General features: G+C 33.9%; 5 protein-coding genes across 6 annotated transcripts; 3 read left to right on the forward strand and 2 right to left on the reverse strand.

The window, feature by feature from the left end:
- The first annotated feature begins 4,666 nt into the window (after positions 1–4,666).
- On the forward strand, positions 4,667–6,844 carry LOC104900837 (zinc transporter 7-like). The gene is made up of 3 exons (XM_010688367.3): positions 4,667–5,417; positions 6,069–6,218; positions 6,358–6,844. Exons 1-3 carry the CDS (start codon positions 4,734–4,736, stop codon positions 6,661–6,663), a joined length of 1,140 nt encoding a protein of 379 aa, XP_010686669.2. The 5' UTR covers positions 4,667–4,733; the 3' UTR covers positions 6,664–6,844.
- Positions 6,845–13,605: 6,761 nt separating this feature from the next.
- On the forward strand, positions 13,606–19,940 carry LOC104900709 (fe(2+) transport protein 1). The gene is made up of 3 exons (XM_010688202.3): positions 13,606–14,356; positions 17,996–18,145; positions 19,204–19,940. Exons 1-3 carry the CDS (start codon positions 13,670–13,672, stop codon positions 19,507–19,509), a joined length of 1,143 nt encoding a protein of 380 aa, XP_010686504.1. The 5' UTR covers positions 13,606–13,669; the 3' UTR covers positions 19,510–19,940.
- Positions 19,941–21,549: 1,609 nt separating this feature from the next.
- LOC104900711 (pentatricopeptide repeat-containing protein At4g21705, mitochondrial) lies at positions 21,550–25,068 on the forward strand. Its single transcript, XM_010688203.4, has 2 exons — positions 21,550–22,012; positions 23,485–25,068. Exons 1-2 carry the CDS (start codon positions 21,695–21,697, stop codon positions 24,712–24,714), a joined length of 1,548 nt encoding a protein of 515 aa, XP_010686505.2. The 5' UTR covers positions 21,550–21,694; the 3' UTR covers positions 24,715–25,068.
- A 1,853-nt stretch (positions 25,069–26,921) lies between these two features.
- Positions 26,922–36,774, reverse strand: LOC104900712 (monothiol glutaredoxin-S17). The gene is made up of 3 exons (XM_010688204.3): positions 36,288–36,774; positions 30,020–30,094; positions 26,922–28,450 (listed from the first exon to the last, which is right to left on the reverse strand). Exons 1-3 carry the CDS (start codon positions 36,459–36,461, stop codon positions 27,221–27,223), a joined length of 1,479 nt encoding a protein of 492 aa, XP_010686506.2. The 5' UTR covers positions 36,462–36,774; the 3' UTR covers positions 26,922–27,220.
- A 1,792-nt stretch (positions 36,775–38,566) lies between these two features.
- On the reverse strand, positions 38,567–49,978 carry LOC104900713 (hypothetical protein). Of its 2 annotated transcripts, none has more exons than XM_048634633.2 (13): positions 49,828–49,978; positions 49,610–49,652; positions 47,129–47,844; positions 45,786–45,811; positions 43,828–43,890; positions 42,578–42,651; positions 41,884–42,089; positions 41,425–41,507; positions 41,236–41,292; positions 40,687–40,754; positions 40,499–40,611; positions 40,354–40,418; positions 38,567–38,871 (listed from the first exon to the last, which is right to left on the reverse strand). In XM_048634633.2, the coding sequence occupies exons 3-13, from the start codon at positions 47,832–47,834 to the stop codon at positions 38,755–38,757; spliced, it is 1,578 nt and encodes a 525-aa protein (XP_048490590.1). In that variant the 5' UTR covers positions 47,835–47,844; positions 49,610–49,652; positions 49,828–49,978; the 3' UTR covers positions 38,567–38,754. The 2 variants fall into 2 exon arrangements, with proteins under 2 accessions (XP_048490590.1, XP_010686508.1); XM_010688206.4 differs by having other exon boundaries at positions 40,499–40,608; positions 49,828–49,977.
- Between the last annotated feature and the right edge of the window lie 16,196 nt (positions 49,979–66,174).

Genomic DNA, 66,174 nt, shown 5'->3' on the forward strand with positions numbered 1-66,174 from the left:
GAACAAGTAGATAAATCAACAGCAGGAGAAGAACAAGAAGGCACAGATGCAACATCACCTTTTTTCAAAGGAAAAACATGTTCAAAAAACTCAGCATCTCTGTACTCACAGATAGACCTATCACTCAAAGACATGAATCTATATGCAGCATGAGCATAACCAATGAATACAGCATCAAAAGTCTTAGGTCCATTGTTTACTTTTTATAGTCAGGAAGCCCAACTTTGGCTAGACACCCCCACACCTCAGAAAACTCAAGTTTGGAGGATAACCCTTCCATAGCTCATAAGGGGTCTTATCTAACTTTTGTGAGGAACTCGGTTAAGAACATGACAAGCTGAAAGAACAGCTTCCCCCCACATTTCATCAGGCAACCCAGAACTTACAAGCATAGCATTCATCATATTTTTCAAGGACCTATTTTTCCTTTCAGCTATACCATTTTGTTGGGGTACATAAGGAGCACTAAGTTCATGAATGATTCCCAATTTCTCACAATGGTCATTCCAAGAGAAGTTCTCATATTCTCTACCCCTATCAGACCTAACCCTCTTGATTTTCCTATCAAGTTGGTTTTCTACCTCGGCCTTATACTTCAAAAAAGCTTCCCCTGCCTCACTTTTGGTCTTAAGAAGGTATAACTTAGTGAACCTCGAGTAATCATCAACAAAGGAAATATACCAGAATTTTCCTCCTCTACTTCTAGTGTTCTGAAAGTCAGCTAAGTCTGTATGAACCAATTCTAGAAGTTGGGTGGTCCTTTGAGTCACGTTTTGCAAGGTTTCTTGGTAAATTTTGCTTCAACACAAATAGGACACTTAGAAAACTCGGTTGAGGACAGATTAGGAATCAATTCTAAGGTCCTTAGTCTCTTAATAGAAGCAACATTCACATGTCCTAATCTACCGTGCCATAAATTTAAAGACTCAGCAATATAAGCAGAACCACAAACAGTTTTATTAATAGCAGATACAGAAGAAGCAACATTTAAAATAAACAAACCCCCACTCAGATACCCTTTCCCCACAAATTCCCCACCACGAGTCATTACAACCTTGTCAGCCTCAAAAACAATTTTCAAACCAGCTTTGTTTAACAAGGCACCAGACACTAGGTTACGACGCATAGTAGGAACATACAAGACATTTGAAAGGGAGAGGGTTTTTCCAGAGGTAAGTTTTAGAGTGACCTTTCCATGTCCAAGCACTCCAGCAGTTGCTGCTTCCCCATGTAGACGCACTCACCTTCTGTTGCATCCTGGAAGTCATGGAGCAGCTCCTTGTTCGAACAGAAATGCCTTGAAGCCCCGGTGTCCAGAATCCAGTCAGAACGATTTTCGACCAGATTTGCTTCAACAACCACAGCAGCAATAACTCATCCGAAACAGCAAGGTTAGCTTGAGGAGTTTCTTTTTGGACAGAACCTTGGCGTTGAGGACATTGGTAAGCCTTATGATCAGGCTTTCCACACACATAGCATACAAAAGTCCTCTTTTGAATCTTACCACTTGGTTTGTTCACTTTTCCTTGCTTCTTACCCTTGTTGAAACCTTCTTACCCTTACCCTTGAACTTTCAGAACTGGCGCAGCAGCAGATTCCACCAGATTGCTTTGGAAACATTGACAAGAACCGAGTCCTGATTATCTTGATTCGGTTGGCCTCTTCATCCTCATATGACTGATTAATCCTGAAGAGACAGGAACTCTTTCCTATGTTTCAGATTGTTACGGAACTCCCTCCAGGAAGGAGGAAACTTTTCCAGCAGAACATTGCCTGGAAAACCTCACAAATTTTCATGTCCTCATTTAAACATCAGCACAGATTCTCTAGACATGAACTTGGTCCATGACAGGTTTGTCATCAACCATTTGGAAAGCAGCCACTTTCCTACAACTATTTCTGTTTCCCAGCATCATCAGCCCCATATTTTTTCTCAAGGGCCTCCCAAATCAGTTTAGATGACTTATGAACCATAAACAAATCAAACAAATTATTAGTCATCAGATTAAGGAGATGGAAACGAACTGTTTTATTATCTTTTTCATATTTGTAATTATCCTCATTCTGCTTAATACAGAGCAGAAGGAGAATGAATCAGCAGAAGCCGTAATGGCAGTAGGGCAATTGTTGAACAGGACGTAATCTATATCCATTTGCTCGAAAAACATAAGAAGTTTGGACAGATGAGCCATTGATTTGGTTGAACTTTCTGCCATTGCAAATAATAGTAATTGCTTTCAAAATGTTGGAATAAACGGTTCGCAAAGGCAGAAAATAAAGCTTTCAAGAAACTGTGCCGTGATAGGAGATCACTGACTTGAAAGCAATTACGGCCCGACACTGGTGGTTATCGATCTTGGCCGGAATGCTCCCCAAGGTTTACACAGCAGCTAAGAATGCCACCACTAGCAAACTGAGCTTTAGAGAATAGCACGAATACCCAGGAAGAGAGAAGAGAAGGGAGAAGAGTGTTTGATTTTTTGTGTATCTGACTGAACAGAATGGCACTGATTTTAAGAATTCCAACAGCCACACACGCGTAGCTCCCGGGTCCAAGGCCCATGGCCCAAGGACCAAGGCCCATGGCCCAAGGCCCTGGCCCGGTCCGAGCGGCGCGCGTGTGATAGCAAGCCCAAACCAAACATATCATCCAACCACAAAAGCATCTCTAGTCACAACTCAATAGATGGAAGGAGGGAGGAAATATATAAACATGAAGAAATTCCCTCCCACAAGCAATGTGGGACAAACAAGAAAATGAGCCAAGGCTTTTCCAAGCCTTAACTCCAACACTAAACAAATTGAAGAAACTAAAACAACTGTTTCTGGTGCACCAAAGAGTTCACCACCGCCGCAGCTGCCGTCGCCGTCGCCGTCTTCATGGTTAATAAGGCCGCGGATACAACCGGCAGTACTGCAACGCTCATCATCTAATAAGATATGAGTAGCTTGGAGTCTTTACTCTTTAGTGTTCTGATAAGTTTTCTTGTTAGATTGAAGATATACAATAGTTGTTTCTTGATTAATTGTCATTATGTAGTTCTAATATCCTATGTATACATATGATGTTTGATAATTATTTCAGGACATAAATTTTGATACGAATGATCTTATATTACTCTATGCTTAGTCTTATATACGCTTATACTCTATAAGATATGATCAAAGTTCTGAATAATCTTTGAAAAATATGAGGGGAAGTATCACCACATGTGTCACATAGACACATATGATTATTTGTAGTGGTTTAAGAAAATTTTTATGACGAAGAAGTTAAGATATTCATATTGTTAGATTTTGAGCATTAACTTTTGATTAATTTAGAAGGGTCTTGGATAATTGTTTTCTTGGTGAATAATATTCCCAATTTAATCTCGCATTGAAATCTATAATCTGTAACCTTCATGCAATAGTGAGTCTGCTTTTCGACGTAGCGTAACCTTAGCTTACTCTACTCTTCCAAAGAAAAAGTTTGTATCTCTTAGGTAACAGTCACTTTTTTTTTTTTTTTTTTCTTGGGAACCAGATTAGCATACTTTTAAGATTTATGACTTTTACGTATAATGTAAACATATGCTTCTTAATAATCTGCTAGTTAGATGCATGAACAATCTCTATCCGAAGATTTAGATAAGGTATGTATGTACTTCAATTATATTTATTAATCCTTGAAATTAAACTAGATTAACAAGAGACTAGGGTCGTTTTACAAAGGTTGGAGACGTTGTGCTAATAATTGGCATTAGTCACTCAAAATAAATGATTATGCATAATTATAAGTATAAGTATTGATTATTTAGAAAATTACATACCTAGACCTCGAAATTCCAGTATAACTTTTATAGTAACTTACTTCCTCTGTTTCAACATAGTTACATCATTTAGCATTTGACTACTTTTCGTCAACCAACTTTGATAAGCTTTTTTCTCACCATTATATATCAAAAAACATAGTCAAGTGGGATCTTGCTTGTTAAGTTCGTCTCAATATATACGAGGACTTCAAATATCAACTTTTTATAATTTTTACTTATACGCAATTAGAAATATGAAAGTTCAAAAAAACGTCTTGACAAACGTAAAAAAGCAAAAGGTGCAACTATTTTAAAACAACGGAAATATTTCTAAACTCCAACTTTAATCAGAATCCACATAATTCCAAATTTTAACTACCACACGTATTCCAAATTAGTTAACCAATAATATCACATTTAGGCATGCATATTGTATAAATTTGTTAGACTTATTTTACATGTAAATTTACTCATGTCATGATGTAAAAATTGTAATACAACTGAGATTCTGAGTTCTGACTTTGCAATTCGTTGACCATATATCATTTCTCTTCTCTCCTTCAAACCTAATTACTTTTTTTCCATTGTTTATCCAAAAGTCAGAACTGTTGACAAAACATAAGATGAGAACATTCTATAAAAGGCATGGTGCTTGCTAACATACAGGCCGTCAGTACGGGCGTGTACTTGGTGGCGTCGGTGCACCGTGCACGGATAATGCACTTTGTACCACTCCCTCCACATACCAAGCACAAGCTCATATTAAATATTAAATAACTAGCATATAGTAGTACTTTACATGAATGTAACTACATTATAAATTCTAAAGCATCCAACATAAAAACAAAAATCACCGATCAAACACTTTTAAATCTAACACATAAAAAGTTACTTAAGTACGTAAAGTTACTTAAGTACGTACATACGTAACACCAAAATATGATTACTATAATGAACAACAAGAGAATGAGGGTGCTCCAAACACTCACCATTTCAATCTCTCTCCTCATGATCCTCCTCCTCTCGCCCTCGGTCCGAGGGCAAGAGGACTCAGGATGCGTGGCGGCGGCTGCCGGAGGATGTTATGATAAGGAAAAATCCATGAAGCTGAAAATTATAGCCATATTTACCATACTAGTAGCTAGTGTGATAGGAATAGGGTTACCCTTATTTTCAACCGCTTTTCCTGCCCTACACCCAGACCGTAACGCAGCCGTTGTAGTAAAAATCTTAGCTGCAGGGGTAATTTTGTCCACAGGATTCATGCACGTACTCCCTGATTCTTGGAATGATTTAACCTCTGAATGTTTGCCTGAAAACCCTTGGAGGGTTTTTCCTTTTTCCACATTTATAGCTATGGTTACCACGGTATTAACGATGATGATGGACACTATCGCCACCGCGTACTTTAGGAAAAGAGGACTAAAGAGAATGCACCACCATTCCGGTGGTGGTCACGACACCGGTGGTAGTGTTGGTGGTGGTGCTATACGTGATCATATGCAAAGTCCTAGAGAAAGTGAGATGGAAATTGTAGAGCAAAACTATAATAGTAATAAGGAGCTAGATGTGGAATCTGAGGAGAAGCAGTCTCAACTCTTGAGGTATCGTATTGTGGCTCAGGTATGAATTACTCCATTTGTCTAATTATTATCTTATCATTTTCAATTCTATAAGTTTAAAAAGGTTTTGAGTTTGGACCCATTTGGTGAGTTTTTACCAATTCTATAAGTATCTAGTAAAAAAAAAAACATTGTTATCATGCTAGATTAGTTTGTTTTAAATTTATATTTATCGTAACATTAGCTATTTATAGTTTTTATAATGTACTAATACGTGATAATTAAATAAATTACTAGTCATAATAGTGTATTAATGATCGTGAATATTCTGATTTTTTTTTAGAAGTAAGAAGAAATCCTCTTTTTGAGGAGGAAAGAAAGTATACATTAATGATCAGCCATGCATACGACATCTATAAAAGAAGATAGGAACAACAAGTACAATTAAAATTGAACCAAAAACTAATTTTAATTCAACAAAACTGAAATCGCTAGTGAGATCAAACATTGAAAAATACCCTCATTAAAAAGAAATCCTCTTGACTGTCCTAATACAGGGCTCCATCCAGAGGCCCATTACGTATAATTCTGTTAGTGCTAGATTAATTTACGGTAAAAAGGTAAAGTACAACAAAAGATTATACATATGACGCGAAGTAACAGTAAAGTTACAATGGCATGAATCGGGTACTAAATAGTAAGTATTGTGCAGGTATTAGAGCTGGGAATAGTTGTGCACTCAGTAGTGATAGGATTGTCAATGGGTGTATCAAACAATCCATGCACTATAAGACCACTTGTAGCTGCTATGTGCTTTCATCAGCTCTTTGAGGGCATGGGTCTTGGTGGTTGCATCTTACAGGTACTTCTAATTATTGTTCCTTCCTTATATTTCTTCCGAATTGCAAAAAACAACTTGGATTATTAAGAGATTAAGTGTCTCAATTAACTTTGATTATGTGATAATTAATCCATATAAGTATATCTATTGAATGATTTAGGCAGAATATGGATGGAAGATTAAAGCAATAATGGTAGCCTTCTTTTCAACAACTACACCATTTGGGATAGCTCTTGGAATTGGGTTAACAAATGTGTATGATGAGACTAGCCCAGCTGCCCTAATTGTGGTAGGAGTGCTAAATGCTACTTCATCTGGGTTACTTATTTACATGGCTTTGGTGGATCTACTAGCATGTGATTTTATGGGACCTAAGCTTCAAGGAAATATCAAGCTTCAATTGGTTTGCTATTTTGCTGCCTTCTCAGGCATGGGAATCATGTCCCTCATGGCTAAATGGGCATAAGCTATGAAATGCAAAAAAAAAAATTATTTGGAAAGAGTGAGGAACGAGGTTTTTTTTATTTATTTATAGTGCAAGGAAAATAAATTTTGTATTCTTGAGAACATATGAGGTGATGTTCTTATTTTGAGTCTTATGTTGATTAATGAATTGAAGTTGTCATTTTCTAGTTCAAGTCAAAATCGATTTTGCTAATTTCTCGTACCATAAAGTATAAATTTGTATCACACTATCAGTTAATGGTGCAGCGTAAGTTACTAATTAACATAAATGAAATAACGAAAAATGCATATATAGGATTACTAAAAAGTAAGACTAATGCTACAATGAAATTATTGTTAATGCATATATGAGGATATTGACAAGCACAAATGACATCGTTGATGATAATGCAATATGTTGCACTACTCATCACAAATTAGCACCCAACTATAATATAAAAGATATTCTCTATCAATGAGAAACAGACGCGTGTTCTCAATTCAATATTAGGCTTCATTATCATTAAAAAAATCATAAATTAATCTTCGGCCCGATTTTTTATTTCTTTTATCATGAATTTCAATTAATAATATTGATTAATATGATTTTTTATTGATTATAACTCATTTTTACTAACTGAATTTTACATCATAAAAAGTTTTAACTAAACAAAAATAGATTAGATTAGGAAATAAAAGAATGAAAATGAAATAGATTCTTTTGTTTATAAAATAGGAAAGAGGGTTTTTAGTACTCTTACCCTCTATCCTTTAAAGGATCTTTATTTATTAGGTCAAGGTATATCAGGGCATGAATTTATTAATAACCTTTGATGATGAGGTAAAGCTTTGTTTTTGCTGTCTTCTTTACGAAAAGATCTGTGGGATCGTTGTTGTTGGTATTATTAATTCCGCATGAAAAAGCACTAAAATCAGATGATGTATTAAGGATTTGGTGTTGAGTGAGAGTATTCGACATAAAGATTTCGGGGAGTCATCAGGTAGAGCTAGGGAGTGCTAATCGAACAAGCCACAATCACGAGCATAGAGGGTTGCTCGACTCGTACTCACTAAATTTCGGTTCACCTTGAATTCTAGGCATTTCATTGTTATATCTTCTTTTCTTTATAATGTTTTTCCTTTTATATTAGATCCATTTATTTTTAATGAGTGTTAATGTATTTCTTTATTTCAAAGAGAAATTAATGGAAAACAATTGAGTTGCGTGCAAGGTTGTCAAGTTTCGAGTGAACTCGAGCTAACTTGAGTCGAGCTTTGACTTAGTCGGGTTTGAGATGATCAACTCGATTAGCACCCTTACACTAGTGTGAAAAATGTTATATGTCACAACACAACAGATCTGGTTTTAACAAACAGAATTCGTAAATCCTCGAAAACTTGGCAGGGAAACTGGCCACAATATCTGCTCCAGTCCTTAAGGAAGCCGAATTTGTTAACAGAAAACTGATCCATTTTTATGTTAACTGTTAACTGCTCTCGTTCCCATAACCGCAACGGTTAATTAGGCCTAAAATTTCTCATCGCCTTATATTTGACGCACCTCTCTTTCTATCAACCCTAGCCCCCTTCTCAACCCTCTGTCCTTCTCTCTCACCCTCTGTCCTACCTCCAGACCTCATCAACGTCACTGACGCCACCAACCTCCTCATCCTCTTTTTTTCCTCTGCTCCTCTCTCCTCCCTCTCTCTTCCCTTTCTCTCTCTCTCCTAGGGCTATGGGCTTTATCTTAGCTCTTACCGCCCACTTTAAGGTTCAAGATTACATGGCCGAGTTGGCTTGTGTGTTTGTATTGTTGGTCACTTTGTTTTGGTATGAGGTTTTATGATGCCACAGTTGTCTGCTTGCCGTGTGCGGCGGAATGCTCGTTTGAGGAATAGGAATAGGAATAGGAATGAGGCGTTGGAGTTGCAAAAGCTCAATAAAATTGTAGAACGAGATAGGGAGAATGAAGTTATGGGTTTCTCTCAGCTCTCACTCGTCATTATTGCTGGGTTTTATCACTCGCATCTCACTCGTTCTTGTTGGCGTCTTACTCGGCTTTCCTCGCCTCGCACTCGACATCTTCTCACTTGTCAACCTTGCCATCAACTAATACCAACCACCATCTAGGGTTTGAGTTTTTGAGTTTTTGAGTTTTTTGAGCTAGATTGTAATTTTGGAGTTTTTTAATATCTAGGTTTTTAGTTTCATATTGTAGTTTCCATTTTTGTTTTTTTTCGTTTTTTTCGTTTCAGTTTGTAAGTTTGTAATTTTCTGTATAAGTTTCATTTTGTAAGTTTTAAATTTGAGTACAAAGTTTGTCAGATTTTTTTTATTTTCTGTACAAAGTTTCAATTTTTAAATTTTATATATAATATTTTTTGGTTTTATTATCTATTTATATAAAATTATTTTAAATATTATATGTAAGCTTAGTTTTCACCGGATTAGATGTGCTTTTTCCACTAGTGCGTGCTAGGTGGAGCACACAATGAGGGTAGAGGGAGGAGACAACATGGGAGATCTAAGCGGGAAAAGTCACGGGCCAAGAGCGACCGAATTAAGAGTCGGTAAGTCCCAAGCAGAGTGTTATGAATGCAGCGAGAAAGGCCACTATAGGAGAGAATAATGCCAAAATTCCAAAGACGTTGAAGGAAAAAGAAAGAAGAGGATCAAGATAGTGATGACGAGAGTGATGTTTCGACGAAATCTATAACAGAGTATGTTTCTGATGCTTTGGTGGTAGATCGTGCAGAGAGTTCAACTGGTTCACGGATCTTGGATTCGAGTTCCTCGTTTCATTCTTCGCCCCTACAAGAAGTTATTTCACAATTTGAATTAGAAACTCAAAAAGATGTATCTTGCAGATGATAGACCATTATGTGAGCGTGAAGCTTACAAGTAGGGACATGTTTGAGTTGAAGGGTGTTTGAAGAAAAATTTGATATCAATTAGTCAACCTGACAAGTACAACTATAAGGTAGTTTGTTCGAGGGTGGCTCTTGAAAAGTTGTAAAGAGTGATATGCTATGGTAATAGTTGGATAAGTACAGTTGTACACCATGGCCCATGGGGAACACTAGGAGTGTTTATAAATATTTGTGAAGCGATCTTCAGGTATTCGATTCGATTATTTAGTTTCCGGATATTTTGGAATGGATATCCGAAAATTTTCGAATTCGATAAGACAAAAAATTTCATTTTCGGAAATCTGAAAAATATCTGAAACATTAGAATTTTTTCAGATATCTGATATGAAATATCCATGATCTGATCCAATCTGAAACTTATTTTATGAACTTATCCTTTCAAAAACATATTTTTTTTAGTTTTCGGATATTCGGTTTTTTCGGATCGGATTTGAATCGCATTTTTCTCTATCCGAAATTTCGGATCAGATTATCCGAAATGACCCCCCTCCCCCCTTAGGGAACATGACAAAGGTAGCAAAAGCAGGGGTCACGAAAACTTCACAAAGAGTGTCTTCGGTTAAAAGTTTGTATACAATAAACTTGTGAATAAGAACTGTTGTGGTAGAGTCACTGCCTTTTTGGCTAGAGTGAATTGTAGAATGAAAAAGGTGGAGACTGGAGAAGGCACACATGAATGTGGTGCGTGAGAAACATAAGCTAGAGAAGGATGTTTTCTTCAGGTGGGAGCATAGTCAGAATGCATGCTCGGAGAATTATGAAGATCAGAGTCCCTATGGCTCGTATTATAATGGAGATACGGGGTCGAGTGAGACCTCAGTGTTGTTTCTAATGTGAGTACGGAATGACTCTGCATTAGGTGATGTATGGAGAGTGAAACTGACAAGTTAAGATTACATATTTATTAGGAGTGTGTTCTTCATTCATAAAAATCTGCAAGGTAGGAGATTGTTAGGTATGCGTTGAAAACGTATATCATGAAGCGATTAGACGAATTAAGTAAAGTTGACAATAATTAAGCATGTGTGGAGATGGTAGAGTGATGCGACGATGTGGAGTAGCTCACACCAAACCACGACTGCAACAAGGAAGCATAACTTCAGGAGCCTGCAGGCATGGGGATACACCCGCATGAGATGGTGAGCAAGCCTGCATCCCCAAGCGCTCAAGCCCGCCCCCGCTGCGTATAATGAATATAGGATGTTGAGACCCATTGAAAATCCACTTGTGAGTGTCCCACATTGGAGAAAGAGGAGAAATTATTACACTTTATAAGGTAGAGGTGTTACTCCTACTATCACCAAATGGTTTTAGTATGGAACCTCCTTTGTGCTTATAATGTGGACCAAATTTCACCTCCTCCTTGCTCATTGTTCGGGTCACCTAGGCCCATTTTCATATAATCTGAAAAATTAACATAGGATAGCAATGTTGTGCTAGCCCATAGGCCATGCGGGTCGTGGGGTTTAGCGCCTAACATGCTGTTAAGTAGGTTTTGTCGTGTTCAGCCCAATCATCGGTTGTAACTACTTGGAATAGGTTTATTATTGCTCAATTAGTATAAACAGGCAAGCCAATTGTTATTTTAGTATATGTCATAATAGAGATATTAATTAATTTAGAGAGACTAGAGAATTCTAGAAAAAGGTTAGGGAGTCTAGAGAGATTAAGAATTCTCCTTGTATCATCATCTCATACTCAAAAGTCATACTGCACTGTTCGTGGTTTTCTCTTTATTCAATAGTTTGCACGTTAAATCTTGTGCGTCCTTACTTGTTTTGATTTATTATTTCTCCGTATATTAAATTTCGATTGCTTGCCCACCATACATATTATTCCAAACACCTTTCTCAATTCATATATAGTTGATATCTTTAATCAGCCTATTATGTCAAGAACTGAGTCTAACCTAATTGATTTCATATGAATAACTCAATGTTGACAATACAACTAATTTTCGCAAAAAGAAATTACCTAAAAGCACTGGTATACAAGAAGATAAACTCTAATCGAAAACAGAATCAAGGGCTGCTGGTCAAATTAATTATACTAATTATTTATACAAAACATATGATGCAATACATCTGACTTAGCAACTCATTGACTTTCACTAATCTTCTCCATTACCACCGTTAATTTTCATTATCTATTCAAGCCGGAACAGTTGTCGAAGCATAATATGAGAACATCCAATAATAAAAGGCACGATACTTGCCAACATATATATTCTTTTATCTTGATGATGAAACACTCAATCATAAAATAGCTTGCAAATTGATTAACTAAATAGTGATAATCTACCCCCCTATAAAAAGTGTATACTGATTATCTAAGATTATGATGCAAACCTCCTACCAAAGCCGTATAGGTTAAAAAAATAGATATGCAAAATTGATGTATGTCCTAACAACTATGATAAGAACTAGGGGGGTCATGAAATCTAGAATACTAGTTAAAATCTAACTAGTTGTTTTAACTAGTCATTTTAACCCGTACCAACTACCATGTACGGTCTCCTGATAAACTTTTGTAAACTCAATTTTATATCTATACTAATATATTAAAAGGCGTGCATAAACCAGGAACGGTATCACGTGGCGTTCTCCTTAAAGAGTTTTAGATCATGTAATCCATGTACAATAAAAAAAATTAGAAATTGCATAGTATAGGTTTTGATTATGTGACCTCAAGTTCATGTACTGAAGTTTTAACCACTAGACCAAGTAGTATTTAATGCTATTATATCAAAGTATAATATCAATAAATGAAAATATTTTTACTCGGAGCATAGCCCGGGCCTAATAGCTAGTGTTTAGTTAATTGAAGCTCAAGGGAACTTATGATTATAGTTATGACACTAATAATCTATCTTATTGTTTTTTAATAATATAAACATGATTGACTTTATGACTTACTCTTCATATATTCATGTAACTGTTATTAGGTTTAATTATTGGTCAAATAAAGTGTATTTTTTAATTTCTCTACCTTATCCAATAAATTTGTGAGCTAAGTCAATAATTTTGATCTAGAAAAAAATGGTGTCACAATATAATGCAATATTATATATCATCGTAATATATTCGTTAATTACAGCTTTATAGAATTATGGGGTAATTATTTAATATTTCCTCCTTTAATTGATGTATCATGTTGACTTTTGACACTATTCGAATATCAAATTTGACCATCTTTAATTACTAATTTATAAAGATAAATGACATAAATTAGATTATTGTTGATGGCTTAATCTCAATGTATATTTTCAAAAGTTTATTTTTATAATTAATAATAAAATATAATTGAAAATATTTATGATTAAATATGTACATCGACAAGTTTGTCTATTCAATATGATGCATCTATTAAGAAACAGATGAAGTATCAATTTCGTATTATACATTGGTTTCATCCTACTTAGCCAAACACATTCCAACCCTTACTACACCTATAATAGGTTTATCCCAAATTTCAAACCCAAGGCAAAACTCAAAACTAACCCAAACATCTTCCAACTCTCCCAATAGTTACAAATGCCTTACCTAAGATTGAATCCTGTTGAAAGGTTATATTATAAGCTAAGCTCAATTAGTATATTCCTAACCATCATGGTTGATAAATTTTCAAATGATAAGTAATTAATAACTGTAGGTAAGTAGTCCATGTCAGCCTTTGTCAAAAAAAAAAAAGTCCATGTCACCCAATAAACTACATACTTCTATATGTTGAAGTATGTTCTATGTATGCTTTTGTGTACTCATCAGGCAATAAATTCTGATTGGCCCACATTCACACATGTCCAGCACAAGCTCATTAAATATCCAAATAAATTTTTATAAATCTTGATTATTCTGATGTTGAGATTAAAGTAATAGAGAATTAATTAAATCATTTGTAAATGGTGTCTTAGAACAAACAATTATTGAAACTAACTTGCTAGTAGAAGCATTCAACACCATTTACATAAATCTCAGTTTTATTATAAATAGGAAACAACCATCACTCATTAAACACACTTGTAGTTATAACTAAAACAAGTACACAAAAGCTCCCAACATACATACACACACAAAAGAAAGAGGCTAGCTAGCTAGGGCAATGGCTAACAAGAGAATGAGGGTACTCCAAAAACTCTCAATGGCAATCCTTCTTCTGATAATCCTTCTCCTTTCGCCGTCGGTTCGAGGGCAAGATACCTCGGGATGCGAGGCGGCCGCCACCGGAGGATGTTATGACAAGGAAAAATCCTTAAAACTCAAAATCATAGGTATATTTACCATACTAGTTGCTAGCATGATAGGAATAGGTTTACCCTTATTTTCAACTGCTTTTCCTGCCCTACACCCTGATAGAAACGCAGCAGTTATAGTAAAAATTTTAGCTGCAGGGGTAATTTTGTCAACTGGTTTCATGCACGTACTCCCTGATTCATGGGATATGTTAACATCTCCATGTTTACCTGAAAACCCTTGGAGAATTTTTCCTTGGTCTACTTTTATAGCTATGGTTACATGTGTCTTGACCATGATGATGGACACCATTGCCACCGCTTACTATAAACAGAAAGGGTTGAAGAGAATGCACAACCATTGCGGTGGTGGTCATGGTGGTCTTGGCGGCGGCGGCGGCGACGGTGGTGTTGGAGCAATACATCATTTAGAGAGTCCTAGAGAAGGTGACATGGAAATGGTAGACCAAAGTCATCATAAAAGTGATAAAGAACAAGGTGTAGTAGTTTCACAACAAAAGGAGTCTCAACTCTTGAGGTATCGTATTGTGGCTCAGGTATGAATAAGTTATTAAGAATTGATTTGTTTATAATTGTTTGATAAAGAATTTTTCTTATAGTTCTGTTTTGACTAGATTAGAAAGAGTTAATCCCAACCATATCCATTTAATTTGGAGTTATATTAATTTGGACATCTTAAATCAAGCTTTCCATGCATTAACTTCCAAGCTATAATATTCTTTGCTCTTATCATTACTATTTTTATGTTTTTTTATCCATATGAGCCACGAATGCAATACAAAGAAGGGGATTCGAACATGTACCTTATCGTTCACAGCACCTCAATCTTAACCACTAGGCCAAGACATGCATCCTTGATCATTACATGTTTTAATCACTAATCTTTTTTTTTTCTACGTTTAGTAATTTTTTTATCAAAGTTTCATGCCAAAACTTGTCAAGATAAAATGAGACAAGAGAGGTTTATCTATTCGTTGTTTCGCTATCTTTGTTAATTCTTGTCTTGCTAATATGACATTTACGATTATCTTTATGTAATCTAACACGTCTTTTCTACTCAAAATGATTATTACGGTCTAAGTTTGGCAATCAACGTAATTACTGATAAAACATTATATGTCACATAAACTTCTAAGAGTTTGTTTTGTAAGAGGCTATCTATTTTTAAATTAAAATTTGGCAATGGTAAGTTTAATATTTAAAACAGACTAGCCCAATAGTGATTAGGTTAATTTCTTTCGATCACGAGTTTAATCTATTTAGTGACTAGATCTACTTTTATATTAAAATTAGATCGTCTCTTTTGATAATTTTTGAATTTCTAAAACGTCATAATAAGATTATCACTTAATATTCTTCCAATCTTTAATTTTAGAAGTACAAAAGGCCCTCGATATAATTTTCGAGATAAATATGATAGAATAGAACAAGTCAATATTATTTTTCAAAATTATAACCACTAAAATTGAAAAATTCCATCGAGAAAAGTACTAATACTCCATTTAGTTTTAAGGTTTGTGTAATGCTATAAGAAATCAGCACTCGCTTTTTGAAAATATCTCTTAATAGTGACCAGTGTAGATTTGAAGAAGATAAGAGGGGAGGAATATGACTATATGAGTTCATAATGATGTTATTCACTATTCTTTTGTGTAACTTGTATGGTTAGCTAACATAACATCTTTTTTAATACTATACATTAGTTTAATACTAAATGAACTTCATTGTCTATACTTTATACACGTCATTTCGTAGAATTAATTACCATTTAGGCTATGTTCAATTCACCTTATTTTTGCTTATTTCAGATCTAATCAGATCAGATCAGATCAGATCAGATCAGTTCAGATTATGCTTATATTTAAAAATCATTATATCTTTCATTACATATTAGTAAAAAATATAATAATTGAATATTAATATAGTACTCATTGAGACGAATCAAACAAGACCCCACATGACTATATTTTTTCTTATATATTGAGAAAAATCTAAAAGATAAGATCTTGTAATCAGATCAGTTCAGATCAGATCAAATCAGATCAGAAAAAATAAGTTCAGATCAGATAAGTTCAGATCAGAAAATTTCAGGTGAACTAAACATAGCCTTAGTATGTTGAAAGTCAATTTAATGCAGTTCTATTATCATCTGTTAATCACTAGTTTAATTTATTAATACCAATAATTAATGTGATTTTCTTCATGAAACACTTGACCAAAAGTATAGATGGCTACAAAACTGTCCATTAGCTAATCCCCGCACATATTACTCACATAAGATGGACAAATAATGATTTAAAAATGCATTAACACTCGATAAATATTTAAATAAGTTATATACAGATGATATCGTGACACCATAATAATTCGTATTTATAAAGTTCAAACAATATGGTTTATTAACATTTATAATCATTAAAGAACTATACTAAAGATAATAATCAAATTTATTGTTGACTTTTTCGGTGATGGTAGTAAACAGTTAAAAATCGGTCACCTTCAATTTTAAAAAGATAATATCTACAAAATAATCTCAATAACTTATATCACTACCAAAATAATTTTAGATAAAAGAAATAATCATTCGAATATATAACTACATAAGATTGTTTTTTTTTTTTTTTTGATCCATATGAGCCACGAAGGCGGTACAAAGTACAAAGAAGGGGAGGGGGGATTCGAACCTGTGACCTATCGCTCACAGCACCTCAATCTTAACCACTAGGCCAAGACATCCTTGGTTACTACATAAGATTGTTGACGCACGCATTACGTGCTTATGCGACTAGTTGTTAATTAATTAAAGCGTTGAAGCTATCATGTCATTTTGATCAACAATTTCTTATAAGGATGTCAGGATATGCACATGCATGCATGCCCTGAAGACATTTTAGATCCGCCAACATGGGCGTAAAAAAAGAAAAAAGACAGCATAGTCCAGCTACAAGTTAGTGAGTTTCTTTGGTGGAGAGCGTAGTCGACGAAAGTATCTAGGACTTTAACTGTCTTCAAGTCCAACCTTTGAGTTTAATTGACGTATATATGATATGAAGTACTTGCGAAGTTAATCAATTTTTCATAAAATATCAAATTTTAAAATTTGATTTTAAATCTTAAGCGTCACCTCTTAAAACTTTAACCAACTAATAAGCTAGTTGACATTTCCAACATTACAAATACAAGACACAAATATTTTGTTAAAAATAAGTCAAAAGTCAATGATTAATGTGTCAAACCTTTCTAATACATATATTTTATTGAAAATGAATATCTCGAATAAATATTAAGATTTGAAAAATATCATAGACCCTTTTTTTAGGTAAAGGATAGCGAACTCATCTTATTATTTTAGTTGTCTAACTAGCTTGGTCATGAATTATGATTAGTTTATAATACATTAGTTTTCTTATCTTTAAAATATTTGGAATAATATGGTTGTTATTGTCAATATGCTTAATTCGTTTCCGTAGATTTCAATTCTATTTGTATGATAAAAGACACGACATCTCCCTCTTTGATATGACATTTGTTATTTAATATGTTAATCAAAGAAAGATATGATGACTTTGAAGATCGAGCTTGAACAATACTCACAATTTAAATTGAAAAACTTATATGTCCTTCAATTATTATCAATTGCAACATTTGTGTTCTTATGATTTTCAATGAATAATTTTAACCATGTATAATAATATACATGAATGAAAAACAGTTCAAATTGTATGATTATTATTTGACTTTGCAAAAGCTTTTATTGTACTAATAATGAAAATTTAATATAGAGAAGAAGTAAAATAAACTATAAATCAAAGGAAAATTGTATGTACATAATTATAAAGGGATGTTAGAACTAACTCATGTTCTACAACGAAACCCACGCACTTTGTTTTGCTAAATTATAATCATTTTTATACTAAGAAAAAAACACTATCATTTACATGCCTTAAGAAGAAATTAAATATACCCCCTCAAGAAAAACAAGTATTTGAAAAATAAAATAGGGTAGTGTATCCTTTGTATACTTATACCCTCTGTGACATATTTCATAAGCGTATATAGCATCGTATCTTCAAAAAAGAAATCGAATGTACCTTACTCATGATACAACTGGCCGCTAACAAAATGGAGCAAATATCACTTATTACATACTAAAAATGGATGTAAAAATTGTGCAGGTATTGGAGATGGGAATTGTAGTGCACTCAGTGGTGATAGGACTGTCGATGGGTGTTTCAAACAATCCATGCACCCTAAGACCACTTATAGCTGCTATGTGCTTCCATCAGCTTTTTGAGGGCATGGGTCTTGGTGGCTGCATCTTACAGGTACTCATTATTTTCCATTTGCTAAATCAAAAATTATCAAAAGAGAGGGTCTAATTTTATTATAAAAGTAAACCTAGTCATTAAATGGATTAAATTAGTCACCTAGAGAAATTAACCTAGTCATTATTGGACTAATTCTCTTTTTAATATTGAGTTTACCATTGTCTGATTTTAATTTAAATGTACGCGGTTTCTTACCAGACAAACTCTTGTTAAATTTAAGATTTATATTCCTTACCAAAAAACGAGTATATTCTCCACGTATCTTGGACAATTAAGAGCAATAGTAGCTTAAATGACTAGTCTACAAAAACATACTTGTAAAATCCTGTTAATATATTAAGATAGAGTTGACAATATAAAGGAATCTTTGGCGAGCTTTTAAAGCTTTGCAATAGACTAATCTGTTATTTAAAAAACTATATATTGTGAGATTGTCATCTGAAATTTAAGCTAGTAATCTAAGCTAGCGTATAGTTGCAGAACTAATAATTGATCTCAACATATATGTTCCACCTAATTCAACAATATCTTAGAAGAAAATCATGTATGAAATAAGTTTTTTTGGGGGGATGTATATATGAAACTAACTTAAGTGCTTAACAATCGGCAGTGTAAAAAAGGTACCTATATTAACAACTGTGCTATTACACACAATAACAAGTTAAGGTTCAATAAATCAACTTTTTTTTTTTAACTAGTTGACTTGGTTTATAGAGCTTAACCTAACTCAAAAATCTACGACAAATTCCGATTTTAATCGATAAAATTGAAACAATTTAGTGAAATAAAATTATTATCCAGACTGATAGAGTATAAATCTATTTTTAGGACTCCAATTATCAGCGAACATTTAGATAAAACCCTCGAAAATAGATGTTGAGCTCATTCGAGATATACTTAAAAGTTTATCACCCTGCTCCCATGTGAATATCAAAGCGTAAATAATTGTGTGTCCATTTTACATAATCTTATACGAGCGTTATCGATCTCTTCATTTGTGCTTGTAAGTAATCCGCATCGTACCATTAACTAAACATCTATATTTAATGACTCAGGCCGAATACGGGTTGAAGATGAAATCAATAATGATAGCCTTCTTTTCAGCAACAACACCATTTGGCATAGCACTTGGGCTGGCTATGCTAAATGTGTATAATGAGAATAGTCCATCTGCTCTAATTGTGGTGGGAGTACTCAATGCTACTTCATCTGGTTTACTAATTTACATGGCTTTGGTTGATCTATTAGCATGTGATTTTATGGGACCTAAGCTTCAAGCAAATATCAAGCTACAATTGGTTTGCTATCTTGCTGCCTTCCTAGGCATGGGTGTCATGTCCCTTATGGCAAAATGGGCATAAGACATATATACTACATATTTTCTTCTTGGAAAAAGTAGAAAAAAGGTCTTTTTCTTTTCTTTGGGAGTACAAGCTAATAAATTGAGGGTGGTCTATTTTCCCTATGTAAAGTTATTATTATAACTTATTTTAGTAATTTTTTTTAAAAAAAAAAGATTGAGCATATGTGTCAAGTCTCACTAATTTGATCAGAAAAGTTTAGAGTGTTTTTTTTTCTGGGTATTCGAGCTTGTATTCCATAGTTTATTAGCAAAAACATGTGTGATGTAAAGAGATTGACAAATTATGGTCCTCAATTATACCGACTTGTAGGTAATATATGAAAATTGAGATGTTTCACCTCGTCGCTTTCTCATATACTACTAGATCATACTCTATGTACTATTATATTTTAAATTAATCTTAAGTTGAATTCAATGAAATTGATGGAATTGTTGTCATTTTCTAGTCTATGTCATATTTGTTTTTGTTAATATCATACATTATATGATTGTGGAATGATGTTTATTGAATTTTTATTTCTGTGGAAAGGGTAGAGTCTATTATAACAACATCTTTACTTATAAAGCAAGGGGAGATGCTCATTTCTGTTAATATTTTTTTGGATTATAATACTCCTTTATCTCATATTAGACCAAGGACAAGTGACATATTTGGTAAAGAGAATATATTTGTCTCTATCAAATCTAAATGTGTACATATTAGGCAAGATATATATATGTAGTTAAAGTTTTCACTATTTGACCTAATAAAAAAAGTTGAACAACTAATATAAACAAAATATAATGGGTTGAAATATAACAATTTTGTTAAAGATATGATAAATCGCTATTTCAAATTCTTTAATTAATTAATATTTTATAATATGGTTAAAAAAAAAGTGAACTTAGATCTTACAAGAAGTAAGATTTTCTTTTGTTAGGATGCACCTTATTAGACCAACTTTTTGTATATTAGCACTTTTTATTTATATCCAAATTTGTCTAGAAGCACCTTATAAGTTACTTTTTCCCTTCCATCCAATCCTCTTTTGTCTTTTGGTGTTTAAAAGCCCTAAACCAGTTAACTAGCCGATTTAACTTACTTAAAACCCATTCACTCCCTCTGTCTATCTTATACTTGCACATAAATAACTTATTTTTAAGTACATGAAAGAATTTTTAAAAAATATTACCTCCCCCAAAAAAATTTTATCAAATGATTATGTATATGAATTATGATGGGTAAAATAGAAAGTCCCTACCATGGCCAAATCAATTTCTCAAACCACACACAAGAATTCCACAACAGTTTGAAGCCCAAACTTCTATCACATCAATAACCATAAACCAAAAAAAATCCCCAATTAAAAACCCTCTTCCAAAACCCTACAAAAACCTTAACTGGTCTTTCTTTCCTTTATAATCTTTTTCCTTTTATGCTAGATCAATTGATTTTTATTGGGTGTTAATGTGTTTCTTTATTTCAAAGAAAAAATAATTGCAATCAATTGAGTTGCTTGCAAGGTTATCTAGTTTCAAGCTCAATCGAGCGAGCTCGAGCTAACTTGAGTCGAGCTTTGACAAAGTCGAGTTCGAGTTGCTCACCAGCTGCTCAACTCGATGAGCACCCATATGATCGTTCCTTTCATATTATTAGGCTTGAGCCGTTACCAAATCTATACAAATATACTAAAAGGCGTGCGAAAACAAGAAACTGTGCCACGTGGCGCTCTCCCTAGGGAGTTTTAATTAGTTCATGTAATCCATATTCAATAAAAAAAATTAAGAAATTGCATAGTATAGGATTTGATCTCGAGACCTTAAGTACATATACTAAAGTTTTAACCACTAGGCTAAGTTGTTTATTATTATCATAAAGTATTATATTAATAAATGAAATTTTTTCTTACCCGGGACATAGCCCGGGCCTAATAACTAGTTCTAAATTAAAAGTAAACAGTCTCTTACAAGACCAACTAAGGGAGAATCACTACCGTGGGCCAAATCGGTTTCTCAAACCACACACAAGAACTCCAGAATAGTGCTTTGAAGCCCAAATTTCTATCACGCCAATAACCTTAAACCAAAAACCCCAATTATTAAAAACCCTCTTCCAAAACCCTAACAAAACCTTGAACCAATCTTCCATTTCTTTACATTTCCCCCAAAATTGAAACCATTTCACAAAACCCCATTTCAGAAAAATGAGCTCCAAATTATTTGTGATCCTAAATCGACTAAATTCAAGGCTAAATCAAGCTCAAATTTCATTAGAATCAGCTATAGTTGGGAGCTCTAATTTGATCATCAATGAAAATAGAAGCTATTACACAAGTAGAACAATAGGTAAACAAGGGAAAGAGAGCTTGTATGCAAAGATAAGCCCTTTAGGAAGTCCTGGAATCAGCATTAAACCAGAGCTTGATGGTTGGGTTGAAAAGGGTTATAAAATTAGGGTTGCTGAGTTGTTGAGAATCATTCATGATCTTCGCAAACGCAAGCGATTTACTCAAGCTCTTGAGGTAATCTCTTGCAATTTTTGTAATTGTTTGATTGAAAATTTGCAGGTTTTGGATTATTGGGACGTTTTGATGATCATGTTATAATAATGAATATATTTGACTGAAGTTATATGTGTGGATATAGTAAGTTGGGGTGCCATTGTTTTTGTATTTTAATGGGGGTGTTTGTGTTTATTATTGCATCATAATTTGTGGGTTTATACAAGTATGATTGTATTTTTTTGGTCTTATGGGTGTTTGTGAAAGTGGGTAGTTATGAAGTAATGGGTGCGAATTTGGAACTAATGGTTTTTGTGGAAACTGGGAAGAAGTGTTTGTTATGCTTGAAATTGAATTGGGATTATTGGAGTTACATTATTACATGATTTATGGGTATGTATTATTTGTCCTGCTCCAGAAAATGAGACACATAGAAAAGGAGAATTACTATTAAGTTACGGCTACAATAGCAAATTTTTCGCAATATGATCCTTTATCTGAACACTAAGAACTAAGAATATCATACTTTAGAGGATCTGTTGGAATTTTACTTCTGAGGTTTTCCCCACTAGGCTACTTATGGCAGGAAGACAAGCCAAAGCTTCTGTGTGCATTGCCCCCATCACGCTCAACATGTTGCTTCATTTCTTACAATCCCATTCTAAGGCCTAGGCCCCCTGTTCTTGTGTTTAATTTTATAGTTCCCGAGATAGAAATGTTGGCTTCCTCTCAATCCACCTAAGGTTCTTAGGCTGCTTACATTGTAATGTGTGGTCACAGCAAGATAAGAATGGGGTTCCTTGGGTATGTGCGATTTAGAATTTGTTTTTTTTGGTGATTGTTGGTATGTGTGTATCCTTTTTTCTTTCTATATTTTTTAGAAGGCAGGTATGTTTTGATAACATATAAATAAGTGGATATGTTTCTCTTTAGCTAGGAGTAGTGGGTGTTTGAGTATTAAACAACAGTGTCTCATGTCCTGAGTACTGTGAGTAGTGGGATGAAAAAAGTGTTTTCGTATCGGTTGGTCTTGTCTCTCTCCAATATGCAAAGTAAAAGAGGTGAGCCTTCGGGTTGTATTCCAGAAAACCCTCTCCGAGAGCTAATTAGTTTTTTATGACTGATGTTTCGGGAAGGAGTGCATTTAACAAGAGAGAGAATGAGATTAGAGAGGGAAATTTTGAAGTTGATGAGATAAGTATTATGCTTAGCAAAGGCGTGGAGGGAGTTACTTTCTGAGCATTACTCTTAGGCCTTAACAAATAGCTTGTTAGTCACTCCCATGCTTTTGTTTGCTGAATCAATCAAGGCTTGCTTTTAGGGGTCTCACAGAATGTTTGAATGTTTATTGCACAATGGCACAATGGTAACTAATTAAACAATTAATAGATAATTTAATTTTTTTACTTAATACTGCAAAGTCCAAAGAATATTCAAGTTTTATTAATCTTTTAGCAGGGTTCCTAAGCTTACGATAAGACATATCGATGCAGGTCTTAGAATGGATGAACACCAAAGAGGTCTGTAAATTCACACCAACTGAACATGCAGTACAATTGGATCTCATTGGTAGAGTCCGTGGATTTCTGTCTGCAGAGAGCTATTTCAATAGTTTACTTGACCAAGATAAAACCGATAAGACATATGGTGCTCTTCTTAACTGTTACGTGCGACAACGCCAACTTGACAAGTCCTTGTCGCACTTGCGAAAGATGAAGGAGATGGGAATTGCATCTACAACTCTCACTTATAATGACATTATGTGCCTATACACAAATATAGGACAGTATGAAAAGGTCCCAGAGGTGCTAGCTGAAATGAAGGAAAACAAGGTTTTGCCTGATAATTACAGCTACAGACTTTGCATCAATTCATTTGGAGCAAAATCTGATTTCGAGGCAGTGGGATATATTTTGAAAGAAGCAGAAACTCAACCTCACATGGCAGTGGACTGGAACACCTATGCAGTCGCTGCCAATTTTTTCATTAAAGCAGGTAACACTGACAAGGCAATCGATGCCTTGAAGAAGGCAGAGGTCAGAGTAGATAAGAAAGAAGGTACTGGCTTCAATCATCTGATTTCTCTTTATGCCAAACTACAAAAGAAGGATGAGATCTTAAGGTTGTGGGAACTCGAGAAGAGTGCTTGTAAGAGATGTATCAACCGTGATTATATTAATGTATTGGAGTCTCTTGTGAGGACGGGTGCAGTAAAAGCAGCTGAGGAAGTGCTGAAGGAATGGAAATTATCTAATAATTGCTTTGATGTCCGAGTTCCTAATATTGTCATTGCAGCTTATTTAGATAAGGGAATGCTGGAGGAAGCTGAGGCAATGCTTGTGTCAGATAAGGAAAAGGGTTGTAGTCCGAACACTTGGGGATTATTAGCAGCAAGGTACCAGGAGAAGGGTGAGATGCAAAAGGCAATCAGCTGCATGAAGGCTGGCTTGTCATTTTATGTAGAGAATAAAGGTTGGAAACCAAGTAAACAAGTCATTTACAGTCTTCTTAATTGGATTGGTGATGAAGGTAGTGTTGAAGATGTAGAATCTTATGTCAGATTATTGAGAAATGCAGTTCCCGTGAATAGACATATGTATTATGCTCTAATTAAGGCTCATGTTCGAGATGGCAAGGATGTCGATGAGCTTTTGCAGGAGATGAAGGCTGACGGCGTTAAAGAAGATGAAGAGATGAAAAAGATTATACAAACGAAAACTTGATCACTTCATGATCACGCTGTTCACAGAAGCTAGTATAGTGATTTAGTCATTTAGGCGATGCAGCTACTGCATATTCGAGGATGAAGCGCACTTTTTAACTGCATCTGAAACCATGTTGGCATGCCTGATTGTCAAATTTCACAAGTGATCATACCTTTTCAGGTCGTTACTTTCATAATATTTCCCTCCTTTTCTGTACTGTCGCTAATTTGAGAAGAGAAAACTTCTCGAAGGTTGTGATCTGATGTAATCTTGAACTAGGAATGATAGATCGCTGGAGAAAATTATCAATTCACATGGTTTATATTGTAAGCATTTGAAATTCAATCAATAAAAATCATTTTGATTGCAGAATTTGTTTTTATCGGCAGGACTTTAAGCAGTCAACACTCTTGACACTTACACATACATGCCCTTGTGCATCCCATGTTGACACTTTCTTATGACTGACAGGGATGACATATAGTGCAGAACTAGGTGATGCTACCCTCCACCTCTCTCGAGTAGGGCGGTTATCGATAGACCCTCTATCGGCGGACATAGGCATAGGCATTTTGTACCCATGTCCAGTATGTAGGGTTGGCAGTTTGACACACTTGTAGCCATCATGATTCATGGGTAGTGAGATGAGCATAGATTTGAGATTTTACGCACAACACACTTCACAGGCACTTGCCCCTCCCTGTACACAACCATATAACTCTTTGCATGTGTGGAGAGATCAATCATGTAGAAGACTACGATGTTTCTCTAAGCCATGCAACTTCAACTCAGTAAGCTATCGAACTTTTCCTTAGAAGTAAAGTTTCTTATTTTCATTTGTAAGACCATTTAGGATTTCTTATTGAGAAAGCACGTCCTAATTTCTTTTTTACTTTTCCTTCTAAGAAAAATATGTTCCAAAGTACCAAAAAAGAAGAAGAAAAGAACACTTTTCGACCACAATATAATTTTATTTTCAACATAGCGGTTAAGAAAACTTGTTACTTTTGAAGTAAAGAAATTTATTTAATGGACTAAATATATAATAAGAGCAATTTTAATGGTGTTAATCGGGGACTTGCTAACAAATAAAAGAAATGTTAAACAACTCGCTCAACTATTGGAGTAAGTAGTTGGAAATTAATCTGCTAGTCAACATTACTCTTCCAAGCGAAATTTGCAAAACATATCCAGCGAGCCCAAAGTAGTTAAATAGTGAGCACCATTTTGGTGCGTGAATTTCACAGGCAAATGGTGCGGAGAACGTATATCACGCATAACAATTTGCTGAGAAGTAGTATATAGGTTGGACCCACATTATATATTAATTAATCTTTCGACACTTATAGATAAAAATTCATGCACAAGCAAATGGTTGAGAATTTTAATGCACATCTTCATACACAAGCAAATGGATAGTTTTTTTTCACAATTCTTTTTATAGTTCTACAACTGTTTCCATTATCTTGATTAAAGTATGGCATTAAAACAACCTTTTTCTTTTTTGTACATGACCTGTAAAATTTTTAGGTGACCATGTATAAAACTGAAACAAAAAAGATAATGTACATGTGAAACATACCCAAACAAGAAGTAGCATTTAACTAACTAATTAGGAGTTCGTAGCTTAAAGTGAAGTCATCTAAGCAAATCTAGATTGCACCATTAACCAATTTTCTTTTTGCTTAACTATTGAAAATTAGCTAAGAAAAAGTGTCGTGATGGCACTATAATAGACTATAATAGAAAACAAAGCAAAAAATTATCACTTGAAAAACAAAATACAAGACATTTGAGCATTCCTTAGAAGAGAAAGTATAAAATATGACAGACGAAGTGAAACAAAGAAACAAAGTCACAAAGAGGAACTGTGATGACAAGTATAAATAACTGCTGAACTCATTTTAGATAAAACCAATTACTCCCTCTGTTTCAAATTATAAGGCATTTAAGCTAAAAAATTTTGTTTCACAATATAAGGCGTTTTACATTACCAATGTAAAATTAAAAGCAATTTTATACTATCAAGATAAGATTATAAGTTATTTTCTATTATCAACACAATATTTAATGTCAATTCTTATTACCTATGCAAATCTAACTAAAACTAACTAAATTATTAATATGCGTAAAAGTGGTTTACATGCCTTATAATTTGAAACGGAGGGAGTAGCTTTTAGCGAACTTATTTTTGCGGAACTTAACTTCTTGTTGTTGGACAACACTTTTCGCAAAACTTTCACTTATTTTTACTGAAAAAATAAGTTGAATAGATCATAGCCTTACTACAAGTCTACTTATACAGTATTACTCTTTTAGACTATCACCACCAAACAGCTAAAAAGAAAGCAAACCTGAAATGCCAAACATCAACGGTTCACTACACAGCAAAGTGTACTACTAAGAACATGTATATTGTTGGGAAAAAAATCACATCTGGCTATTAATCAACATGTAAGCCTACTGTGTACTCACGCTGCTGACCCGTATTATTTTCGACATCCTGTAACTCACATAATGGCATCTACTCCGAAAGGGTTGATTTCAGCTCTCCACTGTTCTTCATCTCCAAAATGATGTCACAGCCTCCTATAAGCTCCCCCTTGTAGTAAAGTTGAGGATAAGTAGGCCAATTAGAGAACTTTTTCAGCCCCTGTCTAACTTCATCATCACTCAAAATATCGAAAGATCCGAATGTCACACCTTCCTCTTTCAAGGCATTCACCACCTTTGAGCTGAAACCACACTTAGGAGCATCAGGGCTACCTTTAATAAACAGCATGACAGGTGAACTGTTGACCAATTTCTGCAGACGTTCATCGAACGATTCACTAGGAATAATAATCCCTTTCTCGGCCAAGAGCCTCCTGAGTTGACCACTTTTCTGCATTTCCAGCACAACATCTGACCCACCAATGAGTTCACCTTTAATGTATAGCTGGGGGTAGCTGGACCAGTTTGAATGAACCTTGAGCCCTTTTCGAACATCTTTATCGGTCAAGACGTCAAAAGTCATGAATTCCACCTTTTCTTGCTGAAGAATCTCAACCACTTTTTGGCTAAACCCACACTTTGGTTCTTCTGGTTTACCTTTCATGAAGAGCATGACAGAACTGGCGTTTATGAGGGTTATAAGGCGAGAAGTCAAAGATGTGCTTAAGCCAGTTGAAGCTGATACACCACCCTCTCCACTTCCAGAACTTAGTGGTTTGCTATCAGTGGAATCGGGGGTCTCTACCTCATGATCTCTGAAAACATCTTTCAGCTCACCACTCTCATGCATAGATATGATTATATCACACCCACCAAGAAGCTCACCTTTGCAGTACAGCTGAGGATATGTTGGCCAATTGGAGAATTTCTTCAATCCTTCTCGAACTTCTTGGTCAGCTAAGATATCAAAGCTTCCAAACTTGACTTTCTCTTCCTTCAAGATGTTGATAACTTTCTGACTGAAACCACATTGTGGCTCTTCTGGGCTTCCTTTCATGAATAGCATAACTGTATGAGAATTAATCAGCTGTTGAAGTTTCTTGTTGAGTCCATCAGTGCGAACAGATTGGGTAACCAGTGGAGATGTCCTATTATCTTTAGCAAGTTCTTTCACTGTTTCAAGGATAGTGGATCCTGCAGCCAACCCAAGACTGGCAGGTGCAGCGGGTCCGTCAGGGTTAACTGATCCAGCAACTTTAGAGACTTTGTTGGCCAAGCTGGATGGATCTGCTCCCTCCAATGTATCAACTGCCTTGCCACCCTAATGAAAAACGAAAGAAGCAAAGCATAATGGTTCAATTAGTTGAATAACTTTAATGACTTTAAATTAAAACCATCTGGCTAGAGCCCTGATCTGTCTGGTGTTCATCTATAGGCCATATTGTACCCATCGACTTTTGATGGTGGAATAAAGCTTCAGGTCATAGGGTCATCAAATAGGAGAAAGCAGTGACTGTTTAACTGCAAGTATAGTCAGTTCTCCCCCTTTCCAAGGCCAACAAGTTTGTGAACACAAGCGCAGAAACTTTCTCCATCCTCCCTCTTTCTCAGCAAAGTTTTATCAGATTTGCAGGTGAAAGCATAGAAATGAGAGATAAAATAACCTCTCAAGTACTTCTTAGAGCACTATCTAGTATCTACGACCCTCAACCCGAGAAGTTTTATTATTTATTTTAATTTGACCTAATATTATCTGAAAAAGAAGTTTATGAATCCGCCAATCAACATAAGAAAAACGTTTTCTTTTTTCTGTGGTTTATAAAGATGCTAAAAGCATTGTTTGGCAATCTGCTAAATGGCTTGTAAGACCAGCCCGTAGTGTACTTTGTTTGTGTTAGCTGTTTAAGTCAGCTCTTATCACTGGGTCATTAAAAAGACTTTTGGTAAAATCAGTTATTAGTTGTTTATAGGCAAGATACACAACTTCTGACCAAAACAGCCACAAGCCAATGAGGAAGAAAGGCTGAGTCAGTTTTAATTATAGAATTATTAGCTAAAAAACTGGCTTTAATCAAACTATATATCATTTACCAGACATATTTCTGTTTGACCAAATAAAAAAGCCAAATGACGATGAAAAAGATGGTAAAAAGCCAATTATCAAACAAGGGCCTGTCATCTAAGCTGTGTTTGTTAAGGAGCACAAGTAGACGACGAGTACACACAGGTATCATCCAGAGTAAAACATAGCTTCCAAATTGGTTCTTCTTGTAATTTTGTTATAAAATAACTGAAGCTTAAGGAACCATGTGATAACAAAATCCTTTATAAATCACTATATCACCACAGCTCAAATCAGAGAAGCGAATGCCAAAATGTAAAAGCTGATAGAATTTGAAGGTATCCTGAATATTTACATATTCTATCAAAGTCTTAAAAGGCTATATCATCAGAACAATTCGACATAGAGACTCAGCATTTCAAATCAACATCACCAACAAAGTATACTCGCCCTGACCATTTGGACCATTTCCAACTACAATTGAACAAGCCACTGTTGGGGAAATCTTCATCTTTTGGGAGGACAAATTAAGTTTTTCTCTTGTTGTGAAATAGTCTGTCAGTCAGCTGCCATGAGATCAAGGCCTCATGGGTCTAGCCTCATACCAAAAACTCCTTTGCAATTGTACAAGTGAGGCTTAATACCTCTTACTTATCCCCACCATTCCCTGAGGAGGGACCCCTTTACAACCCTGGAGCTAATTAAATGATATGATACTGAAGTATTTCAGTGTCATACTCATACGTAGCACAAGGAGCATAGCAAATGATAACAGCCCAAACACCTAGCAATGTCAATTCATAAACTTATGAAAGATAGTGAGCTTACCTTAAAAAAGACAAAGTATGGCACGGCAGAAACAGAATAAGCCTCAGATATCTCTGGTTGCTCCTCAGCTTCAACCTACAAAAAAGGATACAGAAACCTCCTTTCACCCACATGTAAATGTAATGAATTGGAATCCGAGAAAAAGAATATAAAGAAGAAGGCAACTTCTGAATTGATGATAGTTATCAAGCTTTGGAGTGAGTTGACTCACTCTCCACTAAGCTAAACAGACTCAAACGACGCATCAATATTGGATGCTTTTCTTCTCTCTGCACTCCTCCATATGTAGACATATTTCCGTCTCTTCCTCTCTAATCTAACTAATTTTATGCATTTTACTTTTTAACAAAATTGTGATGCCATTTCCCATGTGACCCTTCTCTTTAACTTGTTCATTACAGTATAATCAACATTCCACACAAAGGTAACAAATTATTCAACATTATGCTCTGACAACTCCAGAAGTACATCCATAGAGATATTTTTAACACGAAAGATTTGAAATACCAAGGAAAGAAAGGTACTACAAGAATCATATATGATAATTGAGTTAATGATACTGCAATATTACGAAATATAATTTCAGATACACGATACAGGTGTCTAAGTGATAATAGCAGTAATCATCAGTCATCATTCATCAGGCAAAAAGGTGTTCTCTATGAAAACATGAATATCAGCATTTATAGAATAGTCTCACACTGCTACACCATCCACCTAAACGATTACACCACCGCAAACGCAAACCATTATTGCTACACCAAAGGCAGCACCATCTCCTCCACTTAAGACAACCACCACCATCCTGATCAAGTATTACCGCAAAGATATCTACCTTTAAGCAGTCACCGACAAGGTGACAACACCACCATCCAACACCCAAGAATGCCAACGGCAGCACCAGCATTCTATATCCCTCCCAAACCACCGAACACCAAAACCAGTGAAACTAGAGCACCCAACATATCTTCTTGTAACCAAAAGCCCAAAAACGAGCCGACCATCAATTACCTGCCCTCTTAGGCACTCTCTCACTGCCACAACCACCACTACACAACACCACAACCCAACATCCCAACAATAAAATTTAAAATTTAAAGATATGAGAGAAAATCTACCAAAGAAAGAGAAGATAAAAGCCCCCTTTAATATCACTAATCATGGCTTATAGATTTTTTAAAGACAGGTTAAGCATTGGGAAAAGGAACAATTTTTGGGGTACGCATTCCATCAAACTTCCTGCTAAAGGATGTGTCCGAATCATCACCATGAAAGCTCTAGGTAGGGAACCCTTATAGTCGGATTTGACCACCCAAATGATTTTCCAAGTGGACGCTGAGCAAATGAAGATGATGAGAGGAAGAGAAAATAATTTGGGTTAGAGGTAGAAAAACGGCATAAGAGAGATGGGGAAGAGGAAGAGCAAATGTGTTGGGGTTGGGGAGGGGGAAAGGAAAGGAAAGTGTAATACGGCATATGAGAGATGGAAAAGAGGTAGTTGGTGGGTAAATTAATTCCTTTCTCTAGTGAAACCAGATTTGGAAGTTTCAGGAGTCCTTTTCGCTGTTTTCCCTTTCTCCTATTCAAACCAAAAGGCCTTTAAGGCCTAAATTTCGATGCCAATCAGTGACTGCGAGACAGAGAAAAGCTCACTTCGAATTTAGAAATGCTGGAATCCGGACATCTGAATGCCACCCTCTTAAACTACCAGGAAAAACTTATTCCTTTTGCAATCCCTTTACAAGATGATAGAGTTGACAATTTGACATATCCAGTTCTGTCTCTAAAGATCAAAGACACTAGCCTTTTACAGAGCCATTGAAAGTCCTTTCCTAAGCCAACCTCCTTTTCTCCAGCGCTAACTCAAATCCCCTGACAAACACTCTGCATTCTTGCCACTCACTTCCCCTTGAAGAACAATAAGGCAGTGTGCATAGCAAATAATACTCTTCTAAAGATGAGTTATATAAAGTGATAACTTTTCCTTCTAAAAAACGAACAGTTTCATGTTCTTTATCACTTCCCAAAAAGTTATATGACATGCATCCAATAAAACTTGTTAGAATGAACTACCAGTTGACAAAAGCGGAAAAGAAAAAACAAGTAACGGCCACTTGATTCCCTTGCAAAACACAACCAAACATTTTTGTCAACTCTGAGGTGCATATGAAGTCTACCCCTGTATTCTTTGAATTACTTTACTTCAAGATTAAATTTTCTTTAACTCTACGCATAAATAAAGTAAAAGCTATTTACGTGCGTTTCAAACAAAGGTGCACCTTAAGTTAGCGTGACACATGCACTCGGTTTCCTGGCTCCTTCAGTTGACTTTTGTTTTTTTTCTGAACCCCAGTTTTCGTTGCAAATTGCAAAGACCAAAAATCCACCAAACGAAAATAATAGAGAGATGTCCAATCATACAATTCAAATTTAAAAAAAATAAATCCCACCAAAACCGGACCAACAGTAAAGCACTACAAGCTAGAAAATTCACCCTTTCTAACAATGATTTTTGACTAACAAAGTAAGCATTATTCCTTTACAGCTAAAGTAATCCAAAGATAGCAAACAAAAGAATGACTGCTACATGCCCTTACGCCTCTCGAAACTCATAAAAAATGAGAGACCTACAACTCTAAGGCAGTTGGCGTTCACACCCAACTTATCCAAGAGAAGTGGCGAGCTGTAACTGTTTCCAGTAAATATGGAGCTGACTAAAAATACAAAATCAAGTGGCTAAATATTCCCCTACTAGGAACACGCATGTCCAGACGACCAGACATATCAAGAGACAAAGCCTCTTCAAGAGTTAAACATGCAATACATCTCAATTTATTTGTTACCCAAAGGAAGGCTTTGGAATCTAAGCTTATTGTAGACGGCTATATAGGGAATCAGTAAGAAGATCACAAAAAGTCAATCAATAGAATCCTCTAGATAGAGATAGATAAGGTAATAAAAACAAGAATAGCACAAACTTAAGTAACTATTAATCATGTAAGCCCTCCTAAAGTGGAAAATCCGAAGACAACTAATTTCCACTGCCTTCCAAAAGTTAAGAGGAATGTCGTGAACTGAGGAAAGTTTATAAACAGCCAAAGGAAAAATAATGCTGGAGCAATTCGCCTGCCTATGGTTACTCTTGAGAAACAAATACCTCTTACAGGGAAAAATAACATAACAACACTTCTAAAATAGAATTCCACGGACTTCTACAGAAAACCTAAAAACTTACAAGCACATCCCACTCGTTCTTCTGAAGACCATACAAGCTTTAAATCATGATTATTAGATCAATCAAGAGGTTTTCTCTCTTTTCTATCCAACTTCAGCAAATGAACATGCAAAACAAGGCAAGAACATATGCTTATACCAAAATCTGACATGCAACCTGCATTCGTGAATGAAAACAAACAACCCAACTCCCTCCCCTCCCCCCACCACTCTCTCCAACCACCACCATACAGAAAGTGAGGAAGCAATGTTCAACTGGAAAATATTCTTCATTTAAATGTCATGTAAGATGTATAGCAATTAGCATGATAGAGTAGCGGGTGGGACATGAAATAAAAACTTGGTCGTTACGTTATGTATCACCCATTATGTAACCTATTTGAAATTGCCTTTCCGAGAAATATCGTTACATAACGCCACGATGAAAATCACGGCCTTCTCGCCACGATGTCCATCATGTAACGCTAACTTGCCACATTAGAACTTTTTTGCCGTTAATTCTGTTATTTGACAAAGTAAGAGAAAAGAAGAACATACATTGCAACTGGAAAAAATAATGTGCACACACACCAAAGAAGGAAAAAGAACGTGACCTAAAATTTCAAGTGAAGTAATGCATATGAATTAGCGTTTATATATGAATAAAGCACTCATGTTCTAAATAATTATTTACTCACCACATACGTTACCAAGCATATGATAAGTTTGCTCATCTTATGTTGAAGTAATACTTGTTAAACTTGAAAAATGCATAAGATATATGTTAATGTGATTTTTTTAAAAAAATTCACGTCGCGTTAACGCAATATGTTCTATTCATCCTATACAAGCCGCTTTCGTGTCATGGCAACCTAAACCACTAACTAACACGACCGCTTCTGTGATATTCTTCACTGGATGAAACTTTTAGTGAAGATGAGTGGCAATACTTCTGGGATACTTCCTTCATTCTTATTTACTTGCAAGTTTTAAAGTTTACTTGAAACGGTACCTTGATATTTCTTCTCTCCATCTCTCTCCTCATCACATGGGTCACCCTTTTCTCTCAATGTGTCTCTCTCCTTACCTAAATTATTGTGTCACTCCCCATGTTGCAACTATAGGAAGTAAGAATCAATACAATATCGGAAGCAAGGCAATTGCTCTTAAGGTGGAAGTCATTAGGTATCAAATCAATGATAAACACTGATAAAGGAGACACTGAAGCAAAACAAAATCAAGCAAAGTCTTTCAGGATCCATGTGGACGACCATTGAAGGATCTATGTAAGGAATAAGGATCAACTCATGTTTCTGACCCCATCCTATTGAAATAAAAAAGGCTTTGGCATTGTTGTAGTGATCTAAAAATTCGACAAAACGCCAATTTCAGTACATTTTGATTGGTCCGACTTTTGTAAAGGCGTGGATAATATCCAATAACATTCCCCTAGCATGATTTCCATCAATACAAGCGTATGTGTAAATAATAAATCTGAAAAATTAAACTCGATTCCATGAGTTATCACTTATGAGCCTCTCCCACACTTGTCTTCTCAAAGTTGGTCTAAGTATCATGCTCTATTCAGTCCATCTCAAGCTAAGTCATCACCCCTCAAACAAATCATTCAATATATTATGCAGTACAAACCATATCTATACCCCTTCTCTTCTCTCTCTCTGTCTTGACACCTAAAAAGAGGTGCACCATTGCAACTGGAAACATGATAAAGTAGTATTCCTACTCCAAACAAACTCTATGTGTGACTATATCTCTAAACAATCTATCATTGAGATTTATGTTACTCAAACTCTTCAAATAATTCAAAGAATGTCGGATACTAGTAGGAAAAGCTCGACACTTGGGTTCTAAAATTGTATGACTGGATACTGTCAGATGAGTGTCTAGACTTGTTTTTTGGAGAGTGATACGACACACCTTAAGTGTGGGGGAGTAGTGTGTTCAATGGATGGTTAACATGGTCAACAATGGATGGAGAATTCCACCTAACATTTGCAAAAGAAATATAGAAATAAAATTATAAAAAAATCTTGGCATGATAAGGAAAATAAAGGCATAGAGTCAGTTGTGTATTGCTTTCCGGAGAAGTGTGGGTGTCGTGTGGAAATGTGTAGTATCTAATGCGTGCCCCACATCTTGTCATCGAATTGGAGTGTCACAAGTAACATAGGTTAAAAATCCCTCCTATGTAACATGGAAATGGTTGGGGTGTTTGAAAACACAAAAAACGTCTCGAAAACAAGGAAAATTCATGTTCTAGCTATTTTTCGGCTCCGTTGACTCTAAATCAGGATTTCGAGAAAAATAATGCAACCAAGGAAACCTCAAGTCAGTGCCAAACAATTCCATGCTTCAAATAGTCCTCCCTTGTAAATTAAATTTTGGGAAGAAAGTTGGATCTATAAATTTCGCTACAATCTAATCTTAACAGCTTAATCTTTCAGGTCGAAATGGACCTTATAGCTAACTTAAATGCCATCTATGCCAACTCCATTTATATACCCAAAGAAAATACCTTTAAGCAAACCCCGTAGAAAAACCTTTAAGCTTCTAAAAGCAACAAAATATAACCCACTTCATAATGCTCACACATAGGTCACAAATCAATACCAATTCCACATACCTAAAACGACAATAATCATAACATAACAAAAAATATCAGAAATTGACAAATTTTATAGTAAGCAGCAAGTGAAAATGGCATCATCCCCAATAAGGAATAAACAATCATCAAATCAAATTCACCACAAACTATATTATTCAATCAAAACCTAACAAACCCAACATCATCATCATCAACATCAACAACAACAACAAACCTTAGTACCAAAATGATTTAGGGTCGGCTAACCTGAATCATCACAAGAAATCATTTTTATGCAAATATAACAAATACCCAACAAAACCCACAAAAAAAAATCATACTGAATTAACTTTTTGTACAAATTACAGCAAACATGAACTCAACTTCTCCCCAAAAAACATATAAATATACTAAAAATTCTAAAAATAAAATAAAAGAGGAGAAAAATACCCTGAAGAAATGGGCATGAGGGAAATCAGTAGAGAGGTGAGAGAAAACTTGGTCCATGTGTTTGGAAGCATCACACCAAGTTGCCCAGAAATGTAAAATTACTGAAGTACCCTCATTCACTGCCTTCTCAAGCTCTTCTTTTGACTCCACATTCTTCACACTTCCACTCCCCATTGATTTGATTTTTCTCTCTCTTATGTTCTTAAGATGAGAGAGAGAGAAAGAGAAATATTTGGGTGATGAGGTTTTATAACTTTCAACAACAACAACAAAAAAACCTAAGAGAAAAATACAAGTAATTGAGAAATGAAAACAACAGAGAAAGAGAAAAAAAGAGATGGTTTTTTGTTGTCAGTAATTATTGGAGTTGAAGAGTCTAAGTGACAACTACGAATATTCGATCTGTGCCGTGAATTTTCTTGGCTGAAGCCTCTGATGGTTTTGAGCACTGTCACGTATTTAGTTCCAGAAGGTTCTCTTTCTTTAGCTTTTGAAGAAATTGACAAGAGTCATTTGAAGTAGGGCCTGGGGTTTGGGGGGGTGGTTATTTCGTCACAAGCCCTTTAGAATCCGACTCGATTCGGAGAAAATAATACTTCATCCATTCTATTTTTAAATAAAACGAGTTTTTAGGTCCGGATAATGTCTCGAATAGTTATATTTTTCATCTATTAATAATTTCATTTTAAATTGATTATACCAAATAATATTTGGTGTAGTGGTAAATGTATATTAATTCTAAAAAGAGAAAAAAGAAATCAAATAAGAAAATTAAACTTTATGGCTAAAAGTAGGCATTAACTGCCACAATACTAATTACAACACATATCTATAATTTTGTGGAAACATGAATGACTAAAAGATGTTAGATTAGATGATAAATCTTTGAAAATCGTTACTTGAGGTCAGGGGTTTGAACCTTTACTCATGTATAATAGCAAGAGGTTACGAGTTCAAATCTTGTTGTAAGCTAATTTTACTTTTGTTAATTGACATGACTTATGTATATATTGGACAATTTTAATGGAATAACAGAGGTGTCACGTGGCGTGTATATATTGTCACACACGCCTTTTATATTTGTATAGATAGATATAGAGTTTTGTCACTCATTTAGTGAATAGAAAGATCAAAAGAACTAAGTGAGTAACATTTCAGTTATTTTAAAACATCTGTTTCACTAATTTTATAATGTAGGAAGTATTACAATTTAAAGTGAAGATATGATTTTGAAGTTTGTAGGAGGTGAAGTTTATAGATCTGAATCATCGTATTCCATTATTATTGTCAAATGGTCAAATGATAGACTGAAAGTATAATCAAAATAGGATTATTATGTTAGCAAGACTAATTAAGTAAATACACTCCTTCAGCTTATTAGGGTGCACAATTTTAGATGATAATTTGTTTTGTTATCAATTGTTTTTTATTAAAGAAACGTAAATGTGATACGAGTTTAGACTTTGGAGTATTAATTTATTTTAAGAAAAGAAAATGGAGGATCACGTTTGGATATTGGAAAGATTAAAATAACAATAGGCCATGCTCAAATATAAAGATGTTTAATAATATAGGGTGGATGGAAATGAAAATTGTAAAAAGTAATATAGGATTAATGGATCAAGGAGCTTAGTATTTTTTTTTTTCTATAAATTTGTTTTTTGAGATTGTAGACACAACTTTAAGATTCTAATATGATTAAACAACTAGTTATTAGGCTCGGATTATGTCCCGGGTAAGAAAAAATTTATTTTATTAATATAATACTTTATGATAATAACACTAAATACAACTTAACCTAGTGGTTAACCTTAGTATATATACTTGAGGTCTTGGGATCAAACCCTATATTATGCAATTTCTTATTTTTTTTTATTGTACATGGATTACATGAACTAAAACTCTCTAGGGAAAGCACCACGTGACACAATTTCTTATTTTCGCACGCCTTTTAATATATTTGTATAGATAAGTTCAAACAATTTAGAACTCTTCGTGCAAAGTATGATTTTTGTGTGCCAATTATTCTTGTTAATTGATTACATGGTGCTTCAAATTTTAAATTAACAAGTGCTAAACCCCCTAGTAAATAAGACCCCAGGAGATGTTTATAGAGCTCAATAACATCAAAAAGAACTAACTTAAAGATACAGAAATAGGGGGAACTCAAAAGGATCAAACTTCCATTAACATGGTGGAAATTTCATCTCATATCATTTACACTACAAGATGGCAAAATTTCTCAAAGAATGAACAGAACTGCAGTTTAGTAAAGCTCATAAAAAAAATTATCCTCCCATTTCTGAAAAAATATTTCGGCGCCATACATCAGAACCTTAAGAACCTACAACCTGCTAAAAGAATGACCATGTATAGGATTGTTCATGTGTGATTATAAGCCAAAGGAAAAGTGGATGCATTTTTATGAGCCAAAACATGTATAGTTTTCTGCAAAACATTTATGTTATCATTTTGTACCAAAGCTAAGGCTTCTTCGGTTGATTCTATCTAAGCGTATCAGTATTGAACTAGTATTCTCATCTTCGATCCACTTGATAGCTTCCTTCTCCAAAAGCTTTAGAATCTGGCACATAAAAAAGGGTAAATGTCAGCTTATAATCAGCTCTAATTATTTCATCCACAAACTACGTAGTCACAGTAACACAGCAGCCAATATAAGATCGTACGAGAGAAGAAATTTTGCCTATGATTCAGAAGAAAGATCTCTACAGAGAAAAACAAAGTAGCAGTTCCACATTGCAGTACCTTTCAAATGTTATGCATTTATAAAAATTATTAGTTTACCATCACTCAAGGCTATCTAACAAATATGTTCCCTGAAGAGGGAGATATCTAGAGCGGAATGATAGAAGAACATTACTTCCACAAAATTGCCTCCACTGACCTGAATTTTGGGCCTTTTACAAAGATTAATACGAAAACTACCTATTTATTACATCCAAAAGCACAAAAAATTTATTTTTCTACATTAACATTGGAGGCAATCTCATAAATATGATAATAGTCGTGTTAGTACAGCTGTGTTGTCTCTTTTATCATATCCAATATCTAAAGATTGTATCTAGAATGACTAGGAAAAGTGGAACAAGACCAGATACGTCCTCTGTTTTTTTAGTTGCAAAGATATTCATTTTTAGGTGTTTTTATTTAAATGCAACATTTCCTTTCTTGGTAAAGGTTTTGGGGAAATTAAATTTGACCATCTTATCCTCACACTACCTAGCTCACATGCAAAAATCAAGGGCAATTGGGTCGAATTTTACTCTTTCCTCTTTCCTTAATATTTGTGCACAAAGGCATTTATCGCAACTAAAAAACAGAGGTAGTATAATATTGATCGTTATGGGCAAATCCAAAGCTTTGTAGATAGTGTCAAGTTCGTGCCAGTGGTTATAGACTGCGCAAAGTGCAGGTTTTGTGTAGGTCTGTAGATGTTCGTCGGGTTTGGAGACTGTCAAGAAGGTTCAGCTGGTGCTCGACTGCTCATGCATAGCAATAGGAAGTTTCTGAGGCTGAGACACGACCATGCATGAGAGCGCACCAATTGCACAAAGGGGGTCAGAAGCATCTGATCGTTCCTGGACTAGTGTCACGCCGTGCCAAATAGGAGAGTTAAACTAGTTTTTTTTAATCAACCTACTTGTTTCCTAGTTGGAGTCTACTCAACTCTTTTATATAAGACGTTGGGATGATTGTATCTGAACAGAGAAGTGGAGAAAGTCCTAGTGCATTGTCATGGTTTTCCTGCCAGTTCTCAGATTTTCACATTGATCCTTGCATGTGTTGATGTACTATGTTTTTTGTGTTTTGCTGTGTAAAGAATATTGCTTGTTAGATTGTAATATTGGATAGTCATTATATCCCAGATCTTGAATCTATGAAAACTTTGGACAAGCAAAAAGTTCTAGCCAAACTAGCACAAAGAATATAGTTTGTTGGATTGTAATATTGGATGGTCATTACTCATTATATTCCCGATCCTGAATTTATGAAAACTTTGGACAAGCAAAAAGTTCTAGGCAAACTAACAGCAATTAAAGCTCACCAGTCGCTTGCGCTTTTCAACATCTCGATCATCATTCCCAATAATAATTTTCAGATTCCCGACCACTGAAAAGAAAAGTACATTTCAGGTAATAGCTACATGCACTGCTGCAACGAGAAAAGGTTTAGACAAAGTGATGACTTACATGGGATGCCAGAGAGTGTACGAAGGTGAATTTTAACCAGACGTATTGCCTCTTTAGCATCATGATCTTGCAAGTCAAGAGATATTTCATTTTGCATCTCGCCATCCGCGCTACAATCATTAAAAAAATAAAGGTCGCATAGAGGGAAAAAGGCACCAAAGACCAACCATTAAAAAAGAAAAACTTACCTGGTCTCAAAAATTTTTGTGGCCGATTCTTCGTCAGCTTCACGAGCCTTTTCATAAAAGAACTGTCCCTATATTTGGAATAAAATGGTAGAACTCAGTTACTAATGCCAAAAGCATTTTGGTTTAAAATTTAACAACAGCCATGAAAAACTACTTTCATTTCAGAAGAGTTAACTTCAATTTTAGACAACTTAACCAATTAATTGCGGTGACAGTTATCACAACATGGCAATATTCAAAAACATCCAACCCTTGTTAAAAGAATGAATTTTCGAACAGCGTTATACAAATATATGCTTCCCTCTGTGTATATATTAGCATAAATAGCACAATTACAAGTTTCACCAATAAAGACATTTTTAAATCCAAGTCAAAATTACAAGTTTCACCAATAAAGACAGTTTTAAATCCAAGTCAACCAATGGAACACAATTCACGAAATGATGTTTAAGATTTTTAGTATTATGCACACAATTATTCTTGCCCCATCTTTTACTAATCGTCGATAAGCATGAACTTAAACCTGTAGAGAGAAGAAATGATTCCAACCTTTTCCAGCATTAACAGTGCTTGACCACGATCACACCGCGCAAAAGCTTCTGCAGCCTAATAGGAAACTCATAAACACTTATTAGAATCTAGCTTCAGAGACTTGGGGAAAACAATGTTACACCATGAACAAGTAAAGAATTTCTCAAAGATTTCATGGGTGTCAAAAGTTGCAAAATAGAAACTTACAGCTTTATAATATTCCTTCATTGTTTCACGGTGTTCTTTTACAGCTTTGCGAAGGATATGATAGCTACCCTCGTCGGCATCATCTAGATAACAGGAGGTTATGATATGATCAGAAAAAACTGGACATATCTTCAGGTGTCAGGTACCCAAGCACAGAAAATAAAGTTGAAGGGCTTCTTAATACGATACCAGGATGCTGAATCCTCTATCACATAGCAAAATTTAATAGAGGCACAAACGGTTTAGCTATTTCTCAATATCCCCAAAAGAAAGCAAGATTTTTAAAAAATTGAATAATGGAATTGAAAATGTAATCCTCTGTGATATATAAAGATTGATTCATCCGTCACCTACAATCTTATTTCATAGTTCAGTATGCAGAAACTTTGACAGAAAAAGCTATAAATTTGACTGCCCAAACATATTGAAGTCAAACAGGGACCATATATATCAACTTACAGTCCTCAGCAATGTCCTCCAGAGGCTCAGTCACCACTGCCCCGTTTGCCCTGGATCTCGTAGCTGAATCCAAATGAGCACTGACGGTCAAATCTGGTTGCTCTGTAACATGAAATACTGCACTTGAAATGTCCTTTTGCTGCTCATATCTATCAGTAGGTTGCCTTGAAGATACTAAATTGGTTCTCATGGTTTTGCTCCCGTTACTGCCCAAAACAACTTAAAGAGGTTGGTGAAGCTCAAGAAAACTCCTATACTCTACCCAGGGCGGAGAGATGTCTCTAGAAAGTAGAAACTTGTATACTATTAAATCCAGTTCTCTTCACCTGATATATACTGAACTTGAATTACATTTACTGATTGAACCTGAATCTTACTGACTAAAGCTAAAATTTACTGATTGAAACTGGTTTTTACCAATTAAAAGTTAATTTTACTGATTCTTTGTTGTTTATAATTATTGGTTTTACTAATGCAAACTGATTCTCACTGATGCAAACTGATTCTCACTGATAAAAGATGATTTTTACTGCTTAAAATTGATTTTTACTGATTAAACTGATTTTAGTTGAAGATATCAGGGCCTTAGCGTAGAATTCTTTAGTTCCCTGTATCAGACTTGACTTCCTTGTGTTCAAAGTAAAAGACAGAAAAGGTGGAGCAACTGGCAAAACTGAGAGGATTAGGAGTAGACCTTTTAGCAGACTTTAGTTTTTGCTGTGGGTTCTTAGATGACAGACTTTTGGAGTTGGAATGCAGACCATTATCCTGTAGATTTTAAGCAGATAAAAAAAAAAAAATCAAACTTAGAAATCAAAAAACCAAAGAATCTTGTTCATTTAAGCAGGCGAACCACCCATGCTCAGTGAAACCGCAACTCCCTCAACATTTCTTGTTCGTAAAAATTAATTCAATCACGTTCCATGTAGGATTGCCATCTAGTTTCAAAAGTTTGACGGTTTGAAAATGGTCTACGACTCAATTGGGTTCATGGCTTATAGCTTATTGGCATTAGCCAAACAGCTAACTTAGAAGTACTTAGTGGACTAAGCTTTCAGAAGGAGAGAAAGAGGGGGGGGGGGGGGTTGGAGGGGTGAAGAATATGAAAAGCTCGTGGAAGGAGCTAGCAAAGATAGCTAATAAATATTGCTTTCCACATCTACCCTTGCTTTAAAGTTTAAGCGAAATGAAACCTTGTGTCACATTGCATTAGCATTACACATTTGAGTCACTTCAGACTTTCCATGATTCCATCTAACTAAGAATAGCTAATTTGCTTAACACATCCATTTCGATTAGTAAGCTTAATAGCCATCAGCTAGTTGTAAGATCGCTAATGACTAACAATACAACTATGAACTATCAATAATCTTAGTATTGTCTCTGCCAATCAGATCCATGAGCCCATGACTTCCTGATACGAACGAGTTCTAGACTGGGGAGATCCCTAATGTCACAAAGTAGTCAAATAGGAGAACTATTTGGACAAAATGGGAGTATGACTTTTCTAGTAATGCCATTATTTCTATGCCTATTTCCGTTTTTAGCTCTTTTGAATTTTGATTCAAAAGTTGAGGGAGACACCTCCATTGTTGTAAAAAATAAAGCCGCATTATATTATTGTATCAAAACCCATTTCAGCCAAAGCCTCACTACTGGCTATTGTCATCACAAGCATTAAAAGGGACCAACCTAACAACAAGAGCAGCTTGAATTTTTTTCTCTGTTTTTAAGATTGCATTTCCATAGATGATGAGGCAGCAGTTAATGCAACTAAAGAGGTTATAATTTGGCCATTTAAGTGACCTTGTCTTTCCAATCTTGGCATTATGTAAGAATAGTAATAAAATTAAAAAAAAACTTGAACAACTGATTTTGATAGTACTGTCTACAGTTTAGACAAAAGCCTGAATAAGTGGAAACAATATCAGATAATATACGTACCTCACATAAGTTATTTCTTCTGTCAAGAGTTGCAGCCGTAAGATCTAGCAATGTCTCTAAGCTCTGCTTATTTAAGAAAACATAAACGTGTATTAATATGCTATACAAAATGAAAATATTAGTCTGCGTATATTAGACCACTAAAACAGCCATTGAGTAAGTACTTTAAGGCAGAACTAAAAAACAATCTGACAGATGCTTCCGTCACAAAAGGCTTTTTTTTTGTCCCTTTTTAGTGAATGCTTTGACACATACCAAGCTGATTTGTTATATAAACTCGACATTGAGACGCCATATGTACAGCATATGACTCGCTTATGTTTGTGGGCGAAGATGGGTTGAGGAGATGAAGTGCATTTTCTTCTGAATTTCATCTTAGAGTTTGCTTTTCTTTTTCTTTTCTTTTTTTTGGGCGGGCGGGGGGGGGGGGGGGGAGGGGGGATTAAATGGTATTCACTGAGATTACTTTAGGTTGATCCACTTTCTCTGTTTTTAATTTTGTTGTTGCACTTTTTCCACATATTGATGGACAAAGCAACTAGTATGGCTTAAATGGATGGTTTTTCAAAGCTCCCATTATTGCTCAATCTTGTCCCAATGGAAGAAATAAAAGGTGATTGACTCTCTTCATATGATAAAGTTCTCATGAGTGACTCAAAATAGTCAGGTGGGGAGGTGCTAGACTCCACGCATAAATGCTTATGCTTGCCAGCTGGCTCAGCTGAGCTCAATTGAGTTGGGGAGTGTCGTACACCCGATCTATCTTGTTAATTGTCACTTGCTTAACACATTTTATCATAGGAAATTTTCAGTTACAGTTTTGATTGCTGCATATTGCTCTCTTTTACTCCCTTTGTCCTCAAACAGTATGCTGTTGGGTTCGGGCGCATATAAAGAGGTTTTACCGATCATGTATGCTTTATCGTAAATATAGTGGGAAATAATCATAGAAGTGATTGTGTGAGAGACATACATAGTGGAGGATCCAACATCATGTGGGATATAGGAGAGGGTACGAGAGAGAGAAGATTCCAAGGGTTAGGTTGGTAAAGTATCCATTACAAGTAACAGGAATAAGTTGTGGACATCCCAAAAAGGAATACAAAAACAATTTAGTGGATGGAGGGAGTAATTGCTAGATATTGTCCTTAGTTACAAATTCTACTATCCTCTTCCTGGATTACTATGCATATCTGATTCAAGACATTGGATAATTAGAATGCCTCAGTCTGGAAGCAAGTTTGACTCTTCCCCTTAAGAGCTACACATCACTTTAGAGGGGAATTTTACTTGAGACAGTGGCTCTCTACGGCGCCTCAAACTTGGTTCTACCACCTAGATAAATCCTTCCTATTGCTTTTATTTCTATCAACATTAAGTTGCACTATGTTAGTACCACTACAAGGTCTCCAAGCACAGTTTTTTCAGGTAGGACAACACATGATTAAATAGGTGATGTTCTTCAACGGGTCTGTGCTCATTGACATCTAACTATGTGACTAACACTTGCATTCTCCTTGGAGAGTCGGAGTTGAGCTTTCCATAAGCAGAAATTCTGTTCTCCCTCCAAAACTCAGATACAATCCCTAGAAAGAATGTTAAGCAACTTTTTTCAGATTGCTTTGTAATACTAGCTTGTGAATTTTGTATTCAACAACTCCCTTTCTTTTAAATGCAGTTAAAATGATATTTTGATTTACGCTTCTTAAATGAAATCTTAATTTTGGGATGTCTCGACCAGTAAGAGTTAATATAACATATCGTCATGCCCATGAAATACAAATGATCAACTTCAAGCCTATTGGTTACATAGAGAAAGGAAAAAAGGTCAATTAAAACCATGAAGCCTTGGACAATTAGTATGCATCAAAATGACAGATAGATATCAGCGTGGAGCAGGAGAGCCAAAAGTCAAAGAGAAAAAGGAGCATCAACAAGCAGAAAAAATAATGTCATACCTTCTTCATGTCATATTCACAACGACCTGACATTGAAGTTAAAAACTAATTAGCAGTTGAACATAAAAGAAAGATTGACTGAATTCTCAAGGAAAATGCACTAGGAGTGTTAGAAATATGCTATCATACGATCCAAATAACTTTTTTAAAAAATGACAATCAGAGACATAAACAGCTATCTAAACTTCAAGACAACACAAATAATCTATAACTTCTCCATCAAAATATATTGGGAAAGTCTACATGGTGATTGGTGACTGTGTCTTTTTAGTTACCCTTGGAAAAGATCTAATTTCACAAACGTAACTCTTGGCTACATTTGAATTCTTTCCAAATTCTATGAGCAACATTTGTTAAGAAATACGTTAACTCACATACCCAAAAAGAAAGAAAAGTAGAACTTTTAAAATAACTAATCCGTCCCCTTCCCTTCGAGCATTCACAAAAGACATGGTCAACAACTAAAAAATACACAAATTAAACACATAAAACACTCTTAATTGAATGGAAATGCACAACTCCTTTCACAATGAAAATGGATCAGTTCTTCTCAATTATTATCCAAGAATAAGTCAATCCCAAGCTAGCAAAAAGGGAGCAAAATTCTATTTGAGGACTTCATTTTTTGGACTATACATTGCTGCTGAATCTTAGTGAACCGAACATTAAGATGTTAGAGTTGTTCAAGGTATTTACAAGGTCATTTTAGAACTGCCAATCAAAATTTTAAGATTGAACACAGTTTCAACATATTAGAAGGATCCGACTGATTAACTACATCATCTATTGGTAGTATCCTTTTACCTCAAAAGTCTTTCATTAAAGGAAATTTTATCTTTTGACATAGCAAGTTTGGGTGAAATGATAAATGGATCTTACTATAAAACATACTTCAAGTTCATTTTAATGGTGCACAGATTCTAGACTCTCAAACTTCAAGCTCATTTTAATGGTGCACAGATTCTAGACTCTCAAACTTGGAAGTAGCATAAGTTATACATAAAGTCCATACTTTTATTTTCTTAGGTTATCTATAGAAAGTTAATACTTTATTGTTCTCTTATTCGCATCCCTGAACTTTATAAACCTATTATTACAATTCTAAAACTGTTTTATTTAGCATTAAATTTTCAACTTGTGACATAACATGCTTAGATGACACTCCAGTGCTTCCAAGATGGCCAGATGTTCCTCTTTTATAAAGATAATAAAGATTTTGTGCTCATTTTTAATTTTTTATTGTTATGTTATTACAAATATTGGTAGTGAAAGTTCGACCTTTAACAAAGGTGGCAAGTATTTAGATGAAGGAAGGGACTATGTAGCAAAAGAAGAAGTATTACCTAAAACTTGTCGAATAACACTTCTTTCCAGTTGAAATCCACTTCCAAGCATGTCAAACAGAAAATTTTCCATATCATCATTCAAAACGGCATTGTTTACTGATGAGGAACTTTCAGAAGAACCCGAATTAGCATCCCTCGTATGCAAAGATGTTTCAGAAGTATTGACAGGTACCGAGAAATGATTTGCCTCTGCTTTCAAAGGCTTTATCCCATTAGGATTTTCATTTGACCCAGCAATGCGCCAGACACAATTTTTTCCAGGAACAGTTGAAATGGTAGCCACTGAAGGTGCCTCTACTTTCTTAGTAATTGTCCCATTCGGAGTGCTCTTTGATCCAGCAACGCGCCAAACATAATTATTCCCGACACTACTAGTACTAGTACCCATCGAACCAGGACCGCTTTTCAACTTAGGCGCTATAGAGCTGTTCCTATTAGTATAAGATAACCTATTATAGTCATTGTTGATAATAGCTTTTGAAGATCCAGAAGTTATTGATCCTTTGGGTATATGGGTTGCATTAGCAGATGGGTGTGTCTGCTTCCCACACAGAATCTCACTAGCCATGTTAGCATCTCGGCCTGCCTTGTAAAAAGCAGAAGCAATCTCATTAAGAGAGAATGCGGAACCAAAAGTATTCAGTAGAACCTTCAATGCCTTGTCTTCATTATCAAGCTCTCTTGTAACTGACGGAGCCTCCATTCTCCTAAAGCTTCATAACCAAGAGCAAAAACATGACAATTTTTTAATGACAAATATCAAAGCAAAACCAATTCAAAACTCAATCATTTCAGCTATACTGCAGAATGGCACTAGAGCAGAACTAAGAACTAATATGACAACTAAAGAACTGAACAACCGCATGGTCCAGGAACAAGCCTGTAAAAGTAGAAATGGCTAGAGAGTACACAAAAAACACCTCCATGTTAGATTCAAAAATCACAAAGCACGTTTAATTCTGGCATCTCTTAACTCTAAGGCACTGTGTTAGCACATCCAGACAGAACTGGGAAGGGGTAGGTTGTACAAAATATAATACTGGAATAACATGCCTCTTCAGACCAAGTAGTCAAAACGGCAATCTGAAGTTTCATGTGTTCAATCACTAACTTACAAGATGTTGCAGCATAACATACTTTAATCCCCCCCCCCAACACACACACACACATGCCAAAAGAAGAAAAAATGCACGTGAAAGGGAAACACAAACAAAAAATTCGAGCAACCATCCGATCAAATCTCCTTACTGAGTGTAATATCCTAGAGTCCTTGTAAAAAGGAATTCAGACTTCAAACACAACATAAAAGCATTTCCTCAGAACGGCATGCTTTCATTAAAAATTCAGACATCGATTTAAGACCAGTTTTTTTAATGTAGAATGTATTTGGAGGTAGCCTAATAAATGGCAATTCCAAAAGGGAAAATTTCGCGTATCTTTTCCTCCTAAATTGGTGAATTAAGGAGCCACAAACAGGTAAATGTTCAAACTCAATAGGATACAAGAAAGTATTCCAAAGTAACTAATTTAACTCATGAAGATTAAACCACATAAGATTCCACAGTAAATGCTATTTACATAAAGGGTACGGATAGGATAACTCATATTAATTCTTCTTTATAGTCACAAGAGAGGCACAGGACAAACAGAGCTCACCTAATCTAATGTATCTAGTAAACTCGTATCCGAGTCTTTATCACTAGGCCAATATCTCTTTGCTTAGTGGTTAAATAAAATCATGCCATAGCAAAGGTGCTACAAAGCCATTCTAGAAGCACATACTAAGAGCTTGAATGTCAGCATGTAATTTCTGCGCGACGACGAGCAGTAGCACCACATGAAAAATAAACATTCTTAGTTTTCTCCTTGCACATTTGCCATTTTAGTCACATCTTGGGTGAAGGTTTTTTTTTATCAATATGCTTAAAAGGGTTTAGCAAAATGGCAGTACTATAAGAACAAAATATGCAACCATAAACCAAGAAACTCCTTACCAATTCTCTCAATTTTCTCAAGAAAAATTCTCCATCATTTTGTATATACTCTAGTTTCTCAATCCCAGTAAATATTTTTAGATTCCCTCATACTAAATTCCAAAATTTCTTTGAACTGTGCTATCACTCATCAAAAATCATACAACCAATCATAACACACAATTTTATGTTTTTACAAAGAATACAATCAAAATCAATGCATTTAATGACAATCTGATACTAAAAATATCATACAATTACCATTCATGCAAACCAAACCATAACCGGTAACATATGACTTCAATAAATCACACCAACTTCAGATATCCAAATCATAAAGATTGAAACTTTTTTTTACTAAAAAAGAATCAAAAATCATAGAGACTCTTCACCATTAATTTCAAATTCTTGCCACCAACTTCAATATATATCAAAATTCAAAAAAAATAAATAACCTGTAGTAAAAATGCATAAAAATGATAAAACATTGAAGAAAGAAACTTACTTTTTGTGACTGATGAAGAATTTCTGAGAGTAGGGCTTCCAATCTTCAAAACAATAAATAGAGATTTCCCCACTTTAGTAATTTGTATAATATATTCTTGTGGTACCAAAATTAATAATATAAACATAGATTACATTTGACAAAATTCAGAAAACACAGCATACATTATACTTTAAGACAAAAAGAATCAATCTTTGAATGAAAAAACTAAAAGCAACCTCAAGATTCTCTGCCCAAGCCAAGAAGCAATGACTAGTAGCAAATTTTACTAGGCGGTTGTTGCCAATTGTCACCCCTTTCTCATTTTCATGAGTTTTTTTTTTTTTTTTTGAGGGACTATTTATTTATTTTGACAGACATGAGTATTTATTTTCTCTGCTTTAAACCTTAACTAGCTTTCCACCCGTGCAAAAATGCACGGGGGGTTATGTAAAAATGATTTGGAGCCGTATATAATGTACGACAACATTATTTTTTATATTAAGTAGTTGTTTTTATTTGAAATATATTGAATCCGTGATTATTAGAATCCATATATTCAAGATTAAAAGAATATAAAAAGTAAATTTATATTTAATATATATATAAATCCTTTGTTACAACATTTTGAACTTTAAAAATGTTGTAATCGTGATATATACATTTATAATTACGTAAATGAAACAAAAAACACATTAAAATGCGGGGGAATACTTTGTTTATAAATTTAAGATTTAGGATGTTTCTCCAAAATCATGATTTGAATAGTAGCTGGTTGATTTCAAGTTTTCATAATCATATCGTGTATTAAAAATAAATTTTAAAACCGACTTACGACCCGTATGTTCAGTGATTGATGTAGCTAATGTCATGATAAAACATGTGACCAACCAACTTTTTTTTTTATTGTTTAACAAAGGTTTGCTTTCTCTTAGTTGGTTTTAGGTTGTAACTGTTTGCTCTAATTAATATATATTACTTGCTTAGCAAAAAAAACTTTCTTAAACAAAAAAAGTTAAAAGAAGAAGCTTTTGTTCTGCCTATCGTTTTATACAGAGGCTCATATAAAAACAAATCACTACTGTCACTCAATCATGCAACAACTTTCACTCCTTGCTTTCTGCAGTTTCGCTCAACTCCTCTCTCTTATTAAACTATCTTATTACAATTTTTTTTATGATATGATTATCCAAATTGTATTAAAAAACAATCTCAAAGTTTATATAGCATGATTTTCATCAAAGTGAATGGGGTTATCTCTAAATTTCTAAGTGAAAAAATTAATTTAAAGAGACAATCACTCAAGAAAATTATACAAATATGGCATTTTTTTTCTTGATTTGCCTTTTATTTCTTAATCACCATATGACCTGTTCTTTTCCATATTCTTTTCGATTTTTAGAATTGTATTGTAGAACAATTTCAAACTTCTATATTTACATTCCAACATACTCGTGAATGAGGTGTATCTCGTAATTTTAGGTTGAAATATTTATTATGGCCTTGTGATTAAAAAATTTAGAATCTTGTAATGAGAATAGTTTAAAACTGGCTTACGACCCTTGTGCTGTAAGATTATGACTTGTGAATTATCTATAATTAGTAGTATGATTGTTCTTATTTATTAGATCGTGCCTTATAAAAAATGGACCTGCTTAGAGTCATTTATTTAACTTTAACTAACTTTTTAGCGGTAAAACTTGTCTCATATACTTTAAACTCACGTAATTTTATGCCATTGGTCCTTATAGTCAATTTTAAATGTCTATATCAATTTCTTTACACACAAAATAAGTATAGCCCCCTAATACCATGGTTCTCATGTGTGAGTGGACATAATATAGCTACTAATAAATTTGATCGAAAATTTTTAGTATAGGTTTTTGACCCCTGCAAATTACATGGGAATGATAAATTTAAGATTTTATGATAGTTTCGCCAAAAATATGTTGTAAAGTTCATAAATATTTACCGAAATATTATAATTAAGCCTATGTATTAAATATTATTTAATCAAAGTAAAGAGTGATTACGTTTTCCATCATTTTTTAAAAAAAAAACATGTGAGTTTATTTATCAAATAGACAATATATTTCATTTATATATCTTTCATTAAGACGCTCCTTATGAAATTGGATCTAGATTTCGAGCACCAAGTCAATAACTCTTGTATGATTTTTAGTACTGAAATTATGATTGGTCGTACTGTTAGATATATCCAATAAAGGGCTCTTATGAGTTAACGTATAATTTTTTTCTTATTGTTATGCCAAGTCCACAAAAATATTCTTCAACTATATCTAAAAGCATACATCATATATCAAGTACGTACATTATGCATCAAAAAAGAAAAACCAATTTTTTAACCTGATAATTAGTTATGTATACATCAAAAAATAAAAACCATAGTAATATGTTTAAAAATTGTATTTGTTTTATATAACCTTAATATCAACTTATACAATAAGATATCAGACTTTATTTTCAACTCTTTATATCAAGCTTTATATACAATACTTTATAAGGTGTTACACTTTATAGCAAACTTATACAATTGTTTGTATTCAGATTATTCAGGGAACTTAAATGAAATATATTCTTTCTTCCTCTTCCTTATATTGATGTACCATATGGAGTAGAAAAAGGACGATTTGCGTCCCCCTATTTGCGTCGCACAGACACGGAAACGACGCACAGTTCAAATTTGCGTCGAATTTGGGAAGCCGTGCGACGCAAATCACTGTTATGTGCGTCGCACCCTCCTCTCATGCGACGCACATTGCTAATTTGCGTCGCATGGTAGTTATGTGCGACGCACAACATGGGTATAATGTACGTCGGACTATCGTGTGTGTGCAACGCATATCAGAATTAAATAAGTCTGGGCTTTGATTTGCGTCGTATGGGCCATATCACACGACGCAGACACGGGTTACCCATATTTAAAACAAGCGCACGCGTTAGGGTTTGAAGAATCTCACTTCGCGCATCTCTACTTCAGCCGTTATCCTTCTATCTCCTTCTCTCTCCTTCGTTCATCTCTCTCACTGTCATTCAAACCTCCATCCATCTCTCCTTCGCATCTCTACTTCGAATCTCTACTTCGCGCATCTCTACTTCGAATCTCTACTTCGCGCATCTGTCATCCATCTATTTCGCATCTGTTTTGCGGCGAACCTCCGTTCATGCTCAGGCTTTGGGATCTCTTTCCTCTATCTCTCGATACTCGACGATCTATAAAACAAATATACATGATGTTCATGCTCAGATTTCTCGATTCTCAGGTATTTTTTAGTTCTCATTTATTCTGAATTTCTTTGTTTTGCCATATTTATGTTTATTTTTGCGATTTGAAGAACGAGATTTGAAGAAAGAGATTGAAGAACAAGATTTGAAGATAGAGATTGAAGAACGAGATTTGAAGTACGAAATTTGAAGAAGAACGAGAATTTGGCGATTTGTATTTTTTTTTGAGGGGTGGCGATTTGTATTTTTTATAAAATATATTTAGTGAAATTTCTCTATGTTAGATCTGTTTTTTTTTGTAGGTTTAGTTTTTTAATTTCGTGTTTTGTGGTATGTTAGATCTGATTTTTTAATTTTTTATATTTGTTTAGATTTTTTCGTTTACTTTTTGGCGATTAGAACGTAATTTCGTTTAGATTTTGTCGTTTAATTTTTGGCGATTATTATTATTTGTTGTATGTTAGATCTGGTTTTTTGATATGAGATTTGTCTTGTTTACTTATCATCATTTTTGTATGTTATATCTGGTTTTTGATATGAGATCTGTTTCTTTTTCCTCCTACGCAGTACTAAAGCATTCATGCTTTGGTACTGCGTTTTTTTTATTTTTCACATAATGGCATTTGCGTCGCACCTTGTATACGGTGTGACGCAAATAGCTAATATATCTGCATCGTTCACTATACTCCAACAAATGGGCGCCTCAGATCCGACGCAAATCGCCATTTCTGTACTAGTGAGCATATATTAAACTTCTTTATGAACAATTATCCATTACCAACCGCCATTCTTCTTCCTCTTTGATTTTCCATCAAAACACTCCAAAAATTAAGTCCAAAAAATACGCCTACTCATCTTCTAAAATCTAGAGACTTCAAGCAAATCAAATTACAATCTCTCATTTATAAGTAGCTACATTTTTATACTTTAAAGCCACAAATTATCGATCAAAATTATACTCCAACATTTTGAATTGTTATCTTCTCAAGTCATCGATTTTTGCAATAACAACAATTATAAAACTCACGCATGTGGGTTTTGTGAAGAAATTAAGCCTTTGATTATCTTTATGTTCTTTGCATTTGAAGCATGGTTACTATAATCTCTTAATGCAACCAAGGTGTACATCATTCCCTCTACAAAGTGAAGAAGATTTAAAGACCGCATGCAAAACCACAATCTATGAAGGAGTTGGATTGAATGGAGTTCGAAATAATTTTCTAAATGGGTCAATATAGGTTGGAATTATTTGGTAAGTTTATTTTTTTTAAAAATGATTTTTGACTAATTATGATGAAATTTCCATGATTTTATGTTTGCATGTAGTTTTTAGCAATTAGTTATATCTTATAATTATAATACTAAAATGAGTCATATAATTCCTAAAATTGATAACAGTGAGTGAGAAGAATCAAGATTCAAATTATTTGAAACAATATCATGAGGTTGAAATGAAATAGTGAATATGCCAATCTATAGAAAACATTCTAATTTTTACAGTTAGTGAGTGAGAAACCTATTGAAAAAATCAAGATTCTAAATTTTAACAGTTAGTGAAAATTAATTTAATGTATTAGTAGTATAACTGTCATTTAGGAATTTGGAATTGAAATTGAAATTAGGATGAATGCACATTTTAATTTTCTGGACAATCGGTTTATATTAGGGTGTGATTACATAAACATCTTATATAATAACATTTTTTACCTTTATTTTTTCGCAACTATAATAACAATTCTTGATGGGTGAATTTTGAATTTTAAATAAAAAAAACATTTAATTATATTTGACCGGTAGCTATAATTTAGGCAGTTGTTTGAAACTTACCACACTAATATCATTGTTTGATTTCAAGGTAGTTTTTTTTTGGAAGGAAATTATCACGCCATGTGACATCAAAATTTTTGTATATAATAGAGTGTCGAATTTGGCGATGACACGTGGCAGATGTAATAGTAGCATGACACGTAGGCGAAGTGAACATTGAATAATGCTGGCTTGACACGTAAGCAAAATGAACCTTGTTTTATATATATAGATGATTTAAATATAGGGGGAAATCAAGGCAAAGGCCAATTTGCAGCAAATAAACGTTCAACATGTGGTGTTATTTTTCATTTAATGCTTTGAACTAGGTTTTAGGCCCGTGCATAATGGACGGGAACTATTTAGTATAATAACAATGTTTATATATCAGCTACAATGAAAACGTGTAAACGATTCTTACGTTAACTTGATAAAAAAAAACTTTGTGTTTAAGAGATATACACCTTTATATTAATTATAAAGTTGTTTAACATATACATGATACCATATGTTTTGGAAGACTTTTTTTAGTGCAAAACGAAATTTATTAATAAGTTACTTCCTCCGTTCTATTTCTATAATATGTCAAAATGAGATTTTTACACTATCCATTCACCATCATAACCTTTCACTATATATTATGATTTTTATGTAAGGAAAAATATTGTCATCATGTGGGGTCTTGTTAGATTCGTCTCGATATATATATACTTTCAAAATATCAATTTTGTATAATTTTACTAAAAAGTAATTAAAGATATTAATAGTTAAAATAGTGCATTGGTAAACGTGAAAACTCAATTGTTGCAGTAGAAAAAGAACGGAGGTTGTATAACATAGTCATAAGCAAAGCCAACTTTAAGAGGAACTTTGGAATTCCATATTTTCTCCAACTTTCGATAATTGAACCGCTAATAACTTATGTATGGGAATTCTTTGAAAAATTAATAAAGTATGACATGATTTAATATAATATATTTTGGTGTAGCCCCACAAAGCCATCATCTAAGGGTTGAGATGACAAAGGTAAATTAATGATCTCATGCTTCAAAAAGGGAGAAAATTTCACGAACTTGGTCTTATCCCAGTAACCACTTAGGGGTCAATTGTCTTAGAAACCCTCTCCACATTACAATCTTATTTTTTACTCGAAATGGCCTTAAAGTGTTAGACTTCCCATGTTATTTCTCATAAATTAGTACTATTAGACAATTTTTACTCGTGACTGAGAAATGGCTACATAAAATTAGCCATGACTAAGAACTGGTCTCGGGAGATACAAACCTACCATGTGATAGGGATTGTCCTTGACTTTTAACACATGGCCGAAAAAACTGTCTTTTTTGAAACATCATAAGAAATTTTGTTCCAACTGACGGAATAAGTACCATATGGGGTATAAATACCTTATTCCCCATTGCTACCTGAAATTACCACAATTTCGATGATATATTGTCATACCTTATTCCCCGTTCCATCTGACGTTGAGTATCATACGGGGTTTCCCACTTTACTTTTTTGCCTAAATACCTTATTCCCGTTGCTACTTGAAATAATCCTTACTCATTATTTTCTTCCTAAAAACAATTTTAGAATATATTAAGCCACCAAATTTTAATATTAAGAATAATTTAGAAAATGATAATTTTGTATAGTAAACAAATATAAATACACAGTACTTGTATAATGTATGTGTGTTTTTAAGTTCTCCATATGATTTACATTTCAATATTATCTTTTACATCAAAGAAAAAAGAAGCTGTCAAAACAAAGTCATAGGCAAATTAACAACTTTTCTAATTCGATAACTTTGATCTTTCAACAACAGTTTTACTCTCTTATAGACCAACTAAAATTGAATACTTATAAATCCCTCTTTTGATATATAAGCTTGATATATAATTAACTCATTTTGTTGATTCACCTTCTCAATTAGTGTCTGAAGCTCATTAAAGAAAGCTATATTTTATAATTTAAGCACATGGGCCATGTTTCACTCTCTCTGCTAATCCTTTATTTTAGAATTTTTATATAGAATGGGCCAAATTCAAAGTGTACATTTTCTTTAAAAATGATATTAATATCAAGCTTAAGTTCATAAGTGGATGTATTTATATTTTTTGTTTCATTTGAATGTAAGAGCGTGGGAAAATTTTGAGTGATCCTAAGGTTAACCCTCTTAGACACAATAAAATAATAATATTAATATATATACAATAAATTGGAAGAGAACAATCATAAAATTAATGTCTGAATGTACTATTGACTAAGGAAATTTCAATAATTAGAGGGTTGGCAATCCGGTGGAACTTATATCGTCATAGTTTTGTCAAAATAAGTTGAAGTGAACCGACCCTTATATGTTGGTTTTCACTTTTTTTTACCTTATTTAATTTCTTGTTTCATATATTGTCTCTTGTCTTACTTCTCTCACTTTAAGGGACTGTTTTCCCCAACTTATTTTCAGTTCAGTTCAATTCCTAAAATATTATCATTACTATTAGTTATAATTTAATTCAGTTCAGTTGTTTTATGCTAAAGAGAACATGCCCTAACTCTTCTTTTTAAAAAAAACATTTAGTATGTATTGGTCGTGGATATGATTTGTTATGATGATTCATATTACCCACCTTAGACCACTTTGGGACTAAAGATTGAGTTGTTATTGTTTTATTGTTTTTGTTATATGTAACCTGATCATAGTCATGGTGTGACATTTTTTTTTTGAACAAAACATCTTTTTATTTCTTATTTGGTAATAAAATAAATTTGCATGACTTTATTATTGCATTTGCATTTCCTCCTGAACGGGCTAACATCTCATTATATTCATTACCAAAGTGAATAAGAAAAAAGAAAATTAATTAGTTGGCTAACATATTATCAGGATATCATATACTACTTCACATTTGCAATTTTTTCATTCAACCCATTACCCATGAGCTGTTTTATACTTCTTTCATAAAGTATGATATATTATAGGATGATTATGTCATATATGAACATTGCGAAAAAGGTAAAAGAGTAAACATAGGAAGGAATGTGTGTATATTCTTGCACGAATTTATAATACAATCATTCAATTGTGTGTAACTAAATTTTCTTAAACAATTTCAGTATCAAATCTAAAACCATCCTGCAAATATTTTTCAACTTTAAAAAGAGCTGAATGGAATATTTGACAGGAAAGAAAAACCTTGGAAGATTTGCTTAAGTGGAGATTTCCTTCAGTGAGGAATCTTTCTTTTACGTCCAAAATCACGGATATATCTTCAACTTAAGGGAATTGGAGGTTTTCCTAAAGCATTCAATGACTGATTTTTAAAATTTTTGGAAACTAATAATATCATAATCAAACAAAATCATTTTAATGGGATGTGACACGTGGCATCTATTTCATTGCTCTATGAATGTGGGGTGAATTGTGAGAGCAGAATTTCTATGAGGCTGCCATGTAAGCTAATTTTTTCTTGCTTTAATATTATATTATATATGATTAATGATTTTGAGTTGATTAATGTGTGTTTTATACCACATTCATATCTCATACTTCATCCGTTTCGTTTTAAATGCAATAAATGGATGTTGTTTGTGATATAAAATATTCATTTGTTGCGTTTAAAATGAAATGGAGGAAGTATGAAAAAGTTCCTAGTCTAATTAAAAATAACTTAGGTAAACCTAAATATGTGATAAATAAAAAATTATTAAAAGAAACGGCCTAATTTTAATATAAAAGTGGACCAAGTAACTAAATGAATTAAAATAGTCATTGAAAGAAATTAACGTAATCACTATTGGACTAATTTTCTTTTTAACATTGGGATTTCCATTGCCTAATTTTAATTTAAAAGTAGGTGGTCTCTTACAAGACAAACTCGTGATAAATTAACTATTTGAAATTTCTTAAAAAAGAGATTTTACTCAAAGCCATCCTTTAACTAATTTGATTCAAAATCATTAATTTTAAGTATAAATCAATATAATCCAATGTCAGGACCTTTATTGTACCTTAAATTCATATGTTAGATTTATATCTAATCTGATTTGATAAAAGGGAATGGAGAAAGATTACATAATTAGACTAAGAAAAATAAAGGTATTCCCAGTAATATTCAATGTTAATATTGCAAGTAATTAATGTGCAACTTCTCAAAATGATATTTATTTCAAGTAAAAAACCAGAGGAAGTATAATAAGATTTTTAATTAAAAACCACCTCTGAATATTAAAAATATTAATTGAGGGTTTATTCTCATAGCTACCCTTGACTAAGGGTGTGTTCTGTTCAACTTAAAAAATTAAGTTTCAGGTCCAATAAGTTCAGATAAGTTCCAATAAGGTCTAATAAATGCAATAAGTTCCAATGAGATCTAATAAGGTCCAATAAGTTTCAATCAGGTGCAATAAGTTCCAATCAGGTCTAATAAGGTCCAATAAGGTCCAAATAGTCAATGTTTAATAAACATTTGTATTATTGTCCATTATTTTGTTATTCATAATTTCATATCACTATTAGCGGATTATGTTATTATTAGAATTTTAATTAAAATACCACAATGATTATTATAGTATATATACTTGTATTAGTGTCTATTATTATTATTATTTATTTGTATTTGTCTATATATTTATATTATTATTTGTATTATGTCTATTATTTTATTCATATTACTATTAGCTGATTATGTTATTATTAGAATTTTTTATTAAAGTACCACAATGGCACAATGTATAGTATTATACTTGTATCATTGTCTATTATTTGATTATTCATATTGCTATTAAATAATATTATAACCATGGTCAAATAATTAAGGTTAACAATAATAATAATAATAATTATAATTACAATATTTTGCAATTCGTCTTTAAATAACTAGAGATAACATGTTTTCGTTACTAATAACTATGAAAGATATAAATGTTATCAATTGATTGCTTCATTATCATCACTGGAGATATCATCACTGCAATTCGTCTTTAAATAACTAGAGATAACATGTCTAATGGAGTATTGGAGAAAAACAAACAAAAAAAAAAACAGAAAGAAGAAAGGAGAAGAAATGAGAAGAAATTCAAGAGGTGTTGAAGCTACTGTGATTTTGAGCTTTTTTTTCTCTTTCTTCTAGTAACATTCACATAAATGAAAGGAGAAGAAAGGAAGGAAGGAGTTGTTAGCAATATATGTTAATGCTATCTACTTACCTTCACATTAATGAAAGTGAAGTGAGAATTTTTTATATGTGTGCCAATTTTAGCTTGTTAGCAATATATGTTAATCAATTTTTGATTTTCTACTAGTGCTTTATAAAATTAAAACAAGACTATTAGATATATTAGTGATGAAAGTTATGTATAGGCAAATATATAAATAGTAAATTTTTTTGTTAAATTAATTATCATAAGAGATAATTAATAATCATTATTTTTTAAAGGATGAATTATAATAATTATTACTCCATGAAAAATTTTGAGGGGTAGTATTTACGTTAGTGGTAATATTTATGTTATTCATGGTCAATGTTTTGTCTAATAAGGTCAAATAAGTTTCAATCAGGTCCAATAAGGTCTAATAAGTTTCAATCAGGTCCAACAAGGTCTAATAAGTTTCAATCAGGGCCAATAAGGTCTAATAAGTTTCAATAAGGTCAATAAGTTCCAATAAGGTCTAATAAGTTCCAATCAGGTTCAATCAGGTCCAATAAGTTGAATCAGGTCCAATCAGGTTTAATAAGTTCCAATAAGTTCAGTTCAGGTTCAATAAGTTCAATTCAGATAAGGTCCAATAAGTTTAGGGCCAATAAATTGAATAGAACGCACCCTAAAAATATTAAGTGAAAAGATTCCTATTTGACAAACTTATAACTCAATGCCACCCTTAAACATATTCTCTAGCTTTTTAACTCTCCTAGATATGGCTCAAATTTGTTGGTGGACTAGAGACCACCATATGCATTGTGGTCTTGGATTGAAACGCACGGAGCAACAAACAAAACGCACTAAATATATATAAATTAAAAAAAAATTGACAAAATCCCATGAATTTAAATAAATTAAAAAAAGTGATTATAAAGGAACGTAAAAGTATAAAACAAAGAACACTATGTGATTATAAAGGAATATGTGCATATAAAACTTGTAAAACAAAAACTATTAAAACTCACAAAAATTATTAAAAATATAAAAAAGAACATGAAGGTATCAATTACAAAACACCACATCGATTATAAAAGAACATATGCATATATGACTTGCGAAATAAAAAATTATAAAAAGAAACATAAGAATGAATAAAAAAATAAATTTATTAAAAACAATGAATAGTAGTTTATTAAAAAAAAAAAAACAAAAAAAAAAATAATGTGATTTTATTGTTGAGTGCTTTGCCACAATTCTTGGGGGATTTGTCAACCGTGGTACCATATATATATATTTTTTAAAATTTATTTCCTTTTCTTTAAGATTGCGTTTGATATTTTAGTGGATACATTTTGGAGTAGGACCACATAGAGGAAGGTGGTCTCTAGTCCACTCAATCTATTGTGAATCTTGGTTTACTTTTGTGAACTTTCTTAATATTTTTCATAGCTTTTTTTGTTGTTTTTTTAAAGAATTTTTTATAATTTTGTGAAAGTAACAAGTAAATAAAGTAAACGTAAACAAAACAAAGCACACTATGATGATTAAACCTTATAAAAACCCCTTATACAAAAAGTTCTACAATTATTAGAAATAACTTTATTTTTTAATACATGAATGTTGATATCTTATTTGGGCCAATGCTTTTTCGAAAATATGCATGATAATTTATAGGGGTAATTATTTTTAATAAGGTAAGGAGAAACTTTGACAAGTTAGGGGATAAAGGGGATCTCAACTTGCCAAGGGTGAGAATGAATCCTATGACTTCCTAGAATCGAGAGGGAAGCTCTAACCACTAGGTTATCCCTTACTCTTATTTATAGGAGGCAATTGGTCTATATAAGATAATCGCAAATACACGAATGTTTATGCATTTAGATAGACAAAATATTATCTACAAAGGCTACATTGGATTGTTAAAATTAGATACACCACAACCTTTTGTGCAAACCCGTCATTTACAACCTTCTAGCCAATCTGCAGATTAAAAGGGTGTTTGATAGTTAGAGTTTTGGAGCAAAAATAGAGTTTTAGACTACTTTTAGTTTTTTGACCAGTCAAAAACTCTAAAAAGGGTGTTTGGTAAAAGAGAGCTTTAAAGAGAGTTTTGGACAAAACTTTGAAAATGAAAAAGCTTCTAATAAGAGCTTTTTCTTTAGAGGATTAGGTAAAAGAATGTTCAATGACTTTTTTGCCTCTAATAATAATACTACACATATGCATTAAAATGTCTATAAATGTCATTTCAAACAAACAAATGGCAATAAACTTTTAGCAATCAGTTAATTGTCTATATATAAAAAAAAAGTTGTCAAATTTGCTGAAAAAAATATTAAAACTCTAACAACAAACTCTAAACTTTAACAGCTAAACTCTAAACTTTATTTGCCAAACAGGACCTAAATACATGAAGCGTACCCAAAACTTGCTCAAAAAATAATGTTCATTTACCCTTATGCCCATAGATCAAATCATGGTTAGTTTCTCACTTAGATTTGCATATGCATTACTCAAAAGCATATCATATACATTTTGGTAAATTGCAAATATTTAGATACGATATTTATAAACCACCGTTCATCATTTGCAAATCAATATAGTGGTTCATAATTTCTGTAAGAAACCAAGTCTTGTTGATCTCCTCAGAATTGACATAAGTATAATGGTAAAATTAGTGTAGCCTAATCATTAGCAATTCCATTAAACATTCAAAACAGGTGAAAAACTAGTCAAAAAAGATGTTAAAAACAACAAGATTATTCGAAAGATAAAGAATGCAACTTACCTAACAGCTCCTTACAAATTATTTACAAGTTCATGCAAAGATTCAATGATTGATTTCCCCTTCTATATTTATATATATAAAGACCAAAAATCATTATTATTTGTCAAGGTAAATTACATAATACAATGACAAAATTAAGCAGCTGGGCATACTTGGGCATATTATTTCTCATAAGCTCCCAATGGTTGCATCTTTCATCTGCAAAGTATCAACAAAACCAACAACAACCCTCAACAGTTCCTGATGCAGATGTATCAAAACCAGGATGGGGGCCATGGACCTTACCTGCGCCGAAACCCGAAACGAAAAAAGGCCATGGCAGTGGCAAGGAAGGTGGCAAGGGTGGTGGAGAATGTAACTGTAACTGTAACTGTGACTGCCAGAAGACTGAGTGTAAGAGTAATGACAGCGATCGGCCTGGTCCAGTAGTATGCCTCCCTATGACATGTGATAAAATAAATGGTTGCCAATTTGGAGGGATGAACATAGAAGCTAATAACAATATGCAAATCCCACATTTTACAGTAGCAGGATTAGGCCTAAATGGACAAAGTCCATTGCCTAAAAGAATGAATACTACAGGTGCAGGACATCACTCATGAGTAATGTCTGTAATGATACACAATGAGATAAGGGAAAGGATTGTGTGTATTTATTTTGAAACTAGCAAGTAAGAATGCAATGATATTTTAAATGACATGATATAAGAAAATTTTACAGTGAAAAACTTGTCAGAAACAGAAACTTTGGCCTCAAAGTTATGATTACCACCTCCACATGAGTTTATTAATAAGTCAGACATTGTAGCAGATTTTTACATCCAGAGACCAGAATAACCTAACGGGTCGTTTGGTTCATTATTTTTGGGTTTCAAGAAACAGAATCAATTACCGATTTCCTTTCTTCTTGTTTGGTTCAACACCATATCAATTCCTTACCATTACTTGATGGTAATGGATTCCCCCAATTTGTTACCTTCCCCTCCCCCCTCAAGTAACAAAATCCATTACTTGAAGGTAATGGACACCCTTCATTTCCATTACTTAGACTTGAACCAAACACTTAATAAAGATAACCGTTTTTGTTACCATTCCCCTCCCCTATTTGTATCCATTCCCTTTCCATTTCATATATTGAACCAAACGACCCTTGAATGTATATGATTTGTAGATGGAAGGCGTATACAGAAACGAGCTGGGCTCAGTGAGACACATATACAGGACAAATATCTGCTAACAGACAATATAGGAAAAACATACACTCGACCTTGTCAACCTAGGAAACATAATTAGGCCTAAGGCCTGAGCACAAAAGACATATATGGACTTTTCATTTTAACACTCTCCCTCAAGTTGAGAGTGAGGAGGTTGCTGAACTCCTAGCTTGGAGAGAAAGGCTTTGATGTTGCTGAATAGAGAGAAGTTTGGTGAAAACATCTGCGACCTGCTGCCTGGTAGACACATAGGTTGGACCGTTGGAGCGATGACACCTTTATTGGTCTTGTCTCTGATAAAATAGCAGTCAATATCCACATGCTTGGTCTTCTCATGATGCACTAGGTTTGAACAACATTGTGCATTACAAATTAATAGTACGACCACAAATTGCGATCACTGCACTTCAAATGAACAATTGACTGAGGCCCTTGGTAGATTTCTCAACGTGCTCTCCACCAACATCTGGTCTGCGATTGGATGCCAACAATCCTCAATTCGGCATACAATCAATTCTTTCAAAACTAATGCATGTCTGAGCAGAAATTTAATAAAATCTGCTTCCTCTTGTTTCCCAAAGTAACTCTTTATCACAATTTTTTTAAGATTATAACCAGGGAGTACTTGGTTGAGCTGTCCTGAAAAACTCTCGTTCTAACTCCATTGGAATCCTCGTATGTATATAAGTAGGTTCAGTTAAATCCAAGCTAATGCCAATAAAAACTCCCTGCACATATTTATTAAGTAGACAACAATCAAAGTGACATAGTTACAACATTACCCAAAATCAATCATTCATAATAATAGTAGTAGTAATTGTTGGAGAGCTTGGAAAAGCCTTGGCTTCTTTTGTTTATTGCTTGTGGGAAGGAATGTCTCCTTGTTTATATATTCTATCCCTCCTTCCTACTATTGAGTTGGTACTTGAGATGCTTTTGTGGTTGGATGTCATGGTTAGTTTGGACTTACTATCACACGCGTGCGCTGCCCAGGCCTTTGGCTTTGGGTTTGGGGAATAAACTTAACTTAACTAAAGTTTTGGACCCGGGACTGCGCGTGTGTGACCGTTACAGGATTGATGGCAATCCCTTGTGATCCGCCCATTTATTGCCGTCCGTTTTTGGCCTGATTTTCTCCTATAAAATCAGTGTCTTCTGATCAGTTAAACACACAATTCAGAAATGCTAAAAGCACTTTGTCCCAATAGGTACAGTTAGTAAAACCCCTATTTGTTTCTTATATTACCGCAATTAAGATAAGTGCACATGAAATGATAAACAATCAATGAGTGGAAAAAACTGATTTAGGAGAAAGAATGAAGAATAATGGATAAATGAGTATTTAATGCTTGACTATTTCAATTTTCAACCCTTGTGTTAAAGTTTTTTAAAAAGTAACTCGAAGGAGCAAATAAATGATGTTGGCAAGGTTGTTTTAGGCAAATCATGTCAATATGTGAAATTTAAAAAAGAATGGGACATCTATATTATGAAACGGATGAAATATAATTTGGTATTTGCATTTGTTATCTCTCGTTCTCCTGTAGACAACTCCATTGCTAGAGAATTCGGATAGTTCTAGATTTTTAAAAGTCCAGATTCCGGAATGGTTGAACAACTGGTACCCCATGTTTGGATCCTCTAGAGTTGTATGGCTCAGATACAACTCTACCTTGTAGAGTTTCACTAAAACTCTAGAGGATAAAGACTCCTGGTACCCCATGACCTGATCCGGGCATTTTGAGTACTCGAAGTTCACGGGGTTGTAAGCCAATGTTTTTACTATTCAATTAAGCGAATGTTCGAAAAGACTGGTGCCTGTTAATAAACTCCCTAAGTGTAAAATCTAGCCTTATTTTCAATTCCAAAGTAGGTCTAAGTTTCCAACTAGTGAACTAGTATTAGTAAATCAACACTGTTTATATCCAAACTACTAAGAAATCAATTGTTGCAGCTGCTGTAGAAACTTCAAAGGAGATTGGATTAATCATTAATGTATGGTTTTGTCTTGTGCATAACTGAAACCAATTACAGGCCTCAACTTGATTAACAGCAAGAGTTGGGAAAATTGTATACTCACCACTGATAACTTACAAGAGGTTAAAGGAATTAAATATCCTTCAAAAATAAATATTACACTAATAATGTTAATGGATAAATGCAGGGATTTCCTCTAAGGAAACTTAGCAACTTATTTACAATATGAAGGACGAGATGCAAATCAAGTAGTAGATGCAATGGCAAGAAACGCAAGGACAAATAACTTGATTTATTTTGCATGAACAAATAACTTTGCTAGGAACTGATACTTTGAACTAAGTGAAGACTCATCCTCTATGATTTGTAATCGTTTAATTTTAACGCTATGTTTAGTTCACCTGAAATTTTCTG

This window comes from Beta vulgaris, chromosome 8, assembly GCF_026745355.1.
Source record: "Beta vulgaris subsp. vulgaris cultivar EL10 chromosome 8, EL10.2, whole genome shotgun sequence".
Classification (NCBI taxonomy): Eukaryota; Viridiplantae; Streptophyta; class Magnoliopsida; order Caryophyllales; family Amaranthaceae; genus Beta; species Beta vulgaris.

What these genes read in the sequence shown, in the direction of transcription:
- LOC104900711 (XM_010688203.4), top strand. Translation starts at nt 21,695, where the DNA reads ATGAGCTCCAAATTATTTGTGATCCTAAATCGACTAAATTCAAGGCTA. An exon ending in GATTTACTCAAGCTCTTGAG is followed by an intron (nt 22,013 to 23,484) that starts GTAATCTCTTGC and finishes ATATCGATGCAG; the next exon opens with GTCTTAGAATGGATGAACAC.
- LOC104900712 (XM_010688204.3), bottom strand. Translation starts at nt 36,461, where the DNA reads ATGGGGAGTGGAAGTGTGAAGAATGTGGAGTCAAAAGAAGAGCTTGAG. An exon ending in CTCATGCCCATTTCTTCAGG is followed by an intron (nt 30,095 to 36,287) that starts GTATTTTTCTCC and finishes CCTTTTTTGTAG; the next exon opens with GTTGAAGCTGAGGAGCAACC. An exon ending in CATACTTTGTCTTTTTTAAG is followed by an intron (nt 28,451 to 30,019) that starts GTAAGCTCACTA and finishes GTTTTTCATTAG; the next exon opens with GGTGGCAAGGCAGTTGATAC.
- LOC104900709 (XM_010688202.3), top strand. Translation starts at nt 13,670, where the DNA reads ATGGCTAACAAGAGAATGAGGGTACTCCAAAAACTCTCAATGGCAATC. An exon ending in GGTATCGTATTGTGGCTCAG is followed by an intron (nt 14,357 to 17,995) that starts GTATGAATAAGT and finishes AAAATTGTGCAG; the next exon opens with GTATTGGAGATGGGAATTGT. An exon ending in TTGGTGGCTGCATCTTACAG is followed by an intron (nt 18,146 to 19,203) that starts GTACTCATTATT and finishes TTAATGACTCAG; the next exon opens with GCCGAATACGGGTTGAAGAT.
- LOC104900837 (XM_010688367.3), top strand. Translation starts at nt 4,734, where the DNA reads ATGATTACTATAATGAACAACAAGAGAATGAGGGTGCTCCAAACACTC. An exon ending in GGTATCGTATTGTGGCTCAG is followed by an intron (nt 5,418 to 6,068) that starts GTATGAATTACT and finishes AGTATTGTGCAG; the next exon opens with GTATTAGAGCTGGGAATAGT. An exon ending in TTGGTGGTTGCATCTTACAG is followed by an intron (nt 6,219 to 6,357) that starts GTACTTCTAATT and finishes TGAATGATTTAG; the next exon opens with GCAGAATATGGATGGAAGAT.
- LOC104900713 (XM_048634633.2), bottom strand. Translation starts at nt 47,834, where the DNA reads ATGGAGGCTCCGTCAGTTACAAGAGAGCTTGATAATGAAGACAAGGCA. An exon ending in GAAGAAATAACTTATGTGAG is followed by an intron (nt 42,652 to 43,827) that starts GTACGTATATTA and finishes TAAAATCTACAG; the next exon opens with GATAATGGTCTGCATTCCAA. An exon ending in TACACTCTCTGGCATCCCAT is followed by an intron (nt 40,419 to 40,498) that starts GTAAGTCATCAC and finishes TTTTCTTTTCAG; the next exon opens with TGGTCGGGAATCTGAAAATT.